Source organism: Anastrepha obliqua, chromosome 3 (assembly GCF_027943255.1).
Source record: "Anastrepha obliqua isolate idAnaObli1 chromosome 3, idAnaObli1_1.0, whole genome shotgun sequence".
In the NCBI taxonomy this organism is placed as follows: Eukaryota; Metazoa; Arthropoda; class Insecta; order Diptera; family Tephritidae; genus Anastrepha; species Anastrepha obliqua.
Window position 1 is genome coordinate 130,282,172 of NC_072894.1, and position 72,089 is coordinate 130,354,260.

The 72,089-nt window shown below is 37.2% G+C and overlaps 2 protein-coding genes across 9 annotated transcripts; both read left to right on the plus strand.

Annotated features, from left to right (window-relative positions):
- Positions 1–17,393: 17,393 nt before the first annotated feature.
- Positions 17,394–46,906, plus strand: LOC129242403 (ecdysone 20-monooxygenase). Its single transcript, XM_054879026.1, has 8 exons — positions 17,394–17,922; positions 41,290–41,614; positions 44,379–44,577; positions 44,947–45,342; positions 45,411–45,585; positions 45,652–45,891; positions 45,959–46,171; positions 46,377–46,906. Exons 2-8 carry the CDS (start codon positions 41,299–41,301, stop codon positions 46,485–46,487), a joined length of 1,650 nt encoding a protein of 549 aa, XP_054735001.1. The 5' UTR covers positions 17,394–17,922; positions 41,290–41,298; the 3' UTR covers positions 46,488–46,906.
- A 2,885-nt stretch (positions 46,907–49,791) lies between these two features.
- On the plus strand, positions 49,792–67,324 carry LOC129240967 (uncharacterized). Of its 8 annotated transcripts, none has more exons than XM_054877050.1 (5): positions 49,792–50,194; positions 65,849–66,032; positions 66,184–66,290; positions 66,441–66,601; positions 66,691–67,324. In XM_054877050.1, the coding sequence occupies exons 2-5, from the start codon at positions 66,011–66,013 to the stop codon at positions 66,926–66,928; spliced, it is 528 nt and encodes a 175-aa protein (XP_054733025.1). In that variant the 5' UTR covers positions 49,792–50,194; positions 65,849–66,010; the 3' UTR covers positions 66,929–67,324. The 8 variants fall into 8 exon arrangements, with proteins under 8 accessions (XP_054733025.1, XP_054733027.1, XP_054733026.1 ...); XM_054877052.1 differs by having other exon boundaries at positions 49,798–50,194; positions 65,945–66,032; XM_054877051.1 differs by having other exon boundaries at positions 49,798–50,109.
- The last annotated feature ends 4,765 nt before the right edge of the window (positions 67,325–72,089 follow it).

Below are 72,089 nucleotides of genomic sequence, written 5' to 3' on the forward strand. Positions count from 1 at the left end.
TCGATACCCTGAGAGATCAGGTTCATGTCTTTTCCGCATACCCTGCATACTGGTTTTAAGAGCAAAAAAGGCTGCTTTTTTCTTTACCTACTTATTTATTCTTCATATCATGCAATTTGTCATAGTCTTTTTCAGCGATGAATTCTTGAAGTGTATCGCCCTATCTTTGCATTGCCAGCAACCGTTACTTTGCTCGCCAAGCGACGCCACATTGCCACACCACCACTTCCACCTTTATTGCTACCACTTTTGTGCTTTCTGTTTCTGTGCTGCAAGTAGAGTTTTTTGTCAGCGTTCATTTGGCAGCAGCATCGACCTGTGTCCTTTTGTTGTTGGCAATTTTTATGCTCAATTAAAATGTTTTAATGGAAATAAATGCGCTTAATTAATAAACACACATTTTGTGGTAAATGTGAATTTGCATGAAGCGGGACCGAAATGCAATACAACTACACAAGTGTATGTATGTATGAGGTGGCAGCCATTTAACGGAAGCTGACTCTCTGTGTGAATTTGTTTTCGCTCATAGCGCCGAAGTTGTGTGTTGTTAATGATAAGTCTTGTTATTGTTACTTTTATTGTAGTTGTTTGTGTCATTATTGTCATGCTGCCAGTTATTACCGATTTAAGTGAATGTCATTTTGGTGCGTTCATATGACGCTGGCGGCGGCGGTGGCGGTGGCGGCAGCTGTTTATGTTGTGGTTTACATTGATTATACAAATGAATTTCGCTACCAAAATTTGTTGTTGTTTGGTATTTCGTTATTATTTGGTATAATTAGCAATATGTAATTTTTCGTTTTTTTATTCAGTTATTATTTGTATGTGTGTGTGTGTGTATTTCGATCTGCCCTGCATTTCCTGTGGCATTAAGCCTTTAATTTCCATGAATCACCTTGTGTATGTGTTTTATTGCCTACTTTTAGGCCTTTATGAGAAATTCTAAACTACTAAACGGGTAGCTGCGCAGTCAAGAGATAAGAGTACAGTGGCACCACTTCGAATGAATGCATGCTTACTTATGTATTTAGCAGGGCTTTATAAAAACTAGATTTTGATTGAAAAAAAAAAAATTAATCTGAAGCCGATATGAGAAATAAATAATTCAGGAAAAATACATTGTTTTGCTTAAACAAGAACTGAGGCATTAGAATCCATATCCAGTTGGTCTTATAGCGAAAAATATGATACCATTAAACGGTTAAAATTCTCTATTCTGCTCAAGCGCCTCGAAAACATTTCCATCAAAATGGCTGTTTCTGTAGCAGTTCAGTAGGCCCTGCTAGTGCGGTATAGTCACCGATCATCATCGTTTAATACACCCAACAGTAGGCCCAGGAAAGTGCTGTTTCGACAGGTTGGGTGAGGGAGAGGGGTATTAGTTAAGTGGGCTTAAGAGGTCTTGTGAATAGGGATTAGCAACGTGCGGTGTACCCTCAGAATTTTGAGAATGCCTTTAATTTCAATCGTCGATAGATTGGAGTTTAACCTGCTACAATATCCAGACCGGAATTGACCGAAAGTGACGCGGGTCTCACGAGGCAGCTGGCGGATGGTGGTTGAACTCCGATAACGGCATTCGGGGATCGGGAGTTTAAGAAGCGGGTGAATGTCTCCCGATGGATGTTGTTTAATGCCTGTCTATATATAGGGTTGTTCAATAGGTGCGCTTCAACTTTTTTCCGATAGGGAGGGCGAACGACGCAATATTTTTTATTTTTCGCTTGTCATTTGTAAACTTCATTAGTATACATTTCATCATGGAACGCTACACACTTGAGCAACGATTGCAAATCGTGCAAATTTTTTATGAAAATAATCGTTCTGTTGCTGCTACTTTAAGAGCATTACGGCCATTTTACGGTCCATTTAACAAGCCGTCCCGTTTTGGGGTTATGTGAAGTCATTGGTCTACAGTAACAAGCCGGCGACGATTTGTGAGCTCAGAGCCAATATTGAACGCGAAATTGCTGGAATTTCGGCCGATTTATGCAAAAGAGTGGTCGAAAATTGGGTTCAACGATTGGACTTCGTAAAACGTGCACGCGGTGGTCATGCAAAAGAAATCGAATTTCATACTTAACTGTACATGTTCAAACTCGATAATAAAACAAAAATTAGTTAAAAAAGTCAAACCGTTTGTGTTTTATTCAAAAAAGTTCAAAAGTTGAAGCGCTCTTACTGAAAAACCCTATACTATCCGGAGGCATTGCTACCCAAGCAGGAATTGCTTGCTGAACATTTGACTACGCTCATTGACCGGGAGTATGGAAGCGTCGAGTGAAGGTGTTGCTTAAAATACCTCAGGAGGCATCCCGTGGTAGCAGTATTTAGGACTTTATCCACTGCGAGTCACTAGTGCCAGGCGACCAGATGGGGGCAGCGTAATTAGTACCGACCACCCAATCGCTTGAAAAGTCGGTAGCAATATTTCTTTGTCTTTGCCGCGAGTGCTGCCAGATCGAGATTTGAGGCCCTTGTTGCGGTTTTGGACCTTAGTGGCAATTGCGGTTGTATGTGCAGAGAAGGAGAACAAAGGTGAAACTCAAAATTGTAGGATTGTTAACGGCTGGTTGGAGCTTATCATCGACTTTCATCTTTAGCTGCAGTTTGACCTCCTTTGGCCCTTTGGTTCAGGTGGTAAAGAGAGGGCGTTGTATATTTAGTGGCGGAAAGCTGGAGACTCCACGCAGTAAAAAACGAGAAAATTTGGCAAGATAAACTTTCACTTTGACACAAAAGTCAGCGATGTCATTGCCGAACGCCATTATCGAGCCCTGTTGAGTGGGTTGAACCTAACACCTCAAATTGGTCTTGGATGCGGAAAGCTTTCTTAGGTACTGTTGTGTGGACTGATTGGAATTTGTGCAGGTATCTTCAATACTCTACCTTCAAACAAAGGTCAAAATCTATCGCTATCCAAAATAGTCTAACTTCAAAGAAAGCTCAAAAATTGCTCCGCTAAAGGACTGCTTATTCTACTGGATTACACTGAAACACTCAAATACTGCTTATTAAATCTTATTTATTGTTACGAAAATTTCGCGCCATAAAAATTTCGATACCTAGGAGAAAATATCTGTACATACTTGGCACTTATATTATACATTTACATTCTAATGTATGCCGTGCAGTTATTTTTTCCTTAACACAACTAGGCCTCAATCAAAATATCCATGTCAACAGCAGACTCCTTTATGAAAACAACAATACTGTGACTAATAAAAAACATTCATGCACTTGCCCACATACACATGCACACACAAGATACACACTTTTATCTGAGTCAGTGAAGAATTGTCTGGAAAATCGTGACCCAAGCAAAATCAAAAATGCAAATTCCGGCCAGCGAGCAGCCGAGCGCCAATTGGCGTCATCTCCAGAAGTACTTCCTGGTTCGAATGGGCGCGGAGGCATTAGAAAAATTTAGATACACTTGTTTGGCTGAGTGTCCGCTTGCAGCAGGCACAGACTACAATTGAGTAAAACAACAACAAGCTTGCAATTGAATTTGTATGCACAGCAGACAAGGGAAGTAAGCGGAGGTGAACTAGGCAACAACTATTTATTGCAGTCAATTGAATTTGCGGTCAAGCAGTTTGCAAATAGAACAACGCAATGTGTGCGTTTCGGGAGGACTGTGGCGGGTGTTGAAAGCAAAGAAATCGACCAGTAGGCCTAGGTTCTGACTTTGGCTTTGAGCGCATTCGAGTGCAGTGGGAAATGAGTAAGCGCACAAGCAGGCACTTGATTCAAATTTTGTGTGGCTAGTGAGTGCAGCTACGCAGTGCATTCCCAGCAGGGATATTCTGAACAAAAAAATTAAATATGTGAACAGAAGTAGTAGGACTTGAGCTGCTTCGTAGTGCCTATGTTTCTAAAAGGCATCAAGTGACTAAAGTGATGTAAAGTAACCAAAATCGGGTTAGGTTTTCAGCAGTAATGGAGGGGACAAATCAAATGAAAACGAATGCATTTTATAAGGCGCAGTTATCAGAAAATGTATACACGGGAAGCCAGCTCTAATTTGTCGAATCAAATACTCGTTCAGACTACCAAAGAAGCGTAAAACCACAGTCAAAGATATTTTTTAGTCAATTGCGATATTAAATGCATTTTTACTACATGCAAAAACAAAGGAACCTCAACTAGCCACCGCTTAGAATCTATTGGAAGGATACCAAGTTCGAGCCAATGGATATTCCTATAGGGTAGCAATATATTGTGCGGCATAACTATGCACTTTAAAAGCTGACAATGTAACCGATACACACGATTCGAAAAACTTTTACTCGGCAAATAGCGAAATTTTGCAATTTCCTTAAGGTGGCTTTCGATGGCGTTATTGAACTTAGCACTGCTCGAATTACTTGGTTTCAATAAACGGCAAATGAACTAATTGAAATGACGCCAAAAAAAGAAAAGAAAAAGAAGACAATAACAATGAATCGCAGGGGTTAAAATAAACTAAACATGCATGTATGTGTGTGTGTGTGTGGGTGTGAAGGGGAAGGAATTTAATGTTGGTGGTTCGTGAAAGTATTCGAAACTATTTTTGCTATTTTCGTCAGTGTGACACATAAATGTTGCGCTCAAATTTCACTGCCCATTGCACTTGCAAAAGAGCAATCGCACTTTCCACTCTACCCAAAAGGCTTCTCTATAGTCTACAAACTTACGAGTACACTTGCATTCATATACTCACGCGAAAGCCGCGACAGTTTTATGTATGACCCAGCAATAGTTTGGGCAAGGAACGCGAGAACTCGCACAATTTTTATTGCGAAAAGTGCACTGCAATCCTGTGCAGAATTCAATATCACTCAAAATTATCTGGAAGGGCAGTAAAAATGCAATGCTTTTGAAAAAGAGAAAGCCTAGCGTATAGTAAAGTAATTCTGAATTGAAATTTAACAAATAGTAGTACTTAAGGCTTTTTTTCAAATTCCTGTACGAAACAGCAGATCAAAAACCTATTTTTTTAATACCTATTTAGATTTAAACTTTCCAATAAACTGTTTCGTACTTACAAACAAAATATAACACATGGGCTAAAAAGTTCCGGGCCTAACAAAGGAAAGAAGTTTTTTTTTGTTCAAAATTAGATTTATTCATCAATGTAATTTCCATCAAGAACAATCCATTAATCATTCCAGCGCCGCATTAATATTTTAATACCACTTTTGCAGAACGATTTATCTTTTGCTTCAAAATTGACCTCAGCTTCAGCGATATCTTTTTCATTCGAGCGAAATTTCTTGCCGGCGAAAATTTTTTTAGGGTCTACGAACAGCCAGTAGTTGCTGGGAGCCAAATCTGGCGATTACTGTGGTTCTGGGAGCAATTCAAAGTTCAAATCATGTAGTTTCACCATTGATTGATTTGTGACACGTTGCGTTGTTTTTGCAATTTCGGCCTTCAAACGATCCAATAACGCTACCAAGATAGTCGGCGAATATTACATCACGCACATCCCAAATTCCGAGGCCACAACCTTTCTAGCCGATTTTTGTGCTTTTAGGCGCTTTCGGGTTCAAAAATTCCGGTTTTTTACATTTAAACATGGCTCTACACTGCTCAGAATCATCAGCACGTTCGTATTTGTGATCAACAGTGAGAAAACGCGGCACCCACTATACAAAACGATTTTATGGATTGGTTTATGTTATCTGGTGTTACCGCCTCTTTTGAACGTCCGCTACATCCGTGCATCCTCGGTGTCTCTACGACCGTGTTTGAAGCCAACAAACTATCGTTTTGCTGTTGTTTCTGAGGGAGCGCAGTTCCCATAGCACCTTTTAATATGTTCCGCAAGATTTTGTTTTGCAGACATTGTATGAAAGTGGTGTTCTTTTGGCTAGCGCATCTCCAAAATTGTATTCGATTCTTGTTTTTACCCGTAAAAATACAAATGAAATTTTAATTTTCAGTTTTGATAAAAAATAAAGGTGAAATGGCTTTTATTTCGCAAAAATACTAGTCAGATTTCCACTTTTCCATTAAGAAAAAAAAAATAAAAGTCACATTTTCTCTTTTTATTTTGACCGCAAAACTAAAAGACCAAATTTAAATTTTGTCTTACTTCTTTGACCAAAAAAAAAATTAAAGTCAAATTTGAACTTGTTTTTTTTTTTTAATTAAAATCAAATTTAAATTTTTTTTACTGAAAATTTATCTGTGAAAAATATCAGTTATTAAGTGACTCCTTAAAAAAACCGTTATAATTACGGCCCATTAATTTTTCTTATGGAAACTCTTAGTCAATTCGAGGGCTTTTTCCGCCGAAAGCTTTCGCTTCCCGTTCGGTGACTTTATCGCAAGGAAGTGCACCCTGCGTGCTCAGAACTTTTTTCTATGTAAATTTTTCCAACCCGATCACCGCTTTTAAGATAATCATTTCTTATTGTCATCTCTACTGAGCAGCGAAAGAGGGAGAGTTCAGATCTGATAACTAAATCTTCACTAAAACGATGGTAGGAAAGAAGTGGAGCTTTCTTGCTGTAAACGACCACTGGGACGGCAAGCTCGTTTGCACAGATAATTTTGAAATTTATTTAACTTGAATATTGTGTAGTTGTATTTGTTATTATTTCTTTTACTCTTGTCATTTGACGCGCAACAATAATCGTTTTTAAAAATTTGTTTATTTACTTTTTTCATATATTATTAATAAATCAAAGTTTATTGAGCTTTTGCTGCACTCTAAATTTTTTTTTTACATTTGTTCTTTATACAACACATGCAAACATACAATACGTAGGTTTGCAAAAATACTTGTCGATGTATCGAATTAAATTCAAGTGATCGTCAATCGCTGGCGTCGATCGTCAAATGCAATACAAAGCGGCAGCGTCTCATCCTGTCTTGGCTGGGCGATCGCCGCCTAGTTGAGTTTGTTTTTTGTTGTACTTTTTTCTATGTACATTTTCGCATTTAACTGATTGTGTGGCAAAATACAAATCTAACCCTGCTCTGCTTATTTTTTACAGCATAATCAGGTCATCCAAGCTGTATTACTGCGTCTGCTACATCACTCATTGTTGCATTAAGTGTATACTTTTTTTTTGCCATGCATTATATGTAAAGTACATATTTTTACTTTGTCTATTGAAGAATTCAATTTCTTATCAATTTATATGATTTATAAATTCTCATATATTTGCAAGTATGCATGAAAATGCCAATGCCAGAGTGCTAAATATGTATCGTTGCGTGCATGTAGTGGTACATGCAAGTGAACAATTTTTTTTTATTTACATATTTTGTGTGTACTTTGTATTTAAAGTTTTTGTGCAAATATTTATTTAATATTCTATTTACATTCCAACCGAGTTGCTGTTTCAAGATTAGCTGCATTGAGGAAGAATTACCTTGTAAGAATGCTGGGCTTGCCTTTGCACTCTCTTTAGCCTCTGTGGCCTCGATAGTAGTCATTTGTCAGATAATTTTCATCTAACTGCTTCCTTATGCACCTCTGCACTTGAGATAGTGCCCAGACTCTAGTTCTAAGTTCGCGTTTCACGTGAAATGACTGCCTCCATTCTCAAAAAATATCTGCCGATCGGAGTCGGAACATTTGTGGAACAGCATCAAGACGCACACCATAAATAGGAGGAGCTCGTCCAAACACCTAAGAAGTGTACACGCCAATAATTTATTTATTTTTATTTATTTTATGTAAGCCTTAAGAAAATCATAAGTAAATAAAAAATAAAAAAAAACCGTCGCAGTAGCAACTACATACTATCACTGAAAAGAATTCGGGGAAGGTATTAGTCGTGGTGTCAAAACGTAGAATTTCATTTAAATTTTCTTAAAAAAATTTACTACTATGGCGTAAATATTTATTTTCCTTTATTTTAATTTTTGGTCTGCCCAAGAATGCAGTTCAGTTAAATAAAGCCCCATTTTAAAAAGTATTTTTCTAATAAAAACAATTTTATATGGAAATATTATTATAAATTCAAACTGTTTTTCATTTCAATTCCAATATAATATTTTATTGAAGATTTGTAATCTCTTTCCATTAAAATAAAACAATCTCGCTTGCTTATAAATTGCCGATAATTTAATTGCCTGTTCGTTCATTTCACACCTCGACGCTGCACTTTCGGTTCCGGTTCGCATCTCACATTTCAAACAGGCTGTCACAGCAAGCAAATTACGCCGTAGCTACTGCTGATAATAAATACATTTTAAACATTTCGAGCCCAAATTCTCGCATCGAAACGCAAGTTTGCTTAATGTTTCCTTTAAACTATAAAGTTCTGAATTTTTAAATGAATGCGCGCGGGGTTAGTCATATTCCCAATTTCAAGAACTTGCGTTACAAAAAAATTGTAAATAAACAAAATTAATGCTATATTTTACGATTGTCATAAAATTAGCACTGATAAGCGCAAACAAGTTTGTAATTACATATAAGTATAATTTTTTTTTCGAATACGAATATTTTTGTACTGAATAAATGCCAGCCCACACACGCTTGCACGCTGTTCGCTGATCTTCCACACCTACATGTGCGCATATGTTTGTATGTATGGGAGTGTGCAAGCACAGCCAATGGGCTTTAATTGTGTGTCGACTTGGCCATATCAGTTGTCGTTGTGCCAACAGTGGAAACATTTTGGAGGTGAAGTTCAAGCTCATCCGTGATTTCAATGTCACTATCATTTGTTTTGACTTTTTTTCAACAGATTTCCTAAAATAAGAAGCTAATCGTTCGTAAGTCTTTCTCACTACCAGAATATTTAATTCTCACGCATTTCTTGCTGAAAATGTTACAAATTTGCGTTTGTATGACTATTTCAAAGATCCAAATTCTGAAATGCTCAAAAATGTGTTTATATATTGTACATACAAATATACTTATACAGTGTGTTTCGATGGCGTAACTTAAATGAAATTCATTTCATTACCTTAGTAAAAAGGTATTTCAAGGATTCCAAAATCAAGTTAGTTGAATTAAAATAGCTGACTTGAAATATTACTTAGCTATGCATTAGAGGTCATAGCGGAATGGGTTAAATCTCCGGGCATGAAACATCAAATGATAGAAAAATACTTTTTATATTATCGCCTCTATGGCAGGCAATGACAAACCTCCGGGTGTATTTCTGCCATGAAAAGCTGCTCAAAAAAAACTTCTGCCATTTGGATGCGGCAGTGTCATTCAAAAAGTCCGTGCAAGGCAGAGAGTTTGCACTATTGGATGCACACAGACGAGGTTTCAGCCAGATCGGTTAATTTTTTTGTTTGACTTTGGTTTGAATCGAGGAAGTCGAGTGATTTTCCATCACGACAAAGCACCAGCTCACGCCTTAGCAGCCTGTTATTCTCCAGACTTTTGCTTACTCGATACCCTCGGACTTTGCTCCCAATTTGTCGTTCCCCATCGTTGGACGAAGTGTAAAAACAAAAAAGGAGACTACGTCGAAAAATAAAAAAGGTTTACCCCAAACAATTTTGTTAGTGGTTTGTTTTGTTTTGCATGGACTTTGCAAACGACCCAATCGCACATTCAAAGGGTGGCAATAAAAATGTATGTGAACTAAGTGGCAGGAAAAAAATTTTACTCCGTCAAAATTCGACTGTAACTGACCACTACACAAGTATTCGGATATTGGTGTCCGCTACTGTATAACAGTAAATATATATAGGTTACTAGATGAAAATTTGCAGCTTTCAGAGTCGCTCTTATTTCCCCGAAACGAAAAAAGTCGTTCTTATTAGTCCGCTACCCTTTTATTTCTGTGGGCTTTTGACATAACAACTTAAGTGACTTTAATAGATTTCGCTTGAAAGCTTGAAATTCTCATTTATCATAGAAAGCTAAGGCTCTAAATGATTAATTGTTTAAATCTCAATTTCAAATTTTGAAGTTAAAAATGGATTTATTATGGTAATAATAATTTTGGGAATGGTTGCACCACTGAGTGCTTTCCATGCATGCCTAAGAAAATGTTTTAGTTTTTTGAGTACAAATATTGCTGAATGTTAGAAAACAGATTTCAATAAATAAATGGATTAAAAAATATAAAACTTTGATTTCGAGAACAGCAAAAAATTTTGTACCTGACAAAAAAAAAGAAGGTCGATCTAGGTTTTTTCTATCGAAAGTGCAATGACATTTAAAAATATACAAATATTTATTTCATTACTTCGCTTACAAAAATCTATGCACGAACATCATTCGCTAACGTGTTGATATTTCCATCCACTTGCAGCCAATTCATTCATCACTTAAATAAAGAGTTAATTAAATTATTAAATCAAACAAATCCTTTGTAAATGTGGCGCACACACCCACGCTCTCTTGCACGCACACACTCAAGCATTTGCATAATTCACTTTTGTTTGTGTGAATGTGACTTTGTTGTGTTGTATGTTTATATGTATGCATGTATGCATGTATGGATGTGTGTATGTCCATGTTGCAGTTCCAAAGTCGCTTTTCAGATGCGTACCACTTTTCGCACTCTCTCACTGTGCCCAACAACACTCCACTCCACGCCATCAATGTGTTGCTCGAGTGGCCGAGTTAATCGGCGACACATTTCCACCACTCCGCCACTGCGTTGCGTCACACCCCCTCGATCACACGAGCACTCCTGCAATTGTGTAATTGAAAATGTGGCCATTCGCTGCTCTTTTTATACCCCATTTTTTGTTTCATCTACTAATATGGGACTTATCCACTAGTTACTATGTACTGATATCCGCTCTTCCCTACTGCATTCATCCACCAATCGATTTTCGTCCTCCACGACAAGTTCTTGTTCGCGTTTTCAAATGTTGCTGATCGCATCGGAGATCCCTTACAAGCAAGAAGTAGTGGATTCGAAATACTGCTCCACTTGTTTACAAATAACAAGTAAATCAACAACGTACAGCAACAACAACAACCTCAATTTCAGTAATAGTGACAGAAGCAGCAGCTGCTGCTAACACAGGTCCAACAGCATCATTTCAACAACATTTTGCGCATCCAGGCTAACCAAGGAGTTTGCATCTTTAGAGAGGCGAGTCATTTAAGAATTGCAAATTATTTTTACGAGTATAATCTGTGGCAGGCACATAGATACGTAAATAAAAAGATGTTTGCATTATGTATGTACGTATGTAAGTACAGGGTGGCTGATGAAAGCCGCTACCAAAAAAAAATTGAATAACTTTTTTTCTTTTTATGTTATCTGTTCCATTTTTGTTTTAATTTGCAGATTGATCTTTAAAATTTATTAAAATGGATAACTGGGACACGCAAACAAGAATTTGGATAGTCCGCCGCTATCACGCACTGGAGTCCGTAGTTTTGGTACAGAGAGAGTACAGGCGGATGTTTGGCGGCGATCCCCCGAGCAGATGGACCATAATGAGACTGGTGAATAATTTTGCTGAGCAAGGAACAGTCGCAAGAAGGCCTTATCATCGAAACCCACCAGTTCGGATGGAGGAAACGATCGCTGGTGTAGCTGCAGCTATACAAAGCAATCCAAGAGTTTCAACAAGAAGCTTATCTGCTCAACTTGGTGTCAGCCGACAGTCTTTGCAAACAATAATGCACAAAGATTTAGACGTATTTCCCTACAAAATTCAAATGGTTAACAAACTGAATGCAGCAGACTTGCCGATTCGCTTGGAATTTTGCCAGAAGATCCTGCAAATGGTGGAAGAAGACCAAAACATGTTAAACTGCCTTTTCATGTCTGATGAGGCCCATTTCGATTTAAACGTCAATGTGAACAAACAAAATTGTCGAATATGGAGTACTTCTAACCCACAGATACTCCACGAGACGGAATTGCATCCTCTTCGCGTAACAGTGTGGTGTGCGGTTTCTTCACGCTGTATTGTCGGGCCTTATTTTTTTGAAGAAAATGGTCACACCGTTAGAATTTTTCTATCCAGAACTACGCCGAAAGAGAATTCCTTTCAACTCTGTGTGGTTTCAACAAGATGGGGCAACGTCTCACATAGCCCAGACTGTTATGACAGAGTTGCGACGAAAATTTCCCAATAAACTGATTTCAAGAAACTCCGGATTTCGTTGGCCCCCCAGGTCGCCTGACCTTACTGCACCTGACTTTTTCTTGTGGGGTTTATGTAAACAAGAAGTTTATAAAACAAAGCCAACAAATTTGGATGAACTAAAACAATCCATTCGGGCAACAATTGCGGCTATTCCTGTCGCAACTCTCAAAGCAGCAATGAACAACTTTTTACTAAGATGCCGCACTTGTGTCAACGAGCATGGGGGGCATTTAAATTCAATTATTTTTAAAACTAGTTAAGCTACATTTAATAAAATTTAATGACCTTCAACTTGAAAAAAAAATTAATGAATTCCATACACTAAAAAAAAAGTTATTAGAGTTTCTTAATGTAGCAAAATTCATCAGCCACCCTGTATTTATACCCAATGCGCAGATTCGTAGTGATATGCAGCATTTTGTGGGTAGCTTTGTGCTCGAGACTTTTAGTTATTGCCTCACCATGGCCATACTATGAAAGCATTGGCCGGATGTAAACCTGAAGCGCTTCGGTAAAGTGACCCCACTAATTTCCCCTGCAAAACAAAATCCGTCGTCCGAATAATATATAACCTGGAAGACAACGTTTTTAAAGTTTACGTTTATGTTGGAATGAGAGGGCGTACGAAATCGCAGGATGCTTACACTTAAAGGATAGTACTAAGTTCTCGCTTCACGTAATATGGCTGCCAAAATCCATATAAATTTCATTGACGTGAAATATGAGTGAAATTTCATATATATCTCATGACCAAGTTGTACTCAGTTCATGCCGTGAAAAGAACGCACAACATTTCAGCAACATGATGCCAGCAACACGTTTTAACACATGGGCTGAAAAGTCCCGGGTCTAACACATAGATGGCCCTAGTCTTATTGCATTCACCTTTTTTCAGTTAGTGCTAATCTTAAAAAGACATCTGTTAAAATTTCATGGTATTCTATTCATTAGTTCATGAGTTATTGTGCTAAGAGTGACGCTGCCTTTGTTATTTTCAAATCGAATTTGGTGTTTTAATTTTGCATTGCTTTTTGATGAGAAAAAGTTGCCTTCAAGAGAAACAATGGCTTGAAAAGTGTTATGAGGACTTCGCTCCTCGAGACACTACAATAAAACTATGGTTTGCTGACTTCAAACGTGGTCGTAGAGACATCGATGATGCACAACGCAGTTGAAGTCCAAATGCGGCATGAGCATTTGACTATGAGAAAGATCTGTTCAAAGTGGGTGCCGCGTTTGCTCATTGTTTTGTTTCATAAAGACAACGCAGCGTGTCACAAGTCAATCAAATCATTGGCAAAGCTACATGAAGTTAAATTAAACTGGTTGTATCTAGATACAAATTTTCTCTGCTCAATGACATCTTACCCACTTTCCAAAGTAACCCACACTTTTTGAATGGATAGAACGTGTGCTCGTACGCTAGAAACGGCCACGTTCAGGGTAGTTGAAATCCTGAAAACTTTCAAGTTATTCTCGTGCATTGGGTGTAACAAATCCGATCCCACCCGAACTTACAAAGACTTCCTCTCTGGCTCCTCTTTTTGTTTTATGGCTATTTTTCCACTTTTTATTGCATTACTTTGTTATGCTCGTAATCTTTCAACGTGTGCTAAACGCGCTCAACGCACAATTGCGCCATTGCGTTGAGTTGTAAGTGACGCTAATAAAATAAACGCGCGCTAGTAAAGGGTGTGTAATAAAATTATTGAATATGTGCATACGTGCATATGTATGTATGTTAGTAAAATAAAACAGAAACGTGTAAAGGAAAAAAAACGAAGCAATAATAAAATTTATACAAAGTTAACCAAGTATGTGATTCTGACCCAATGAACTAATATGAGGCGCCGAAATAAATTTGTAAAAGGGATATTCCAAAGACGAAAGCTTTGTGTTAAACTCGCCAAATTTTCCAGCCAACCCTCAAGGTAGTTGCCTCGAAGTTGGAGGCATAGTAAATTCACAGAGGTAGTATTTGAAAGAAAAGTTTGCTCACCCGAACTTTTTACTAAAATTTAACACCTCTGAACAGAAATTCGAGCATTCTGAAAATGATTGTGTCTTGTGATCTAAAAGAAGTTGCCAGTTACATGAAGTCGAGGGCGAGTCGTTGATCTTTTCGATGTAAACTCGATGCTGATATAAAGTATCTGATAGCGAGAGTATCCTTCCATATAAGATTGGAAGCTTCGCGATATAAAAGTTGGTATAAAAGTTAATGTGCCACTGGTGCTTACGGTTTACTTCGCGGGAAACTCACTGTCATTCTGGCTTGAAGAGTATAATGTAGACTTCGAGAAATCTTTTAGAAGGCTTTGCAAAAATTAATTTACCGACTATTCCTGTGTATCGAGCGGATTCGCGTAAATGCGTAGTGCCAATTCCAGAATTTCAAGGTCAACTTAATACGCAATTTGCTTGTATTTACATGCCACGGCTTCCAGTATAACAAACCGTAACACATACGCATATTGAACTTGAAATTGAACTTGAAACAATTACATACATGACAATTACCAGCGCGACCTTGAGAAAATGGGAGACGCACGAACCTACATACACACACACACATTTTCATACCGTACTGGATTGCGTTGTGTTGAAAACAAAAAAACACGCAGCCCTCTGCTTCCACCAACACCGCGGTGGTGACTGTCAAGTCTGCCAGCGGAAACCAGTTCACCAGTTCAATTGCTGATCAGCGCACAAAATATGTTTCGTTAATTCCTGCTGCCGCTGTTGTTGCCGCCGCTACCTACTGCTCTAATTGATTTTTATTTCTTCTGTCTCACACGAGGCGCAATCCCCAAAGAGGCGCGTTGCAACGCAACAATAAGAACAACATAATAACAACAGCCTCCGCCAGAACGCCAACAAGAATCAATGCAGCGCGTCAACGGTGGTGGTGTTGGCGGCGGCCGTGTTGTCGAGTTAATTGTGGGATCCGTAGAAATTTAATTATTAATTCAATGTGCCGAACGCGCATAATAATCACTTATTAAGGCGCAAAGGATAAACAGTGACGCGGCAACTGACATGGAATTGCCGATGGATTGCGCCTGAGAAAATCGGTGCGTGTTGTGCGTTGCGCGATCACTTAGGGCGGCAGTGTTTGTGCACTTGTATGCGTTGCGAATGTTGATGTTGTTGTGGATAGCATTACGCGTGAGCAGCAAGCGTGATCGTTGCGGCGCGGCAAAAACAAACCAAAACAAAGCAGTTTAAACCAAAAGAAACTACGAATCGTGCACACACACAAGTCGCCATTTTATGCATGTGTCTGTAGGCAGGCGCCTGGTGTGTAAGAGGAAAAGGAAATAACGACAACAACAATACCCCCACCACCACCACCATTACCGACAACATCGGCTGCGATATCAAATGATTGCGCACTGACAAGTCCAATGAGTAGCAATTACACCAACACTGAATGGATGTATGCACGTACGTATATTTTTATAGATAAGCAGTGAGCGACGCTAAAGTGACAGTAAACATTCAGAGAACAAAAGTAGAGTAGAGCAGCTGAGGAAGCCGCAGCAGAGATCTGCATTAAACGCACATGACGCCTTGAGCGAGCGCGCGCGTTAGAGCAGTGAGAAGGAAGATTGCAGTAGCAAGAGCATCTGATACACGAGATGTTGACAGCAGAATCACAACAACAAGCAATAACAACAATTATCAACAAAAACTGGTATTCAATGATTATGACCAGCTGATTGAGAATGTTGCACGCGATCAATGAAAGGGAACGAAGGATGGGCGAGAAGGTAGAACAGTTGGCTATGGAGATAATACAGCGGGAAATTTAAAGAGAATTTAGAAATAAAAAAAATAGAAAAGCATTAAGAAAACTTCTGCTTAGAAGACTTGTCGGGTAGGTACATAGGCGTTGGTAGAATAACCAGTTATGTGAGTAGAGATTAGAGAAATATTCATTCATCTTCGAGGAGACTAGTTTTAGGTATAAACTCGTCCTTACGGGCAAAAAAGTGTTAATCGATCAGAGGGATTACATGTTTTAGAATTAATTCAAGGATTACAATTCGAACGGCATAGTTTTATAGAAGTTTTAAGAAAACAATTTTCATTACATTAATTTCTTGGAAAGCTGGCAGCGCCGTAATAAAAGCTTGAAAAGCATTTTGTCGGTGTATTTACATTATTTTTAAATGAAATTCGCAAAAACTTGAATTGAGTTATTTTAGGGTAAGAAAAACTTTTTTATTTTTTTTAATATTATATATACATACATATGTATAATTGGCACTTACATCTTTTATTGGGTATCTTGTTGGAGTTCCTCCTCCTATTTGTGGTGTGTGTCTTTGTGTTTTTCACAAATGGATAGACCTACAGCTTCAACCCGAACGACAGATTATTTTTTATGGGGAGCTTTTTCAGAGCAGAACTGCACTTGGAGATTTGCCATTACCTGCCGAGAGGCGATTAGTATTAGAAAAAACAGTTTCTATCAAATTTCTATCAATTTTATATGCTTTTCCAACCACCTGGTTACGGCCGCTGATCACTAATAAGTGGCAGCAAAGGCTCACCACCTTTCGTCAAAATATAAAATTTTTAAAAATTCAATACAAAAATCAAAAATTCTCCAAGCATGTATATGTATGTGCAATAAACTTTCGCACTTTCATTCAAATTCTCACAGTTGTGTTTACCTTTTCGCATACGCATTCTTCTTATCACTTGCCCGGCTTCAAAGGTAAACAAGCAGCAACATAATCATCATACAACAACAAGCACATTCGCTAGTGACTTTGCACTCCACGCGCTCCAGCTTGAATTCACGCAGCAGATTTTAGCGATAACAATTTGCTTTCAATGAGCTTCCTGAACAGTGTCTCGCTCAGGCGTTGTGTATTACCTCATTTTCTTGCGCTCTCGCGATCATCTCAATTCTGCTCCATTGTTTGTAAAAGCCGGCAAATGCAGCAACACGCAAATAACAAAAAAGTGCGTTATTACGATTTAAACAGATTATGAAGTTCGCGCGCCGCCATAACACCACTACACACACACACACGCACGCTTAAACTTCATCAGTTGCCCTGCTGGCCGCCAACGTCTTTGCAAGCAACTTACTTTCTTGTTTGTTTATATGTTTTTTGGGGAGCTCTACTGCTCCACTGAGCAAACGGATTCAAACAGCTGTGCGCACGAATGAGCATTCGTCGTTTTTTATTTGCTGCTTCTTTTTGAGGATTGGTGACGAGCATGCACCGCGCCAACGATCGGATCTGATCGGCACAGATCGGTACAGATCGCAGGTTTCGTCGTCGGCGCCGCCACAAAAGTAGGCAGCAATACACCGGCGAGCTGCAGTCTTTGGGAAACGCGCGCATTTAAAGGTTTGCAGGCGGCAAGCAAGCGAACCAGTGTCGATGCTATAAGAACGGCCGGGCGGACGGAAGCAAAAAATATTGTATTCAGTAATAAATAAATAAAGCAATGAAAACAGCTGATACGGATATCAGTGATGAAAAATAGAAGTTGCAAGTGCATAAAACATGAGCTGAGAGAAAACCAAATCAACAATAACTCCAACGAAAGTCGTGGGCGTTTGAGGAAGAAAGTGATAAAAACTAAATTTGAAACAGTCGGGTTTAAATCAACCAAAGGAAGTGTGCAATAGAAAATGCTTACAATCATGTTTTAAAAAAATTATTATTATATAATGGATTAAAAATGTGTTAATGCCTGTTAGAAGCAAAAGTGATAAGGGTCCAAGATCCATTGAGAAGAATTAAAAATTCAACTTGTTTTTTGTTGACATTGGTGGAGCTGCACAAATTTGTATTTGGCACGAATTTTAATGGTGTTACAAAAATAATTATAAAAGAATTATCTTACTGTCAAATAGGAAACAAGGTAAATGAAAATGTGCATGTGTATGTGCCAAATATAAATGGTAAATAAATTTTATTCTAAAATATAGTGAAAGTATTCTTCACCGGCAAGGAAAATTCCAAGTTCTCCTTGCACAGCATCTCTGCCCACAAAAAAGTGAATCACTTGAACCACTTTTGTATCTCAACAAAAGCGAAGATTAACTACCGACTTTCGACATTCAACATTTAGCGTTTGTGTTTATAAAATAAATAAAACAACAAAACGTGTAATCAATACATTTTTAAGAGTTTACGCAAACACCACAGTAAACTCAAAATTTTAAATAATAAATTTCTCTCCTTGGCTCTCCCGCTTCTATTTTTTAAACATCAAAGGGAGCTTTTAAGAAGACTTCTCAGGTGGACACAGGAGGGGTTGAAGTATTAATATTTAGAGACGTTTTTTTCGTTTAGAAAGAGCGATAAATTGTGTAGTGATAAATGAGAAAAGAAAATACAGCATACTTTCTTAAGCGGACACCGCCCATAGGCGGACACTTTTTTCGGTACATACCACAAATGCTAACAAAAATTTTAATTTTTTCTCTTGAGCGGACAACACTTCCATAATATATGATTCACTTTTTTACACTGTTCTCATAAGCAGACACCTCCTATAAGCCGACAAATTGTTCATCCCTTTGGCCTCCGCTTAAGAAAGAGTGCACTGTATAAATTAGAACGTTCGGTACCTAAGTCCGGTGTGAAACCTTTTATCGATAGAACACATCTTCGAATCTCAACAGACTACTTCAAGTCCCAGATAGGTAAATTTTCCAATTATGAAATAACAGACTGATTAGTTGACGAGTCGAATGTTTAACACTTTAATTAGTACTAAAAGCGAGAGCCATCCACACACCCTAACAACACATAAAACATCCACGATGCTCTTTTATTTAGCTGTAAAGTACTGAAAACCAGAGCGCCTAGAACGCGGGACATGGAGTTCTAGCTCAAGATCACATCTCGCAATTGAACCTGAAAATAAAAAAGAGAGAGAAGATTAATGGAAGTGGGGCGAGTTGAAATTTCTCTATTTCCTTTAAGCTTAGCCAAGAAAATTCAGCAAAATTACATTGCTCTGTTAGACATTTACAGCTCTGTTAGACTATCCAAGTGATGTTTTCGCTCAAAAACTTTATTCCACACAATGCGGAGCAAATAAATACATTTGCTTTATCGTTTTGCTCGCCCTTGGTGAGTACAGGTACGAAAGGAGATCATAGTCTGCTTGAGTCAGAGCCCAGTACCCGTTGCCTTAAGTTAACTATTGTTAGTCTGCATACCATATAATCATGATATATAATCCTTCATGCACATGACATATGTATATGTATATATTTTTTCCCGTAGTTCCTTCATCCGCAGATTCTCAAACTTCAGCAGATTGTGAAGGATTTTACGTGCTTACTCCAGTAATTGGGCAAACCCACCCGACTTAAGAGAAATCCGGGCGTGTATGATGCTCAGGCTCACAAGAACCCCATCTGTCTCTCATATATTTAGTGCAGCGCCAACTCACCGCTCATTTCATTACCAGGAATGTCACGGTGTTCCGGAATCTAGTGAAATCTACTAAATAACTCTTCGTAGTAAAACTCAAAACTCTCCAAATCGTATGAAGAGTCTGCCAGGGCTATACACGACATGTTAATTGTCTTTTATCAAGACAGTTGTGAACTGAATGCAATCCTACATCGAACAAAAACTCATAAATTGGCAGTGAGGTTTGGCAAAGCGCGTTGGCGTGAAAGGAAAAATTATGCTAATGATTTTGTGCGGTGTATTTTAATGACGCCAAACGCCCTTAAGTATTCAGCTTCTGTCGTAGATCCCTAGCAGGGAAGTGTAATAGTTTTATGCTATCAAGATTGACTTTCCATTTCATTCGAAAAAATTATATTAAATTGAGTATTATAAAAAAAAAATAAATTATTTGTTTGGTTTTTACTCATTTACAGTATTTTTATGCAATGAATAGCAAAAGTTATATCTTGCATTAGCACTTTACGGAACATATTTGAATATTTTACACAAAAACGTCTGCTTATGTCCTATTGTGTGCTTTGTTGTCTCGTCGAGGGTGATGGAAACTCTCGGATGCCTGCGATGACAGCAGCGTCATTCACAGCTGAACTTACGAGGCCGGCTTCTTGCGATGCCCTAGGCTCGAATAGGAGTTAAAGGCAAAAAATAATAAATAATAATCTGGCGATATTTGCAATATACTCAGTTTATAAGAGACGCTCAGCCAAACGCACATGCCCAGATATTGGCTAAGTTAATGCAAACTAATTCTTGTCTGCCTGCAGCATAAAAATTCAAAAGTATGCCATTATTTCCACCACGCGTATTCAAGTGACCCACAACGGATGAAAACTTCTCCCCTGAAACGCAAAATGAAATGCGTGCCCATTAAGCCAATTCTGAAATACATTTTTGGAATAAGTTTTGGATCATCAATTTTTTTTTTGCTAGTTTTGAAAGCACAACTTTCACTGTAGTTTTATGTTCTAGTCTGATAAGCAAACGGTACCATTTGCATCTCCTATTAGGTAAAAGGTGCGCAAGATTAAGCTTTATTTGGACCAAGCTTGAGTTGAAATTATCCCTAAGCAAATGCTTTGAAACAGTCATCTGACTAACCCACCTGATTTCTGATAACCAGCAATTTTTTGTGATTTCATCAACATTTTCGACATTTGTTCGATCAGTCGTTGGAACTTCCGTTTTCCACTTGCATTCGGTACTGTGTTGGGTCCATAAACAACAAACAATTTTTCGGCCGTAGTACCGCTGTACCTTCCGAAAAATCTTTACCAACTTTGTTTAACTATTAGGCGATGTTTTTCACATAACAAATCATAGGCAGGTATGCATGTAATACATAGTGATGAGACATTCAACGAAGCAGAAGTGAACCAAGTTAGTTATCTCATTCTAATAAAATGTTTAAAAAATCATTTCTAACTTCCAGTCTTGTTTTTAAGCGCCTAAACGGATGCGCTCAGTGCGCAAATTATGTAAACAAATCTCATAAAAAATTAATATTTATTAGCGAAATTGCCTATGCCACGCAATTGTTACGCCGATCGAGCGCAATCTCAGTAAGCGGCGCATGAGACCAGCGACTTAACTTTAACAAACATATGAATATCTACAAATGTATGTGGGTATCTGCATCTACATACATACATACATACACATGCACAAATAAATATATACAAACTTACACCTGACGTGAAAAACTAAAAAAAAATGAGAGAAAAAGCAAATGAAAACCACGTGTAGTATGGATTACATAAATACGTATGTGTGTGTGCTTGACTGTGCATATGTTTGTATGTCTGTAAGTACGTGGAAAACTGCGATTATGGAAAAATATTATAGAAAACCACAAGTTTATTGCACCACACAATAATTGAATGAATGAATGACTTGCACACACACACATATACATATACATATTTACATACTCAGGCATTTCTGTTGTGGAATTCGCAAAACGAAAAAGCAAAATATTTAGAATAGTATTGTATAAATAAGTATTTATGTAATTCGAAAAATGATTTCAGCACTTCTAATTTTGACTAAGTTTTGCAAGACGTTAATATCAGATTTCCAGGTTTTTAAAGACAAAACCATTAAATGCGCTTATTTGCGCCTCTCTTCCAAATATGAATCGACAAGAGTTGATCGCTCAATGCGCAATATTTATTTGGCAAACGTCAGAATTCCTGTTCTTTTGTCTAGAAATATGCGTCGGTGCAGTTAACAGCCAATCAAGCTGAATTTACATTGTTAGACAACCTATGGCACAGTGGAGCAAATCACAAAAATTATTGCCTTTCATTGTTGATAATGGCAAGCAAAAAATCTTAATTGCAACTTTTCAGCAAACTCATGTTTTTGTAAGATTATTTTTTAATATTTAGATTACTTCTGCGATAAGATTAGTTCTATCTGCGAGTTCTATCACCTTCAAAGGACAATAAATACCGTCTACGATAAGACACAACACACTGAACGTGTGGTAAATCAATTTTGTATTTATGTAAACATGCATATAATAAAAGAAAGGGATTTGGGTAACAAGAATACATATTTTCAAGGTTATGCGTTTTATTTTTTTTTTTTTTTGCTTATTTATTCGACTTCTCAATTGAAGATAAGTTAAGGATTTTCCAATTCATCTAATTTTCTATAAAGGTTAGTCACTCAGTGATACAGTATTGGCCAACAACAATAAAAAGAGAGTGGTTTGTAATTTTTTTTTTAATTTTATTTGTTTACCAAACAAACTACCACAAACTATTTTAATCCCTGAAAAAAAAACAATTTGCTTACAAAAATATTTCGACATGATTCGGGCCGTTCTGCCACTTGTTTCAATATAAGCGGGAATCAAAAATGTAATTAAATTTTACATAGAGCAATACATTAACGTATATATATACATATTAGGGTGCCTCACGAAGACAAATTTGCTGTTTTTCCATCAGAATTATAAAATTTATTGTATGCATTTAATGCGCAAGAAATACCAGCGCGATGACCTTATGTAGAGTGATGCCCTCAAAGTTACAGACGCAGAGGATGACCCAAAGGCTTCTACCGAGGCAGCCTTAACGGGGAATTTTCCAGCAACAATCGATAGAAGAAAGTAGCTTGTGGCTTTGGCACAATTCGCTTTATATATATATATATAATCGGTGCTTAAGCAAATAATAATCTTCTGAAACTTCGCCGAAATATATTATTTCGGCAGAATATGAAGATTTGGGTGTGCCGTGTGTTTACCGTTTTTAAAATACCTCCAAAAGGCGAGATTTTATAAATAAAACTAGTTTTTACAAACATCCTCGAAATAAGCTCAGGTAATAAAAAAGTTTATTTTTAAGAGATCTGCAAGCAAATGTTTAACAATTTTATCAGCAGAATCGATATAATAAGATTTTTGTTAGATTCTATTTCTGCTTTTTGTGGAAGATAGAAAATCTTGAAAAACTCAGCCAAATCTTGACCGATTTAGACATCTGAGGTATCATTCCAAATTTATTTTTGCAACCTTCACTTTTCTAAAAAAAATCGATATTCTGATTTTGTTGATAAAATTCTTAAGCAACTTTAAGCCTTCTATTATCTGAGATATGAAAAACTCGATTTTGGAAGGTACTTTCAAAGCTATTCCAGCTTACGTAAATCTTAATATTTTCTCGAAATATCTTGACGGAAGTCTTTAAAATTTTATAGTTGCGATGGAAAAAGTACCACTTTTTTTATATGCAGAGTTGTGCACCCTAATGAACATATGTATATGCCAAAAATCTATCACAATCTAAGACTTTGAGATCCAACGTAGAATCTCTCTTGCCAACAAGTGCTACTGAGCAGTCATTGTGTAGTAAAGTCTTATCTCTACAAGGCTCTCATCATACTCGTCCTAACGTATGGCGAAGCATGGACGATGATAACCTCCGATGATTCTGCGAAAGGTTTTTGGATCTACGCGCGTTAGCGGCGGCGAATATCGTAGGCTATAGTACAATGAGCTGTATGACCTTTACCATGACATATATATAGTGCGGCGAATATAGAAACAGCGGCTCCGTTGACTGGGTCATGTCGTCCGAATGGATACAAACGCTCCGGCTCTAAAATTAATCGATGCGGTACCAGCTGGTGGTAGCAGAGGCAGAGGAAGACCTTATCTGCGTTGGAAAGATCAGGCGGAGAAGGGCTGTGTTTCACTTGGTTTGTCCAACTGGCATCGGTTAGCACGAAAAAGAAATGACTAAGGCGCTTTGTTAGACTCGACCAAAATCGCGTAAGCTGTTATCGCGACAATCAAGAAGAAGAAATCTAACACTTAAAATTTTGGTAAGAAATGGAAAGGGGTTAAGCGAAGTCCCACGAATAATTCTTTAAGCCACCGCTAAAATTGCTAAAATTGAAATATATTTCTCTGAAATCTTACAAGCCAGTAAGCAAAAAACTAAAATATATTAAGAAACTTTATAGTTCACTTATGCATAGATAGTGCAAGTAATGGCTACACAGACCCCAACCATCTCCTTCCAATGACTGTCTGATCTACGCTAACGAAAAGATTCAGATTAAGGTCCAGTTCAGTCACTCGAGCAGCCTGCCTAAATAACTAAGAGAGTTGTTTCAAGCCCCTCTGAGATTATTTACAATTCAATGCATTCACAAATGTTTAAAAAGAGAATAATGCCGATAGTGAAACTCCAACAGCAGCAATCCTGCCGCAACTGAGTGCTTTCAACACTTATTTTAGTTATGTTTATTTATTTTTTATTTTCTGCCTCTCCGAAAAAATTGTCCATACCCCACGCCAAATATGCAAATGTAGCTTATTGGGTAAAATACACGCGTGAAGTCCTGAAGCAAAAATCCTTATTCCGCGAAAAGTCCACGCCTACTCTTATTTTAAATTTTTTATGCAATTAATTGTTTCATTCTTACCCAGTAAACAGTTTTTTTATCATAATTCTAGCCATAAATGCTTCCGTATTTTTTCTTAAGCCTTGGTATCTTCTTCACATTCAAATGCAAATAAAAATCGCACTTCACTTTTTTACATGCTTATGCTAAGTTTATTTATTACATAACTTCGCATATATTTCGTGCCTTTAGTTCTCATTACCCTTTGTTCACCAGCAAAATTGCGATATCATGACACAAAATTTAATTTTTTGCTCAATCCAAGACAGCAGTCTTGTGTTATTATATTACATTAATTTCGAAAGTCGACACCAGCATTATAAGCATTTTTCGAAAACATAAATACGCGGTTGGTATTCTCCAAGTTAAGTCCTCAATAATGAAACGATCACGTGTAGTCATTTTTGATACCCAAAACAAGCCATTATTATTGCCGGCACTTGATGATAACGAAGTAATTTGATCCAAATGGGCTACAAAGAAATCACCTAAAACAAAAACGAAAATCACGGATATAGGCCTAAATATCACTCAGCCTACTTGTTTTAATTATTTATATGCATACATACGTATATGTATGTATGTAAATATGTATAGATATATGCGAGCATGCAGAACCTTTAATACCCATTAAGCGCCCCATGAGCAATTTATGATTATAATTGTCGACGTTTTTTTAACAATGACTTTGCAAAAGACTAAACCAAAAAATAATAAAAACAACGCAGACTAAACATAATATTTTTCCAGCCTACATAAAATGCTAATTTACATTTCTGTTATGTCACCTGTAAATCAGACTTCACTGTAGCGTACAGTGAAAGCAGAAACATTAACTACGTATTTTGCCAACTGTGCGACCGCTTGGCCGCCAATATTAAACCAATCCCATTTTTAACCTTCACCTGAGGGTTCGCGTTCTTTATGCTCATAGGATTAATCATTCATGATTTGCTAATCATTAAGCTGACAGATTGGATATCGTGTTTTTTTTTAATATTCGTGCGAATTTTTACTTTTCGTACCGAATAATTATCAACTATTGTAATTATCTTGGAACTGTTGCTGTACAATAACAACCGGCACTCTTCGATGGAAGTCCAGCTATCATCACACTCGAAATAATTTCGTGCCCTTAGTCAGTAGCTGCATGGAGGATGATAAGGTGGAATTATTTCAGCATCCACTGCTAAACTGTGCGGCTTTAACGAGGCTAATAATCAAACATTTGGGTGCCACTTTTTAAGGGGACAGATACCTGTAAACGGCCATATTTTCCCTGATTTTCATTAAAATTATTTAAAATGAAGAAGTCAATATATTTTTTTTCAAAATTGGCATACAATTTATTTCTACATTACAATAATATAATTTGTTTTTTTTCCTCATTTAAAATGGCGGATGTACACTCAATTCTTTCAGGAAGGTAGCAGCGAGGCTTCTCAATCGGCGGGCATTGTAGCATCGGCGTCAGTGACCTGAATACAAAAAACCAAAATTTTTTTTGTTTATTAATGTCATAATATCTATATGAATTTAAAAAAAAATCGGGGAATAAAATACTTCCAAAAAAATGAGTTTTGGGGCGAATTTTCCTACTACTTTTGCTTCGAAAAAATTATTTTTTCGAAAAATTTTCGAAAACTTGTAAATTAACATAGAAAGTAATATCATCGAAAAGATGTATGCAAAATTTCAGGGAGATCGGTCAATAACTTTTCGAGTTATCGTGTACGTCAATTCGAAAAATATAGTTTTGAGAAAAACGCGTCTAAAGTCGGCAACTTAACTAAACCTCACCCAGCGCTCGAACACAAGGAATAGAGTCGTCACGGTTGACGATCTGTAATATAAGAAATACTTAAATTTACGTTCTACAAATTTTTTGACATATTCATAAAGGATTATATTAACTTTTTATGAAAAAAAAAATTTCTAAACAAAACGTCAGCATGCAAGGCTTTCCCTTCCGCAAGGCAGTCTTCTTGCTTTCCTATCTTGAGTGATTTAATGATAGTTAATGATATTATCGAATATTTCCATACACAACTCTCTAAGTATACCCCTTTCTTTCCTTTCGGGGTACCGGTATAACCTGACATAAACAGGAATAAACATTATGACAAGTCTTGGTACCATTTGGTACCAAACGAGGTTGCAGACAGGGTTACTCTCTGTCGTGTGACTTCTTTAACCTTATGCTGGAAGGGATCGTGCGAACCGCAGAACTTAATCGCTCAGGCAGAATTTTTTATAAGAGCACACAATTGCAGGCGTATGACGATGTGAGTTCTGCCTTCCCCAAACTGGATAAAGAAGCAAAGCGAATGGGTCTGGTGGTGAGCGAGTGCGAAACGAAGAACCTGTCATCAAACAAACAGTCGGCGCACTTGCGTATTGGCACCCACGTCCCTATTGACGGTTAAAATTCTGAGGTTGTACGAGAATTCATTTACCAGCATTAACACCGATAACAATGTCAGCCTTAAAATTCAACGGAGAATTTCTCTTGCTAACAAGTGCTACTTTGGACTTAGTAGGCTGATGAGTAGTAAAGACCCCTCTCGACGAACGAAACTAACACTCTACAAGGCTCTCATCATGCCTGTCTTGTTGTATGGCGCAGATGCTTGAGGCATCCCTTGGTGTGTTTGAGAGAAAGATTCTGCGGAAGATTTTTGGACCTTTGCACGCAGGCGACTACACACGTCGTAAGTGATGGAACAATGAGCGACTTCATTGGCTGAGTCATGTCGTCCGAATGGATACAAACACTCCTGCTGTGAGAGTGTTCGATGCGGTATCAGCTGGTGGTAGTAGAGGAAGAGGAAGGTTCCCTCTGCGCTGGAACGATCAGTTGGAGAAGATGCGTTCAACTGGCGCCGATTAGCATAAGAAAGAAACGACTGGCGAGCTTTGTTAAACTCGGCAAAAATCGTTTAAGCAGTTATCGCCCCAACGAAAAAGAAGAAGAAGAAGAAATTTTAATTTTTACGGATAAAAAATGTGTTGGGACTTAAAGTCGTCGCTATACTCACTGCTCTCCTAAGTACCTATACAAAATACAGTTTCTCCTTCGGCCTCTGCTCATGCGGTATTATACTCAAGTCAAGCGAAAAATAAATAAAATTAAAAAAACACTTTTTAACGAGATACCAGGGCTTAAAAAAATGTTTGTGTAGCAGTGTTGACGATCAAAGAACCAGAATTTAACCATTTCGGGTAATTATATAACTTCCATTGCCACCAGGGTGAAAATTTTTTTTAAATTATATAATTTTATAATAAAGTGAAATCAAAAGAAGGTGTATTGTCTGTAACACATACATTTATTACAGACGCCAAGCGAGAGCGAAATGAAAGGAACACCACTTCGCCACATGGCTTCACTTAACTCTTACCCACTTTTCGATTTTTCATTGGCAATGAAGTTGAAAAATAATACAATAACCCAAAACCCAAAACCAAATATATTTACAAAAAAAAAAAAAAAAAAAAAATATTAACAAAACAAAAAAAAAAAAAAATTCAAAGAATACCAAAACATGTCCAAAAATGCTATTAATAAAACCGAAAATTCTCGTTTAATATTCTTGACCGCCACGAAAGCTTGCTTCATTATTTATGTAAATGACTTTCTTGCTTCATTCCTCCTTTGCACTGCACCGCCCTCGCACTGTAACGATTAATCGTTGTCTCGCTGCGCCGTTGGCTCGGAGGTTCTTTGGTTCAATATCATTTCGTTTTTTATTAATCTAACTTTTTCTTTTCGTTACCCATTGGAGAGTTGTTAAAAAAATCAGTTGTTGCTGTTGTTTTTGCCATTCTTTTTACCAAATTCTTTCTCAGCGTTGTTTGCTTTCAATCGAAAAATGCGCTGGCACACAAGCTGCTTGAAGCAATTTTTTTTTGTTGTTTCCTAAGCCAACAAGTTTGCGCGCAGCACAAAGATTATGTCACAGCGCAGAGCTAACGCGCAGCCGGTAGCGACGTCGTCGAAGCGATTTGGCCATAACAACGCCAACTTCTTTCACACGCCTTGACTACGCCTTACTTCTCGTCCGCCCTAGCCACCAACTCAGCACTTTTGCAACAACTCATCCATCCCAGAAGAGCTGCTCGTGTCTTTTACGCTGCTATTTCTAACAGCGAAAACAACTTTTCTAACGCCTGGCGAGTGGCCAGTCTGTGGGAATCGTCGCTATTTACTAGCTGCTTGCCTGCCACTCCACCACTGTCGCTGTCATTGCCATGGCTAAAGCTGGCGTGCGCCGATTATGACGCTGCAACCACAACGGCGCAGCAAAGCGTCGCTATTGCCGCCACTCTTGACCGCCCGTCACACCTTTTGGGCCCATGGCGGTTCATTGTCCGTGAGCCGCACACAGTCGAAGCGACAACAGCAGCACAAACTACAAACAATACGGCAATGGCAGTAATAGCAGTAGCGATAGAGCCATAGATCTATAGAGGCGTAGAGCCATGGAGGTAGCAGCGAGCGTGCCCGCAGCTGGCGCAATAGCAATACCAACAAAAACTACCACGAGCTGTGCAGCGTCATTGGTGTGCGTGAAGGGGAAGAGGCGAAGTTGGTGTTTCTAACGATTCTTCTATTTGTTGTTGTTGTCTGCTTGCTTAATTCCTGTTCCACTTCCATGAACAATCTAAGAAAAATACAAGTAAAAATGCAGCAGTGAAAAAGAAGAAGAGGCAGCAGTGGAGCATTAGAAATGGTGCTTCAAAGCGCAACAGCAGCAGCAACAACAATAGCAACACATCAGGTTCAACCGCTAGTGAATAACAGGAAGACGCGACTGCTGACCAACAACCACTTTCAAAAGTCCAAATAACACCAAGCAAATAGCCAACAATAGCAACAACGACAACAACAATAAATTGCCTACCAACAACTAGCAACCAAGCAGCAACAATTCTAACGTCGCAATAAAAAGTGTCTGTCCAGCACAAACAACAAGCAACAACAGCAAAATCAACAACATTGATAATTATCGCTTTGGCCTTTATACATACACATGTAGTTGTTGTTGCTGGTGCTGCTTTTTGCCCGCATGAACATTGAAAGTTGCCCATGTTGTCGTCGGCGTGGCCCAGTGGCAAGCAGCGAGGGACGCTGGCAGTCTTAGAATAATTCTCGATTTTAGTAGCTCTTCGCTTAGATGCTTTGGCTTTTACTTCTAACGCGTTTCTAAGTCTCTGCAGGCGCTGCCAATGGAAGCGCAGAAAAGTGAAAGACGTGACCGCCAATTGAAAATCAAGTGCGGAGTGGGGTGTTGCGGCGCAGTAATTCGCTGCTGCGCAAATGGTCATTGGAAGTAAAGAATTTTGATGTGTTGTCTGTGAGCAAGAAAGAACGCTTGTTCGCCTGGAAGTCGAGTGGAATATTTGTAAAAGGAATACAAAAACAAATTGGCCAGTTATAGGCCGCAGCAGGCAAAAGTTGTTTGGGTAGTCAAAACAAAAATTATAAGTTAAGAAGATCACATAAATAATCTGTAAAGCCTCGATTTTACTCTCAAAACTTAACAAAGAAGAATATAAAGTTTTTAGATAAATATTTGTGCAAAGAGGTTGCCAGAATTACCAGCCCTTCGTTGGTTATATGTAGATACAAATCCGATATTCCGAAATCTATCTATGTATATCCGCCGTTGAGGCAAACAAGAACGCGATAGCAAAAAAAATTATTGAAAAATTATTTATTTGTTGCATCTACCTATAAATAACGGCTAACAATACGTTTTGGACTTTAAGTCTAAAGTATTCTCAAACTCTGGGATTGCACCATCTAAGGGAAATTACGCTATTTAAACGGCTGATAGATCTCTTCTTCGCAAGCGTGTTTGTGTTGCATAAAGTTTTAAGCATTAAACTGCCAACGAATTTGGACTATTTCGCAATTTTGTTATGTATTTTTCTCTGCTGCTCTCCACTTCCGGTTTGACCATAGATATTTGCAAATCCCCATGAATATTTTCATTTCGGATGTATCATAGATCTTCTGTCAATGCTTCTGTTAGGAGCCAATTTAAGTTGCTTACCTTAGGTTAGGTTAGGCTAACCTGGTTGACTTGCAGTCACGGCTAGCGATACTAGATGGAGTTCATTAGTTAAGCGTTTTGAAATAATCCTCCCGCGGGGTGCCTGTTTCTATTCCGAATTTAAAGAGACACTTCCAACTCACGGCTGAGACATCTTTCAACTTCTTGTCTTAGCTTAATTTGCAATATTTTGGCAGTCGTTGTTCAGACGACAACTAAGCAACATTACGAAGATTGATTTTTGATTTTTTTCTGAATTCTTTTCACCATAATGTCTGTCAGCACGATGGAAAGAATGCAGAGGTGCCGTCGCCCGCGAGCCGGCATCCTGCTCTCAGTAAATTTGTCAAAATCAGAAAAATGATTTGCTGGCATGATAATATAATATTTGTATTAATTTTATTGTTGTATTATTTTTAATTTTATTCACGAATTCAGCCGACTTTCTTCTTTATTTAACCAAATAGGCTACGGAATTTTGTTTCAGATTGAAAGGGGCGACAGCATATGTCTTCTGTTTACCGTTCAGACTACTTTAATAGAAATAACAATGAACAATTGCGTAGCTACCTAAGCTGGAATTGTCTTTCAATTTGTTAATGATGTCCGACAGAGCAACACAAGGGCGCTCAATCTTTTAGACCGGCTTTATTATGAAAAAATTGTTTTCAATATTTCTCAATTTTTCTTCTTTTGTCTAGCCTTAGTCTATTTAGGGTCGGCTTTGCTCGTACGGTGTCTCCAGGTCACACGTTCTTGAGTCGTCTCTTCACTCAGGCTTCTGCATCGCATGCCGTGTTTTATAGTAGTTTTATATGAGTAGTTCTTTTATAGTTTTTTCGACGGTAATTTCAGCACCTAATTCCTCCGTTGTTTTTGTAGAATGCGATTATGTAAAATTAAAAAAAAAATTTTATCAATTTCCAGATTTTCTTGAATTTTTTTTTTCTAAAAAAAATTTTTTTCTAAATTTTCGGCATAACTTGAAGGGACTCCAAATTTTTAAACAACTTATTAACCTTTAATTTATTGTTTCATACAACACACTCTGTGCCGTTTGTGTGTTTGTTACAATTCCGGAAGTTCCGATAATCTGACAGTTGCGCTACTAGGAGACGTATACTTTGACAATTGTTTTAAGTTCTGTTACGCGAAAACGTCTTTCTGTATATTTCATCTTAGGAAAAATGCAGTGCCCGACTCGAAATAACTTTTGTTACGTTTGTGGCTTATTCGCACCAAGTAAAAATTTTCAAAATATTACGAAAACAGAGGTTAATTCGGTTCAGAAAATATTCAAGACTGCTTATGTTCCTTACTTGTGGTATACTCCGGAAGTCGTGTGCGACTATTGCTATAGAAATTTATGGAAGTTTACTGATGGAAGGTCAACAATAAAGTACTCTGTACCAACAATTTGGCTACCACGTACGGAGCACTGCAGTGAACTGTGCTACTTTTGCGTAACTTTTACTCAAACTAAAGGGTACCAATACTTTCGCCGCAACAAAATTCGCTACGCTAATGTAGAATCGGTTATTCCAGCGGTTCTGTACTCACCAGAAGAACGTATAGCGGCTTCAATGGAGATTTTTGATGATGTTCCCGAATTAAGGGATGGAGAACCAACAGTAGCACCAACAATGCTATCAACATTTCTTGCATCGAATGCGAGATGCGGGGAACCAGTAGTATCGGAATTTGTACCAACACCCAGTGAACTTGGGACTGCAGTGCCGCATTTAGTAACGCAAGCCGACTTCAATGACCTTGTACGAGAAGGAAATTTGTCAAGGAGAACAGCCGAACTCTTTGCATCACGCTTTAAGCAGTGGAATATAATGGCGGCTGATTTTAAAATAACAGCCGCTCGTGATCGACGTGCTTACAAACGCAAAAATAAAAGGCATAAGTTTCTTTAAAAGCATTAAAATTTTTAATGTAACAATTTTTAATTTAATATAATAAAATTAATAAAAAAAATTCGGGGTTTTATATCTTACCTTTCTTTTGATACCCACATCGGCATATCTCATGCAATTTTTTTTTTTTAATTTCAAACAGGTGGCAACCCTGTGAAACATTGTCAGTGGCAACACCTAAGTGAAAAGTCTAGAAATGTGATACACTATCTGTGTACCCAATTTCATTCAAATCCGTTAAGCTAATCCTGAGATCGTGTGGCTATACAGATATGCATACAAGAATTTCTCGTTTAAAGTTATAAAATACAAAAAAAAAAAATTGTGACGTGTAAATGAAAATCGCCGATACACGTGTAATTTTATTTTGTATCCCCTTTCCGAAAAAGTATATTTGGTTCATAGGACATAATGTGTGTAACGCGGTGTTATATATAGCCCGAAGACCGATTATTTTTAATTTTTGCAAGCGCAACACTCACTTTGTCGGTGGTTATTTCATTGAAGCGTCCGCCGACTGAGTTACAGGACCTAATTTCACGGCGTGGACATAAAACCTTCCAGATCTGTAGAGAGCTTCAATACTTCCCAATGTGGCTCAAAAAAGTGTTGATTTAAATTTCTGAGCTACTGATAATGTAAACCTTTTTAACTCCAGCAAAGAGCAGTCAGTATCAAATTAACATACTAAAATTGTCTGTATTTATCCGACCCCCTATTAGAATTAAAAAAAAATTGCCCATAAGTAGGTACCTGTGCGGCCTCAGCAAGCGGTCGTAATAATATTTGCGTATTTTAGAAAAAAATTCCCTATCAGTTTATTTGCATGCGGCGAATATTTCTTCATACCATCCATCATTAGTTGTGTTGTTGACATTTTAAGCGCAGGACCCATGTGAACTTGAACTACTTGACGAGGCGATAATCAGCTGTGTCCACTACAACTTTGTACCTATTACTAAGCAATTTTGGTTTTCAATGCCAAGTTTATTTGCAACAACAGTAGATAATAAAAATTTGCGGACTTCAAAACGTTGTTAGTAGATGGCTGTTAACAATTTAATTACACACGAGCGATAAGGCGCTCAAGCGCTCGAATCGTGCAAGATAAGGTTGTGTCTGCTAGCAGCTGATCGTTGGTGAATAAAGTGGTAACGCACACAGATTTACGGTCACACACACACACACACACACTAGTAATTGCATGCGTAGCAAATATTTGCTTGAACGGCAGCCTAACAACTGTTCGTCAAGCAAGAAGCTTTTTAATGAAGCGCAAACTAATTTGCCTGTTATAAAATTAGCTTGGCTGCCTTATCAGCCTTCAAAAACTGCTAACCTTGAAAAAAAGAATTTTCGTGTATGGCTTTGGGCCCTTCGAATGCATGTGTATATGTATGTATGTGTGTGTATGTGTATATAAGATAATATAGCACTTTTCAGCTGAACTTTCACTATTGCTTGGCCCCCACTGTCACTGCCTCCAACTTCTAATAATATTTAAGTGCGTTTTATGTTTGGTATGCCAAAAGTTTATTTTATAGTGCTTGTTGTTATTATTGTATAGCTTGAATTTGTGAAAATATTGTATTAGCATAAATTAAGCATAAGCGAAAAAATTTGCCAAACAAAGTTCGTTGAGCTGCGCTTCGCACGCTTCGCTTTTTGCCAAGCATATTTTATAAAAATTTATTATACGAAAAAAATTTGGTATGCTACTTTTGTTAACTACATTGTTGTTGTTTTTCCGTCATGAACATTTATCTAATACGAAAAAGCCGGTTTAGCAAATTATTTTCAGTCAGTCAGTCGGTGAGTCGTACGCGTGGCAGCTTTGGCGTTAATGATTCCTCCCAGCAAACAAACAACAAATAAGCAACAAACATTGATACATACATACATACACAAATGGATTGAAGAACGCTAGGCGAGGTTTTCGAGCACGAGCAGCAACAACTAACAGCAATCAACACAGTAACAACAATTAGAACAGGCAAAAGCAGAAATTGCTGAATTGAGACGCTGCCAACTCGCCAATACCGGCTTCACTTCGCCCGGAATCAAGTCAGATAGCACAGGCAGCGCAGACTCGCTGGCTTGATGGCCTGCTTGTGTGAAGGCTTCTTGCCTGCTTGCCTGTTGACTACTCGGCTTCTAATGCGCATGCGCGCAACGCTTAGCTGCTTCTAATGGGCGCTACGCTGGTGGCTCATTTCTGTCATTCTTATTGTTGCTGTTGTTCTTGTGCTTCACCGACGCTTTGCTTGTGTGTTGGGTTGCTTGCTGCATATTAATACGGCAATGATGAAGTGGCTTTATTTAATACGCGCTGCGCATGTGCGACTTCACACACACATATATACATACATATGCATATTTAAGTGTATCTAATGGATTTCGGCTTGACGGGATGTCGCTTCCGAAACTAATTAAAATAAAATCATCGCCGCATGAATGTGGTATGTGCGCACAAGATGGATGTGCATGTGTATGTGGGAGCGTGTGAGTCTGGCAAAGAAAGTGAATTTTGCGCTTTCCTGTTGGTGGTGTGGGCAAAGGGATGTCGAAGGTTTGGATTGGGCTAAACGATTTGCAGAAAACCTTCAAACGCCTTTTAGCGCGCTGATATGCATTTATTTATGTATGTGTATCGAATTTGTGTCTTGCGACAACAACTTCTATTGCTTGCCTGTTTTGGGCGGAAGTTTGCGCATTAAGCCGAAGAGGAAGTGTTCGTGTTTATTGAAGTTAAAGTAAAATATTTGATGAAGTTAAATTATTTGAGGGCAGGTAAAACGAGTTTCGCATGAATGCGCATTAAGATTAAGTAGATTTGCAAATTTATTTTTAGGCTTTTTTAATTCATACATGCGCAAGTGTTTGGCGAATTCGCGGGTGCAAAATTTAGAACGAATTAATATTTATTTGAAAACAAGGTTAACAAGAAATCGTCTTGGTTTCGATTAAGTCACATTCTGAATTCGCAAATTCGTGTATGCTAAAAAAAGCGCTGTTAAAAGTAGATACGGTAGGCCGGGTCGACCCAAATTGGGGGACATCAGAATTCATTTTAAAGGTATGGTTCCTTCGGCAAAGTTTCTTATTTTCATCCTTAGAATACGATTTTCACAGAGCAATGAGCGATTTTTAAATCGGCGGGTCGTATATTATACGGGGTTAATGGGAAAGTGAAAGGGATTAATAGAAAGGTTAGGTTAGGTTAGGTTATGGTGGTAGTCGGTCTGTACGACCAACTCCGTTGTGATATCACCACACGGGAACCTCATTTATTTTTCTTCGTGAAACAATTTTGTTACTCTTATAAAGCGCAGGATTGGTCCAATCTCCCCACCGGACAGATTCGTAAGATAATTGAAAAAGTATTTGCCTAGAAAAACTTGTTCTGATTTTAGCTAAGGCTGGACAATTTCAAAGGAAGTGTTAAACTGTTTCTTCCTCTTCCTCAGCTCTGCAACTTCTACAATATTCATGGGAGAAAACTTCTAGTTTGAAGGAATGGTTGCCAAATGGCCTTCGAGATTTACTCTCTTGAAAGTCTAAGCAGTTCGCTTCTAGTTTTCTTATTTATTTGCGGCCATAGTAATCTAGCCTTTACGCATGTGTCTTCATCTAATGGCTAATGGGAAAGCGATGCGACAAATGACAATCTCCGCCCACTGTTCTAGACCTCGTGACCTGTTTTTGTTAACGATTCAAGTCGACCAAATTCAGGCAGTATGAAGAAATTCCTATGCTCTGTCAGCCTGTTGCCAAAGCCGGCTGCCCCGGACCCAGGTTTGGATGCAGAAGATTAATCACCTGCTCATCGTAAATTTACAGATTACTGAAACCGAGGCCGTATGTTGCAGCTAGGAACGACGAGAAAATATATATATGTACATACATACACATAAAAGTTTTTGAAAAAAATATTGGTTTTCTATTGGGAATTCCTCAAACTTTGTTTACAATTTTACGGCTTTAAAGAATCACACAGGATCTCGTTCAATTTCGACCATTGCGTAGATAATTTTTGGTATTCCTAAATTTGGAACTACTCACAAATATTAAATTCAAAATGTCCTAACTTTATGTATGCATGAAGCAATAATTAAAGTTGATGTAAGAAGTCTAATTTTCATCCTGTGTCAGCCACCTTGAGCAACGTAACAAATTCGTGATGTCCTCTACTTTTTATTTCACATCAAACTCTTAGGCATCTGCCACCATTGTACAGATCCATAAGTAAAAAAAACTTTTAGCTGGTCGTCACAAAATGCACAGAGCTGATATCACCTGATTCCAAGACGCTCTTTTATGTAACTTAGTTGCATACAAAATGAATGAATTTCATAGAAAATCGTACCAAAAAGTCTAAAAATGTTGTGCAAATTTAGATATTTTTCAATAAAAAAGCATTATTATAGCTAAGAAATATATTAAGAGTATTGTTATGTTATTATTATTATATATATATATTATATTATTGTAAATTTTCCAAGTCAAAGTTATTATTTTGTATTTATGTTTTTTTTTTTTTTTGTTTGTCGATATTCTATTGTCAAAAAATAGAAAAAAGATTTTAGACAATGACTGCCACGCCACTGGGTGCTCGGCAGTCGAATTCTGTCTGCTCATTTCACACATATTCATACACTCGCCCAATTGGTCGTTCTTCAGACGACAACGAAGCATCATGAGCGGAGACTGTGTTGATTTTTTTCATATTTCACCAACACAATCTCAGTTTTGTCGTCAACAAACCGCTGCCTTGACCCCTGTGACATCAGCCTATAAGCTGGTTCTTTCGAATTCGCTGAAACGGCTTTCAGCGTACCGTCCAATCTTGGCAACACCTTCTGAATTATTTTCCCTATTGCTCCAACGACACCGTTCTTGTAGGCCGATAATATCATAGAAAATGTAGATAAAACCTTGAAACTCGTCGAGTTCGTCCTCTCATGCCGGTCACTTATTGCATTAACTAAGACTTGAAGATTGGCTAAAATAATAAAGACAATTGGCTAAAGGCTACTTGCCTCTCAGAAGCGACATAACACAAGAATGATATTCATTTGCGAAACTACATCCAGACTCATAACAAATTGGAGTTCAACCTAAACAACACGCACTCTACTAATAACTTCCACAGCACAAAAACAAAAAAAAAACTCCCAATACAAAACCACCTAAAATTTCCTATAACTTTGCGGAATTTCCAATACTTCGTCAAGAGCTTTACTACTTAGCCATACATTTCATTCATTAATATCATTTAAGCATTGAAACGCACTTCGCCTATTCTACTATACTCTCGCACTAATCTGTGTGAGTGTGAGTATGCGCATGTAAACACAAAATCCACGAGATCACTTTCTTCCCACACTGAGCTACAAAGTTGCAGATAAGAAACTGGCGATTGCCGTCATTAGCAGCAGCTTCCACAATGAGAGCGACCCACTGACATTGAAATTGTTGTTTACAAGTGTGTGTGAGTTGCATACGTCCGCATACGTACACGCATATGCGAATAATTACAGAAATAGACTTGAATGAAAAAAGAAGTGCTGATAAGGGCATAAATATATAAAAATAAATAGTGAGGGATAATTTTACGTAAAACGTTAAATTAGCTGATGGTGATAAACAAAATGAAATATTAAATATTGTAATTTTATGCGTACATTTGTTTATAAATTCTATTAATATTTGTATTATAATTTTTTTGTTTTTACGCTGCGCCTCACTTCCTCCTTCCTCTCTTTTATCTCACCCCCTCTTCCGATAAATTACTATCTTGTGTTCATTTACATCTTCGTGTAAGTGTCTAAAAATTCGCGCTTAATTTCGGATGGATCATTCAGAATCACAAGAAAAAAAATGTTTTCAAAGTCATTAATAAAGGTTAACAACAACAAATGCGGTAATTTGACTCACTTACGTGCTGCCAATAAAAATGAGCATCAATTATTTGCACTAACAAAGATATAAAGCAATAATTTTCATACCCACACCTACGCAGTTGCGTCCATAAACACAAACTGCATCATCGGATGGGCTTAATTCGGCTGAAATTAGCAGACTCGCGCTTTTGCCGATCGCACGCCGTATATTGTGTATATGTGCCTGTGGAAGTGTGTATCAGCTGTTGATCACGTACAAATTTCAATCGGTCGTGTGTAGCTCGTATGTACATACATATGTGGGCATAATGTCTTTTTCGGCGCCTAATCGGTCTGCTGCAGGTGATGCACGAGTTCCATATAATATACGCACATACATACATCCACACATACATACAAATATACATGCGTACATAAATATTAATTCTTCTTTGTTTTTAATTACTTTTCGCTCTGTTGTCACTGTTATTGCTGTCAATATGTCATTAATTTATGTATGTATTTTCGCATTCACTCCTATAGCTCATGGAACGTTGCTCGCAAATATCGCATTTTTTCCTTCCATCTGTTCTGCAGAAACATTTTTTCTTCATTTTGGAATTTGGCTACTTTAGCTTGTTTTTATTTACGTTTCTCTTTTTCGCTACATTCTCATTTAGGGTCTTTGAACCCGAAATTAGTTGCCTTTCCAATTGTGCGAAAGCTCGAGACCTTGAAATTGAAAATTTAATCATATTTCCAAGAAAATAAATTTTACGTGAAAGTTTTTAAACTTCCTAAAAATGGCATTTCATATTTTTAATAAATTTACCATCATCATTTTTTTTTTTTTTTTTTTTTTTTTAATATTTCTACTACTACACATACATGTGAATATTTTCCAGAATCTGAATCAGAGTAGTTGATATTTTTTTCCACGAGTTGTGACATCATCATGATACCTAGAAAATAATTGCCATTCACCAGTTATGAGGGGCAGTAAATTTCATCCGGCTAATACCCTTTAGCGCAGCATCCATTCTATTCTTTCAATTTTTTTTTTAATTTTGTAGCTTGAAAAGTGAAAATGAATATTTCTTCCTTTTCGCTTTGGATTTTATTACTATTCACAAATACAGATAATTCAAAGATAATTCAAAAGAGATTCGGAATACAAATAATTCATAACGCAGAACGCAACAATTAAGAAGAGGGTTTTAATAGTAAAGAGGTGATCCGAGGTGATCATACTAATCAATTCATAATGAAAATGTAAGACTGTTGGCCTCCCTCAGCGGCTGGTATACCCCACGTAATCGCCTCCTACCTCATATAATTTTTCGCAAAGCCATTTGAGGTTCAGCAGCTGATTTGCGCTTGTTTAGGCTGGTAATTGCACGTTTACATCAACTACTTGAATATGTAGAAGTATCATATTATTAGGGCGATACACTAGTCGTTCGGTCGGTACATTTGTGAATACTGAAAATTATAACAATAAGCTGCTGCATACATCCATGGAAGGTTTTTGAGCTAAACGAGAGAAGAAAAACACTTTTTTGCGTTTTCCGGCTTAATGTTGTGCCATACGTGCAGAGTCGGTCTACAGCTTTGTGTCGTTTTTAAAAAGTGCTCTGCAGTGGTCAGTCACGTATGAATGATAACCCTAAAAAAGTTTCAAAACGCATAGTCCTCCCCAAGGAACTGAGAGTACTCACGGACCTTCTCACAGGCCAGTGCAGACTGCGTAGACATCTGCACATGATCGGGATATGGTCCACTGACTCTTGTCATTTCTGTAACCAATCCTCGGGGACTCCAAGCACCTTGTATCTGAATGCATCGAAAAAAGGCTGAAACATCTCCTGAGTTTAATAAGGGTAGGGGGTCTGGATGTGGTACTGTGATAAGTAGAAGCCACACCAGACCATAAGGTCGAGGTGCAAGCCTCGAAGTAATCCAATCTACCCCTAAAGCGCGAAGGGGTGTATCTAATAAGTGAATACCTTCGGTGCAGAAAGTGAGGCTATTTTAATGAGCCACCCTGATGCATTTAAATGGGCTGATATATTTGTATGTAATATTTGGCGCTGGTAAATATTTAGTCACAGTTAACAGCGACAATTGACTACATGCATTACAACAAAAACAACAAAAATTTAAATAAACATTTACAGTAAATACCGGTTAGACGCGAAGGTAGTTAACAAAAAATCTGACAGACTTAGATAGTTGTTAAAAGGCAAACATACAGCACATACAGTACATACAAACAAACATGCCCACACACATACATACATGCCCAGAGCGTCTACAAAGGAAGGCATTAATTAAGTAGCTGTAACGCCAGTCAATTGAGGCAGGGCGTGAGTTGGGCGCGTGGATGCGCATAGCTGATAATTTGATTAGATTTACCTCATTGATTAAACGCACACAAAAGCACACGTGCACATACATGCAAATAAGCTTTTCGCCTGAAAAAAATTTGCACATGCGCAAATAACAAAAAGTGAGTTAACTCATTTCATGAACGGCTCTGCGTTTTGCATAACTTGGGGTCTCGTGACTTGTCGACGGCAATAAAATCAACAGAAGCAACAACAATGCCAATCTTTGGCACTAAGAAAAAATGAGAACTTGAAATTGTTTGAGTTTAAAATCATAAAAAAACAAGTAAGCCTACGGCAAGCAGCCAATAATTGAGCACAAACTGGAATGCATAACTACAAGAACATTCACATACACAATCATATATATGTAGGTATGTACACACACACACATATGTTGCATGTGCAGATAATATACGAATTGAATGTCGGCCACAATTTTAAGTAGATCAGTTGCACAACCACTTACCTACTTACCTACTACGCCTAATTCTCACTCACACACACATAAACAGAAACGCATACATATGCAAATTATTATGTTATTTACACACTTGCAGTCACACACACTTGCAGTCACACACACTTTCTTATCAAATATTTCTGTTTTTGTTGTTGTATTTTTATAGCGTGCTCCCATGGTTATGGCCGTGATTTTATTGATCGCAATCGCAATACTTTTGGCTTTCTATTGCAACTTTGATTTGGGCAAAGTAGCCACCGCCTATTTGAAGCCGCTGCTTACACGCTGCCGCGAGCGAAATGGGAAGTTAGACGCCGCCACCAGTTCGGCAAGTACATCGGACGATTATTATCATGCGAAGGAAATTCCTCGTCCACGCGGTGTCTGGGACATTCCAGGACCGTTGGCGATACCCTTTCTCGGCACCAAATGGGTATTCTTCGTCTTCTTTAGCAAATACAAAATGTCGCTGATGCACGAGATGTACGCAGGTGAGTAGCACCAAAACGAAAAAAATTGAAATTAGTTCACAAGCGGTGATGTAAATAATAAAAAAAATAACAAAATATAAAAAAATGTGAAAAATGAATCATAAGTATGCAAAAATAATAAAAACGAGATTGCAGGAAAACTACTGCAAGTCTGTCCAAGTGAAGAATTTCCAAAAGTAATTGAAAAGGCAGTTTGTGCATGTTGTTGTTGTTTTATCAGCGTTTTATTAGCCATATACATATGTGCGGGGAATGCCGCTGGATTGACAGTCCCTTACCAGATATAAATCCTGGTCGTTCTGGTAAAGTAGAACCTATTGTCGTGGAAACGAATATGTGCATCGTAAGTGCCGAAAGCAATCGAAAGGCAATTTTCCCTTCTTTTATATTTTGGCCGTTCACACTCTGATAGCACAACAGGCTGAAAACAGCTTCTAACAATTTCCCTGCAAGTTCCTATAAAAATTCCTTCTTCTTCTTCTACTTTATTTAAGATTCTTCTTCTTCTTAATTGGCGCGATAACCGCTTACGCGATTTTGGCCGAGTTTAACAAAGCGCGCCAGTCGTTTCTTTCTCGTGCTAACCGGCGCCAATTGGACACACCAAGTGAAGCCAAGTACTTCTCCACCTGATCTTTCCATCGCAGAGGAGGCCTTCCTCTTCCTCTGCTACCACCAGCTGGTACCGCATCGAATACTTTCAGAGCCAGAGCGTTTGTATCCATTCGAACGACATGACCCAGCCAACGTAGCCGCTGGATCTTTATTCGCTGCGCTATGTCTATGTCGTCGTAAAGCTCATACAGCTCATCGTTCCATCGCAAAATTGCGCAGAATCTTTCTCTCAAACACTCCAAGCGTCGCTTCATCGTATGTTGTCATCGTCCAAGCTTCTGCGCCATACGTTAGGACGGGCATGATGAGAGTCTTGTAGAGTGTTAGTTTTGTTCGTCGAGAGAGGACTTTACTGCTCAGTTGCCTACTTAGTCCAAAGTAGCACTTGTTGGCAAGAGAGATTCTACGTTGGATTTCAAAGCTTATATTGTTATCGGTGTTAATGCTGGTTCCTAAATAAAGTCTTTTACAACCTCGAAATTATAACTGTCAACAGTGACGTGGGTGCCGATACGCGAGTGCGCCGACTGTTTGTTTGAAGACAGGAGGTACTTCGTTTTGCCCTCGTTCAGCACCAGACCCATTCGCTTTGCCTCTTTATCCAGTTTGGAGAAGGCAGAACTAACAGCGCGGTTGCATACGCCAACAATTGTACGCTCTTATAAAATATTGTGCCTGAACGATTAAGTTCTGCGGCTCGTACAATGCTCTCCAACATCAGGTTAAAGAAGTCACACGACAGCGAGTCACCCTGTCTGAAACCTCGTTTGGTATCAAACGGCTCGGAGAGGTTCTTCCTAATTCTGACGGCGCTGCTGGTGTTGAGCAACGTCATCTTGCATAGCCGTATTAGTTTTGTGGGGATATCAAATTTTAATTATTATTTATTTAAGATTAGATGTTGTTCTTTACAACGAAATTTCTCTTAAAACTAAAAATTCATATAAAAGATGCTATTGTTACAATTCTACAACAAATTTAACGATAAATAATTCGATGCGTATACAATTCAGTCATTTTGCGACACAGACGTCCAACACTCACGTCATCGCTTCGGTGGTTTTCCAGGTGGGCTTTTGGCGATTGGTTAACTCTCTATAGCCAGTCTTGCTATTCTCTTCCCATGCTTGTGCCACTCATTCCGTCGTCTTCGGCCATTCCCAGCTGTCTTGAGTTTTTCACTTTTCTAAATTAATTGGCAAACTATTATACTTTTCGATTGTTTGCGTGGAAAAGTCAAATTGAATTATAAATATACATACTCTCTCTGGATGTATCTTATTAGTGTCAAGTCAGAGTTAACAAATATTCTTCTTCTTTCTAATTTTGGCCGAGTTTAACAAAGCGCGCCAGTCGTTTTTTTCTCATACCAATCGGCGCCAGTTGGACACACCTTCTCCAACTGATTTTTCCAACGCAGAGGGGGCCTTCCTCTTCCTCTACTACCACCAGCTGGTACCGCATCGAACACTTTCAGAGCCGGGACGTTTGTATCCATTCAGACGACATGACCCAGCCAACGTAGCCGTTGGATCTTTATTCGCTGTGGTGTGTTTATGTTGTCGTAAAGCTCATACAGCTCATCGTTCCATCGCCTACGATATTCGCCGTCGCCAAAGTGCATTTCTTGTTTGTAAGGCGTGGCCAAACCGCTGGTCTTTCCATAGCGACATACTTTTAAGACTAAGCGCCGAGGCGGCGGCCATGTTTTTCCCTACAAAATGTAGTGCAGGCAAGTTTATTAGCACATCCCGCACTTTGTTTGGAGTAGTCCTTAAAGCACCAGATATTCATAAAAAAGCTGTTCTTTGAACCTTACTTATGATTTTAACGTAACCCGTATTTTAAGCTGTAGAAGGATAGAGCCAATGTGTAGCACGAGCCAGGGTTAACACCATTTCATACCGACTGCTTTGTTGCTAGTTAATAATGCATCACACCAGCAATTGCCCACAGTTGTAGCGAAGGGTCCATCTTAATAAACGTTGAATTAAATTATGGAATTTTCTTATAAAACAAACAAAACATAGTTCAAATGATTGAACTCAGTCAAGGAAACCTCCAATTTTGTGCTGCGAATTGTTTATTTTCAAATACTCGTATGTAGGCAATTACGAAAAAGTGACACATCTATCTTCTCTACCCACAGACTGGCATCGCAAGTACGGCCAAATCGTTTTGGAAGTGCTGACTTCAGGCTTACCGATTGTGCATTTATTCGAACGCAACGACTTGGAAAAGGTGTTGAAATACCCAAGCCGTTATCCCTTTCGGCCGCCCACTGAAATTGTCGTCATGTATCGGCTATCGCGACCCGATCGATATTCTAGTTTGGGCATCGTGAATGAGTAAGTATTTTAGGTATGTATTGTATGTTTGTATGTAAGTACGCAAGTGAATATAATGAATTGGGAATAACTTGCGCGAAGATTTACCTGACAATTTGACAATTCACATTAACTATATTGGGAAAAGATGTTCAGTTTTTCAAATATCTGCGCATAGAATTTATAAATTTTGCAATTGCAAATATCCAAATAATTGATGTGGTTTCCAAAAATAATTCCTTTAATTAATTTTTATTGCTGTAATTTCCAACTTTTTGCAAAACAGAAAACACTTAAGCTTCCCTCTCCCTCTCTCTGGGACTCCATCAACTTTTTACTGATTCCACATTCAAATTATCTGCTGCGCAATCACTAAAACTCTTCTTTCAGACAAGGTCCCACCTGGCAAAAGCTACGCTCTTCGCTCACTTCCTACATAACATCGCCGCGCATTCTCTATAATTTCCTGCCCGCTCTCAATGTCGTTTGCGATGACTTTATCGAGCTGTTACGTCATCAACGCAATCCCCAAACATTTGAAGTGTACAATTTTGAGGATATCGCCAATCTAATGGGTCTGGAAGCGGTTTGCACGCTCATGCTCGGCCGGCGCATGGGTTTTCTGGACAAAAGTGGCCAACAGCCGGAGAGAATCCGACAACTGGCGAGTGCGGTGAAGCAGCTTTTCATATCACAGCGCGACTCCTACTATGGCATAGGACTGTGGAAGTACTTGCCAACGAAGACATATCGAGAGTTTGTACATGCCGAGGAGATTATCTATGAGTAAGTCTTGAGGATGTGCGACAGATCAGTGGCGGAAGCGACATGTAAAGATTTGAAACTGATTACAGCGTTATTTCCGAGATGGTTGAAATGGCGCTGCAAGAGGACTACCTCACGTCGGCGAGCGATGAAAGTGAGGCGGCTTTGCGCAGTATATTCTTGAATATACTCGAGCTAAAGGATCTGGACATACGTGATAAGAAATCGGCCATTGTCGACTTTATAGCGGCAGGCATTGAAACGGTGGGTCGGCGGCGCATTAATTGTGAGGAAACAATTTTAATATTAGGTTTTTTTGCGATTTTTCAGCTTGCCAATACGGTGCTCTTTGTGCTCAGTTCAGTGACCAATGATGAGCAGGTTATTTCGGGCATCCTAGACGACTTTCGTGAATATCGTAAAACGACCATAACAAAAGAGGCCATTGCCAAGGCAAATTACACCAAAGCTTGCATACAAGAATCCTACCGCATTAGGCCAACAGCCTTCTGTTTGGCGCGCATACTTGAGGAGAACATGGAGTTGTCGGGCTATCATCTCAAAGCGGGCGTAAGTTAAACTGACTTTTCATTGTGAGAAAATACTTGAAAATGTTTGAATTTTTACTACCCACCAGACGGTTGTGCTGTGTCAGAATATGATTGCCTGCAACAACGATGCCAATTTTCCAAGTGCAACTGAATATCGGCCTCAGCGCTGGCTCGACGAGGAGGGTCAATTCACTGTGAATGTGCCCAATGCGTGTATTGTGGTGCCGTTTGGAATTGGGAAACGCACCTGTCCGGGCAAACGATTTGTCGAAATGGAGGTGATGCTCTTGTTGGCTAAGGTAATCTGGAATTCAATAAAAAATATTAATATTTTTAATGTATTTTTAATACAAAATTTAAATAGCTTTGAAAATAAAAAACAAATTATATATTTTAAAATTTTCAAAATTTTGATAATAGTTAGTATTTTTTTTATATTGATTTTTAATTATTGCATTATTTATGTAAGTTTTCTATAACCAACATTTTGCTAATAATTTACAGCTGTTACTCGCTTTCGAGATCAAATTCAAAGAGCCGCTGCAAACGGAATTTGAATTTTTACTTGCGCCTAAAACTCCACTAACCTTAATCATGCACGATCGCATCTACTGAGCGGCGAACGCACTGACGCAAACTCTGCAGCACTGGTGCGCAGTTACAGTGAGTCATAGGCGCAGCATTGTGAATTATTTGTAAATTATTTAACACAAAAATAATGAAGGAAAATCATCTTAAGTAATTTAACAATACCCGTTAGTGAAGGTTGTAAATATTTGAAAATTTTTATATACAAACACACACATACACATATCTACATGCATAGTTACAATTGTGAGCATTTTTGCGTAACGAAAGACTGTTTTAATTTTAAAATGTATTTATTAATTTAATAAGGAAATGTTGCAATATTTATCCCAAAAATTGAAGAAATTGTAAATGTGTACACTATACATACAAACAAAAATATGTAGTTTGTAAATGTAAAAAAATATAAAATTTAAATATCAAAGCCAGATGAACTTTAAACGTTTAAAAATATACATAAAAAGAATTTGCAAAGAAAATATATTTAAAACTTGTTAATATTAGCAACTAAAAAGTGCAATTAAACCCTTATACATACATATATAAAAATTAAATTGATATTTTGACTTTTCTAAAAAGGGACCACGCGCGTTTTCAGCATTACTCTGCATTTAACAGATAATTTACGAATATGAAAAAAGTTGCTTCACTGAATCCATTTCAGTTCGAAAATATCACAATTTCGATTATTCGAAATCAGCTGTCACAACGTAAAGAATCACTTTGTAAGTGAACAATGGGATATAATTTGCATAATTCAAATTAAATTCTTTCAAAAAATGGATTGTTTAGCTTTTTCTATGGCATTTAAGGATACAAATATTTCGACAAACACCTGCGAAATGAGCAAACATCATGGACATAGTATATAGGGCAGATTCACGGAAGAATTTAATTAGATTCATAATCGTAAAAACTGTGAGCTTGGAAAGGGATGTATGTTCTTGACGACCTGAAAGAAGGAAGCCAGAACTTTTCGAAATCATTGTAGCCGAAATCAATTTACTGATTGGCTTTAGTGTTAAAATTTCTTGCTTAACTGACAACTGAAGCATTCAAATCTTCGGTAAATCTCTTGCCATGCATATTTGGGAAGGAATGAGGTAACGGGAGAGCAGACCAAACAAATCCTTACTTGCAATTAATTGCGGGCAATCAACGAATATATTCCGCATTATCATCGCATCCAGCGTAGTAAGATTTTCTTAGATTCTACGAAAAAGACATATAGAAATTTATGAGTGACAGCACTGAGTTCATTCGTAACGCAACTTCGTGTATTTTTCAAAGAATTTGTTACGACGGTTTGCCTTTGGCGAATAAAAATTTCAAAATAAAATTCTGAAGGAGTGGCCGCTTTTAGTTATAAAAATATATACATAAATAAGCAAAATCCGATATTATTAATTTTGAATGCATTCGTATTCCTCTAATATAAATAAAATCATTTGCTAGAAAAGCAAAAAAAATTGCAATTTTGCAAGTTAAAAATTGTTTGTTTCCTTTATTCCAAGAGTTGGTGGTGGTTGATTTTGGCAGCATTTTTTTCGAGTTTATATGAATTTTTCGTAGTCGTAGCGGATTTTTCTTATACGGACTCAGTGATAAGGCTGATTATCGCTGTAGCCAATAGCTCATAGAGAAATCAAAATATCTAGAAGTTTTCAAACATGTTAAGGCTACAGTTAAGTAGAGGAGGCCAAAGGTATTTCTAAAAGGCTACAAAATGAAGCACAGCTTGGTGTCGTTCATATAAAATCATCTAACAGAACAAGCGAAATGTCCCCAACATCGAATTAAAAAATTAATTAATTACTTAATAAATAATAACAACAATAAAGATTGAATAATCTCATTAAAAAATCACATATTTATTTGTTTAGTTTTAATTTTCTCGCGAAGAAAACGGGCCCAACGAATGCTGCAAACAGTCACCGACGTATCGTAGTCCCTTACCGCAACCCCTAGAGAGCACAGAATGGAGCAAAACTCATCCCGTAGAGAACAAATGCTTTCTTTTAGTTACATACATATTTATACAATACATCGGTTTGTGTGTCTATGTGTTTGGTTGTATCGACACAATGTTGCCATTTTTGCCAATTTTTGCTTACACACTTCTTCGCACATCCGCGTTATCAGTTACAATTTTTCATTGTTTAATAACCCAAAGCCAAAAACCAAAAAATGCAAATAGTTCATTTATCTATAATTAACATTATTCAACATTGTTTTGAAGTTATTTTAAAAAAAATTAAAATTTTTCCTAGTTCATTTTGTAAATGATTTCGAAATGTACTGTTTGTCAACATTGTATGGTGGGAGAGCAATCGTCTGGCACGATTCTAAGGGAATTTTCAAAAACCCTGCGATAAAATCTACGATACTACGATACGGCAGTGAAGTAATTCTCATTTACATTGGGCTCTCATTAGTTTGATCGTAACAGCTGGCAGGGGACTACGTTTACGTCGGTGACTGTTTGCAGCATAAGAGTTTACAAAGGCTTCAATGCATACATATCTGCTTAATTGGGTATAATGGCAAGGGAAAGGGTAATGGTAACTCCAAATGAAAGTACAAGTGTAATACTGGCTCGAAATCGAATTCGAAATTATAGCATATCGATAGCAGTAACTGTACCAGAGAATGTTAATGAAATTGATTAACATATTCTGCTAAAACCAGAGAATGTTAATAAAATGAAAAGGCGCAAATGTTACTGTTAAGAATTTGTAGTACAATTGAGATTTGAAAGGTTTGCTGCGGGATTTTAGAACATCGATGATATCGACAAAACACTGAGTTTTGCACCACACAAATTTAAAACACCACAAATCTCTTAGTAAACTTTACTCTAATAATAATAAATTATTTCCAAGATGTCATAAAAGTAAACTTTTTTTGATTGGGTCAACGTTTACAATTGCGAAAATGGAAATGCGCCAAAGTAAAAGAAATGAAGAGCAAGAGTTGGCGTGAGGCAGAATGAAAATTTTTCGAAGCGGCTCAGTGGTTTTCCCTTTTCGTGCAAAGTTTTAATTACAAATCATTCTTTGACTGTCAAGTCTGACAGTAACAACTATATTTCTCTGACTGTATCACTGACTGTTAATAAATTTCATTAACATTCTCTAGCTAAACTACCCAAAGATTTACGAATTCGAACTTGTACTGAGTTCGAAAAGGGCGTACGTATTTACATGCTTGCTCTCTGGCTGGTTACTTTTCGAAATTCGAACATTTTTCGAATTCGACCAACTAGCTGTTTACTAGGCGCTCACTAGCCGCTTGAGGGCTGCTAACTAGCTTGAGCGTTGGTTGTTTGGACGCCAAAAGTTGTTAACCATTGGCATTCGGTGTTCGCAATTCGAATTGAACGGTACAGTGGGCGCACAAGCGAAGCCATAAAGGGTGTTGAGAGTAAAGAGTAAAGCGGTTTCGGTGTTGAATTTGATTGGGGAAAATTTGTAAATAAATATAAAACGTGTTAAGGTGTTTGTTTGGAAAGCATTGAATGAGTGGCGGGGAAGGCGTGAGAAAAACAGAGAAAAAACGTTCACTTCGTCAATAATACTGCGCGCGCAAAGAAAGCTACGATATTTTATCGAGTTTTTATAAAAGCAAAAAACAAAAAGTTTTGACAAAAGTGATTCTTCAAATAATAAATAGTGCAATTTTTAAAATCAACACAAAAATCTCTGTTCAGATAAAAAAATCCTACTTACTAACGAGTACAGCAACTTAAAGCGCAAAACGAAGTCACGCTAATTATAGCGCACTTGTACAACAATAACAACACTCACACACATCCATTGTGTCTAAGCTGGTCTCGCACCGAAAATAAAAAAAAATGTGTGTAACTAATATTATTAAAATCAAACACAAATATTCATTATTTAGTTGAAAGTTTACTAATAATTTGCATAAACGTAACAAGATGCTAATGCATTAAATATATTATATAACCGTTGCCTTAGTCGCCAGTCAGAAAAACCTGTTTTGCACTGAATTTTCATGAAGGGAATGTGAAAAATTCCACAATTACGAGTAAATTATTTATTAATGCCTTACAAAGCAGGCTGATCATTTGATAGGGAATACATGAAGAGGAATGCGCATAAAATTAGAATAAAAATAAATTAAAATAAGTTGAAAGCAAAAACAATGTTAAACATTATTTTAATTGAAAAAAAGGCCATAAAATAGTTGATAGTAGAAGAAGTTTGTTATTTTAAATTTGCAGTTATTTAGGAGTAGGTATTGCTCTTTTTTTTGCCAAAAATTTTTTATTTATTTTTGAATAAAATTTTTTTTTTTTTTTTTGAATTTATAATATTTCAATTCTTTTATTTTTCAATTTCTCAATAATATTTCAGGTTAAAAATAATTTTCGCTTAATGTTTTTTCTTTTAATAGTTTTAATAACTTTAAAATTTCTGTTGCATTGAAATTATATGCAACATTAAATTTTTTTTTTTTTTTCATTTTTCTATTGAAAGTCTTTTTTTACAAATTTTTTGTAAATACGAAGTATTTAAATTCCTGTTGAAATATTAAATATAAATTACTTTTGAAGGCCCCGCATAAAAAAACCAATAATTCTCCGGATGTTCTTGTCAATTGAGCATTTAAGGTAGGCACTCATCTCTTCACTCATCTAACATCTCACCGCTAAAACTACCAACAACAACAGCCCCACCCCAATATTCGATATGTATTTGTATGTCACTAGTGTTTGCATAAGACACAGCTGAAAAGTGTACAAAAGAAATGAAGCAAGCTGCGTTAAATTCATTATGTAAATAATCGAACAAATAAATTTTATAGCTGTTACTCACATATAAATATGTTATAGTGCCTCTACTAACTCTCCACGAAATTTAGTGCCTATCGCAAGCAGTCTCTACTTACGCCCAGTCACAGCGCCAACTCATCACATCTCAGCACAACTCAGCTTCGGAATATGCTTCTCTGTTTGCCTTATTTGCGTATTTTTGTTGTATCGCAACTCTTTAGCAATAACATATGCATGTATACGTATGTATGTGCGTACGCTTGTAAAGCTGTCACAATTTCTGTTGCTTCTAAAGTTGTTGTTTCTCCACTCAAATTACTACTTAGCATATCTCGATTCAATTTCATTCGTTTCTTTGCTGCTTTGTTATGATTTTGTGTTCGTATTGCAGCGCTGAGTTAATTGGGGTTGATGATTCATAACTGCTGCCGCATTTAATAACTGAACGAAGATTTCCTCAAACAAAAAATTCCACACCTTAGCAATAAAACAAAAGTGTGAAAAATAATTAGTAGCTAGCCACCTGCCATGCCTCTCACCACCAGGCGTCTTTCAACCCTACAAGTTAACTGATACAAATTGTGCTTGTATTTTATTATACCGTTATCCTTTGTTGTTGTTCGTATTTTGTAATGGCGATTCACGTGCTTTGTTATGTGTTTGTTGTTATTGCGTGTCCTTGTTGGGTTGTTCTCGTTCACGTTTCCTGCCACTCTGACACAATTAGGTTAACAGTAAAATAATGGCTTTGACATTGAAGTCCAGCCTTTTCTGTTTTATTTGTTTTCATGTTTTCCTTGTCCTGTCTGTCGCTTTTCGCGATTTATTTTACTTTTTCTGCTGAGGGCTGGGTGACTCAAACCTCCTTTTTGCTTTACTACACAGCCCAAGAAGTGAGCCTGTTTCGTTGAAAACTACCATGAAAATTTTATATGAAATGCCTGTTGTTTAAATAACACTGAAAGACTTAATATCGGGGCAGATGCTTTTTAAAGTTTATATTTTTATTTATGTAAATAAAAAACGTTTCTAGTTGCCATAGTGAAAAGATTGTAAATCTGTCATCCTTGTCTAGTTGAAATATTTTCTCCTTATGTGGCTTTACAATCTTCGCGCCATCTTCCTCTTATATCAAGAACTCAAAAGTTGTGAGTGGGGGATAAAGTATAGATTCCTCACTCTTGGGTGCCAAATACAGGGGTATTTCCCCTAGAACGCTGCCTGAATTAGCAACGCCAAACCGGTTTTTGTATTTTTTATATGTCATTTAAATGATATACAGTTCAGCGTTTCCGACAGAGTCTTGCGTATCTCTCTCGGATGCCGTATTAAATCACAAAATAACGGCAGAGTGTGGTTTTCGTTCTCTTAGCTTAATACCTGGCAGGAGTTGTTAGGAGGAATTATTCTTATCACTCACCGCTAGATCTGTAATTCCGAACACGATAAATCGAACAAGATTTTAGATGCAATTTTGTTAATCCTCCACCATGTTATCCACATAGGCATAGATTTCTCACCAAGTACCAAACAAAAAATACTAAAATTTTATCAACCTTGCAAAAGCGACTTGCCGCTTTGTTGCTGTTGCCATTGTAATTGTGAAAGTGGGTGGGAAATCGCAATGTGTTTCCACATTTTCCACATTCATGCTCGCTGGGAACTAGGTCTATTCATAGCAAACCACACCCTTCGTAGAGTAATTGGTTTGATAATAGAAGTTGCTCGATTTATTGGCATAGCTGAAAGCGCTAATATGATATTATTACGTTATGTACATATGTACAGCTGTTGTCAGCTAATTAGAAACGCTTGATGAGCATAATATTAAACTGTTTAAATTTACCGTTATTTTTTCTCTTAAAATCATTTGCATTGCTTTTGTTACTCTATTTACTACCCAATGCGCCTAGTTTTGTAGTTGTGAAATTGAAGTACCGTTAATATTATCCAACGCAGTGCATGGGTTACTTAGTTCAAGGTAAATAACCTGAGACAAGTAATTGGAAACAGTTGTTCAATGGAAGTATATTCGGCAAGTTGCGTTATTTTAATAGTAATATAATCGACTTTTTGGTGTGTATATATTTTAAATTAGTTGTTTAAAAGCAACTAAAATATTCGCCTTCAAGATGTGTAATGGGAAAAAGCAGCAGCTGTACACCTGCCCTGCGCAGCTCCATTTTTGACCTTCGTAAAGCTGGAAAGTCGTACAGTGAAATTTCTAAGCAAGTCAAATGCTAAAAAAATGGTTTTTAACGCCTTAAAACATATCCAACTTTTTAAGACTGTTGACAATGCTCCACGTAAGAAAAGGCCCCGGAAAACTTCAGCAGAAATTGACCGTAAGATAGCAATCATCTCCAAAAGAGACCCAAAAAAGACTTTCACTGACATCCAACGGGAAATTCAGGATCAATATAATTTCGAAATATCCAAGAGGACAATTGCTCGGCGTCTGGTCGAATCTGGACTGCATGGCAGAGCAGCACGCAAGAAGCCCCTGCTAACCAAGATACAAAGGAGACGGCGAGTAGTCTTTGCGAGATCCCATTGGGTATGGACTCCAAATCAATGGAAATATATAGTTTGGAGCGATGAAACCAAGATAAATCGCATAGGCCCAGATGTTAGAAGGTATGTTCGACGGCCAATCAACCAAGAATTCAATCCTCGCTACGTTTCACGGGTAGTGAAGCATTGTGGAGGATCAATCATGGTGTGGGGATGTTTCTGGTGGAATGGTGTTGGCCCAATCCATAGGATTGATGGAATTTTAAATAAGGAGAAATACGTCGATATACTAAAAAATGTAATGTTACCGTGGGCTCAGGAGAATTTGCCTGTTATATGGAAGTTTCAACAGGATAATGATCCAAAGCACACGGCAAAGTTGACGAAACAGTTTTTCGACGAAAACTCCATCAATGTTTTGGAATGTCCATCATCCAGTCCGGACTTAAACCCAATAGAACAGCTCTGGGGTGACGTTAAAAAAGCCGTGAGTGCCAAAAATATCCCAAATATGGATGTCCTTTTTGCCGAAGTAAAAACGGCATGGCAAGCAATACCTGTGGCGCGCTGTCAGAATCTCATTACATCAATGCGCAATCGATGTGAGGCAGTGTTGAAGCTCAAGGGTTATGGAACCAAATACTAACATAATCTTTATGTAGATCTGATAATACATTACTGTTTCTTATTAGTAGCCCTATCCAAATCGTGCATTTCACATGCTTTAAAAAAATATATATATATTTAATAAAGAATTGCGATTAAATTGTTTTCCACTAGTTTTTAAGTTTATCATATGTTTAAATAAAATTGGCAAAAAGTTATGAAAATACGTGTTTAAAAGGAAAATGGAAAATTTATTTTGAAATGAGTGTCGTTTCTAATTAGCTGTCAACAGCTGTATATGTATATGTATATGCATACTAAAACAACAAATGTGCATAAATGGAGTGCCCAATTAACTACCGTCAATTGGGGAATTGCGTAAAGTAATGGGAATTTTGTTAAATTAGAAGATATCATCAAACGCAAGCAATACAAAATGGTATTTAATTAAAAAGCAGGAGGGTATAAATTCCTAGGTTAATTAAAGGTAATAATCCGTCTAAAAGTAATACCCCACTTAATTGAATTTGGTGGTTCTTAGAGGCTGGTTTTGAAAATACTCGAAGTATCTAATTGCGATGCCTGGTAAAGATTTCCGCAGTTTCATGTTTATATGTATGTCTTTAAATCATTCGATTATTTCCTTTCCTTCCAGCTAGACGGACTTAAACCGTCTGGGTTCTCGAATAAATGGTATCCAGGAATCAAAAGCTCATACTTTAAAACGTGACTCCTCCCTATCCTATTCATTTCACAGCCATAGGCTCCTCTAAAGAATAACAGCCATATGTCCAATTCTCCAGTGCCTCGTTAGAACTCCCATAAAAAGCGTTGATGTTCATTTTGACAACTGCCGTGAGTTGTGGGTTCTTCGTTCATCGAGCGTTGGCCAAAGTGAACACAATACTCTACGGGTTTAACCTCAATATCTGATATAGAATCCGAGACCATCAACTTTTTTTATGAAGTACGCTTTCTATTACTTTCTATATGCATAAATTGGCACTGTTATTCCCTTGTAATTCAATTATCGCGTGCCACAAAGTGCATACCTACATACATACACATATCTACCTATAAATAAATAATCGCATGCAAACACATCTACAGTATTGTGCACGACTTAAACAACGTTTTTTGCTGAGTCATAAATGTCAAACTTTTTTCTGAACATTTAAATCTATACCTTAATGTATTCAGAGTCATTTCTGCCCTAAGTAGGCTCTGAAAACATATGCATGCATCAAATGAAATGCAGTACCTCGCTCAGAAATAACTAAAATGTCTGTTAATAATAATTTTGTATCTGTAGTGAACCCAATAGCCGACCTTTTGTGTATGTTACTCTGATGCGCAAAAGGTTGTCCACATTTTATTGATAGAATGCGTGATGTTGCCAGTGTGGGCCGAACTTTTACCTTGCCATTTCACAAAAAGTAACGCTGCCGCAATTATTGAAGGTCTATTGAAAAATGGCTGCCTAGATTATGCACGTTACTGTACTATGTGTGGGTATGAAGGTGTGTATTTTTGTAGATATCCTCTGTGTCTCATATTCGTGCATATATACGAATTATAACACAACCATAAACAAATATTAAATAGAGTAAATTCACGAGCATTGCAATGACCTGCTTGCCAACCCAGCAACCCAACGGACAGCCAACTACTTCTGTTGCTGTTAGCGTCTATTGACCTGCTTCAGCTGCTTGTGGCCTTTTGCATGCTTTTTTACTACTTTGTATATTTTTAACTTGTTTGCTGTTTTGCTCACATTTTTCTAATTGTTGGCCCCTCTTGCTTTGAATCTCTAAATGCTTGTTGTTATTCGCGCACTACCTTTACCTTTTCCATTTTTTATTGTGGTTCTGCTTATCGCTGCAGCACGTGAATTCGTGGCGTTCACCTAAATGTGGTGTGGCAAGTTTTTGCACTTATTATAAGTGACTTTTGTGATTTTTATTATAGCCTGCATGCATGTGTGTGTGTATGCATAACAGACTTTGTTACCATCAGCTTTGCTGTTCGTGCATTAGACTTGCGAAAACTGGTTTGTCGCAATTGCAAGTGTGGCTATGCTCTTTTCACCGCTCTTAGTTCAGTTCTCAGTAGCTACAATCTTGGGATGTATTGCAATGTTGCAACAAATTTTTGCTGACATGCCTTTCTAGCAATGCGATTTTTTAATTGTCTGCTCATTCGTCGTGTGCGCATATATACATGCATGCATACATATACAGGCGCATAACAGCATACATAGAGACAGGAAATTGAAGCAATTATTCACACGCATTCAGGTTACATAAAATGTGTTGTAGTGAAGCTTTTCAGAAAAATAGCAATAAAAAGCAGTACAAATAGTAGAGGTGCCATTTCTGAGATTTGTGGGAGAATTTGAAGCATTAATTTGCTTTTAGTTAGAATTTCGTTGGAGTTTTTCTTAGAGCTAAATATTTCTACATGGTGATTTCTCCTTTACCACCCATATTTATATTTCCTTGTATTTTTTATTTATATATTTACTCTCCTGTAAAGCAGAAAGGCCGCCATTTACTTAAAAGTTGGCTTCTGAAAATTGTCGTTAACTGTATACGCAAGCTGCACAAGATTTTTCATCGGCAATGTTTCTTAAAAAATGTCTCAGCATTTTTATTCCCCAGCGTTTTTGGCGATGATAGGAAACTGGTAACTATTATCCTGATTTTCGAAAGCGGTAAAAAGTGTCGCATATTTTCTGATGCCCTTTACCATCTCGCAAGCGTAACCAAAGGTAAAACTAAACCTTTTACATTCCTACGGCAGTCGGTTCTACGTTGCCGGAACGACCCGGATTTATATCCGGTAAAGTACTGTCACTCCAGCAGCATTTCTGGTACAAACATGGGGAATGTTGATGTTGCTACAACAATAACTATCAACATAAAACGTATTTTACAACTCAGACTTTACTTTCAGCAAAGTCACTTGTAGGCCCACAGATTCCAACTTAGCAATTTTTAGTGCAAATCTTTGATGAAATTTGTTTCTGATCTGAAAGTTGACTACATTTACAAGGATCCAGAAAGTGTGATCTAAAATTTTATACAGCTAAGAGCTTAAGTAAGTTGCCTAAATAAAAAATTACTGTAATTTTTTGGATAAATAACAATAACAACAATAATAAAATCATCATCGGCAGTTTATTTCTTGCATACTGCGATGGCCAATAACCGAGACTAATCAGTCTATGGAGAGCTGGTTTCATGTGCTATTGAACATATTTCTGCTTTACTTAATCAGTCACGATTTTTTTATGGAAGTCACCAGAGCCAAAAAACAATTTGATTTTATGCAAAAACTCGAAAAACTCATCTTGAAGCAATAGCAAACATTTCTGCTCGAAAACTCGCCTCAAAATCAGGCAGATGGAAGAATAATGCCCGTTTACCCAAACTCAGAAAGGATCTGCGAATTTATATTTCAGGCCGTATATAATCAGTACCCTGTCCGATAGTAGCGACTAAAAGAGAGTGAGAGTTTTATCATGCATGCCCAAGCACTATTTTCTTTCACAAACTCAGTTATCGCAGTCTATAAGCGGACACTGACCCTACCTGTATTTCATTAAAATGGCGCAAAAATGGTCAAAGTTTAAATGACTTTCTCAAGCTGTACCCACACCTCTGCTACGCACAGCTTCAAATTTTGGAAACAAAAGACTTAGGCAACAAACTCGCACTTCTACTCTCATTAAATTTGAGTTCCCCAAATATCTCTAGCCAAATAAGGCTACTCACGTGCGATGTAGCGCACAGTTTAACCATAAAAGATTTTTACCAAAATGGCTCCAATAACAAACACTTTTGACGCCCGCTTATTATGTTAGTCTCGTCGATTTGTATGCAGCTATTGATAGACAGCAAGAAGCGCATAGGCTCGGCAGTGTCTAAATTTACTGTAAAAAAATGAAAATTGTCTTTGATACAAAAACTCAATAGTTTGTGAGCGCTCTGCCTACACGTATGCAAGATTTGACTAAATTCTCGAATATTTTCATGTTTGTAAGCACGTTTGTACGACTCTACGTAAGCTCGCCTAAGTGTTACAAGTCATTGGCCTGGTTATATGGCTTCACAGCGCACTTTGTTGGGCAATTGAATGGCAATTGAGGCCTAAATGGTGGATATCTTGGCACTGAAATGCTTGTGGAATGAATATTACATCTTTAAATGATTGAAAAGAAATTATTGTATTATTATTTAAAGAGAAATTTTAAACTAAACCCCTATCAAATGCATTTGTCTTTAACTTCGAAATAAAATTTATGCGCATTTACTGCGTATTTTCTAAAAAATCTCAAGCTTCGCTTCTGTAGGGCGGCAAAAACAGGTGTGGCATGCGGTAAAGATTTTTCTGTTTGCTTCGCATAAATACATACACACATCTACACATATAGAATGTATGTACATGCTCACATTTCTCCAGTATTTCGAATGATAAACCTCATTTTCGAATGCGAAGGTGCATAACTTCGAAATCTCAGCAACTGAAAAATACGCACCTACGTCACTCTCTGTTGTATTGGGCCGTCTGCATTTTATTCTCCCTGCAGACTCTGCATTTTTTCTCACATTCCTGCGCTCTCTGCGACTTTTCTTCGCGTTCATTCGTATGCCTGTGGTTTGTTTACATTTTTTATTTACCAACAAATTCGAAATGGGCAAGAAACTCGTTTGGCGCCTTTGACCATACCAAAACAAACAATTCCATGGTTTGCTTTCTATTTTGGACACTTTTTTCGTGAGTTTTATGACCCGTTTTGCGCGGCACGCCAAGTTTTGTCGTCATCGTTAATTTCGTTCAATCAACTGCAAATGCAATAAGCAAAAGAGGAAAAGTTAAATATTTTTGTAATCATATACTTTTAAAGTATTTTTGGGAAAACTCGGCCTAGAAAGTTTATTAAATTTTTGTACGGCTCGACACAGAAGCGCGCGAGCGTTGCGGGGAGTAGGCGTAGCCCGTAATGAATGGCATTTTTATGAGCTTGTCGCTGACGTGAATTCTAATTTAATAATTTTTGGTCCATAGTTTTTTCTCTTTTTATTTTCCATTAAAATTAATTTATGTAATGTCCGCAAGCATGGAAATGGCCCTAAAATGTTGAACTTGGCTATGGGCCTACATTTAATAGCTAGCAAAATCACGGCCAGAAATAGTAGAAGTTTTTTTTTATTACAATCGTTCATTGTTTTTTATTGTGTTATTGTTACAACAAGCAGTTGCGCGAATGGGTCGAGCGTGAAGCGATTGCTATCACGCATAATAAAATGACCCAAATCGAGTGAGTGTGCAGTCCGAGTGTTACCCTTTTAACCAAATATTTACATAGAGACTTATCATGCAATTTACCGAAGCTGGCTTAGGTGATATAACTTAAAGCAATACTTGTGTTTGTAATAGTGAGAATATTCTAAGGGGTGTCCCAAACTTCAAGCGAGATTTGTTTTAAATAGAAAACAAGGATTTTTTGAGATTATATTTTCTTTATTTACGCATAAAGTAGAAAGGACAGTAATATTTTTGGAATAGGGGCCGTTCATAAACCTCGTGCCCCGAATTTCAAAAAAAATTGGCCCCCTCCCCCCTTGTGACTCTCTGTGACAAATCTTTCCACAACTCCTGAAAGACGCGTGATAATTCGTGATATAACCGAGACGAACTTCTGAAAATCTTAGAAATTTATGGCAAAAGTACTTGGAAAGTATTAGATGCAACACTCGAAACATTTCTGGTACTCTGCTTTCGGTATAGCCACCAAATCGTCTTAGATTTTTCCAAACTTTCCTTTCACCGATTAGAACGCGTTCCCCGTTGTAGTTTTTTGACTCTATCAAACAGAAAAAACTCGCAGGAAGCCAAACCAGATGAATTCGATGGCTGTTGGATGTTATTCGTTTCGTTCTTGGTCAAAAATTCACGGATACTGATGGCACTGTGCGACGATGTGTTCTCATGGTGCCAAATCCACGAGTTGTTTTGCCACAAATATTTTCTCTTTTGCTGAACCACTTCACGTAAACGTCTCATAGCGCCCAAAAAAATAGTCTATTTCAACTATCTGACCTTCTGGGAAAAATTCGTGTAACCCATAAAAACTGTGAATATCCCTTTTTTTGACAAAAAACGACGTGGTTGTTTTCTGGCGCCGCTGCGGTTGACAATGCTGCGAAGTCAATGTAAGCCAAGTCATTGCTCAAATTTAACCGAATAGCAAAGTAAGTAGACCCCCCAGATCAATAGAGGTTTATATAAAGTCCAATGCTGTACATAATGGCATACATAAAAAACATATCAATAAAAAAAACAATAAATGAAAATAATTTCAATTTTCATAATTGGAGAACCCTATCTATACACTTTTAATTCTAGCTGAGTGGACGTCGATTTTAGAAAATGAAACAATGTAAACCAGTTAGAAAAATATAAACAAATAAAAATAGCAGCGAAAGTACTACCAATTTAATTTTTCCCACCCTCTCACGAGAGTTAAACAATTGCCTAAGGTCTAGCCCCTGTTTCCTATGGGAGATTGCCAGACACTGACTGATGTGGCATAGGCAATGTCGCGTGCAAACATGCTGGCATACTTTCTCGTGTTTGTATGGGCGAATATTTTTACTTGATCAGAAGAAGCGGTGGCTGCACACACACACACAATAAACTTTTCCCAAATGCGTGTGAAGAAACACGCATATATGGGCGTATGCCACATTTGTATAAAAAAGAGGTTGTCTGTAAAGTCGGTTTACTGACGATAGTTTAACGTGACAACGTCATAAGAAAATATTGATGGAATGGTTGCAATTTTCAAAACAAAATTTTAATTTTATTTGTTTGATAGATATTTTGTATGGATATAGAGGAGGAGGTAAATGGAATTGCAATGGAATAGGTCAAGTTACATTTACACAAACGTGAAAAATGACGAAACATTTATCAAATTCATGAAAGATATGCTCAATTTCGATTGTGCATCAGACGTTAATAAGTCAACAACACTAAGAGGCACCATCATCGATTTGCCTTTTTCAAGACACTTTACGCTCGAAACACTCCCTTTCATTTCCTACTTTTTCTATTATCGTCCTATTCTCAACAGAGAAATGGTTCATTACCATGCACACAGCAAGAAGGCATATGCAAATACAAGTATGTGAATTTATATACAAATGCGCATATACATACATATACATACATATATATGCTCACTCAAGTAGGACAGAGCCAGATGTCGAACGTTGCCGAACGCGGGGGCCGATTGTGCTCTTTGTCGTTCGTTCCGCGCTCTCGCTTGCAGTTCAAGCACATTAGCTTACATTTGCTTGCGTACGGAATAGATTCGTATATTTGATATGTCCATATGACTTGTATGCATCTTTACATATAGATTTGTTCTTTTTGAAAATTGCGCGAAATTGTATATGTATATGCATGTTTATACATATATTAGTATACAACATATCTTATAAGGTATATGGTAAATATTACCATACATTTTTTCCTTCATATATAATAAAAAAATTAATAATAATAACATTAAAACAACAGGTATTATTAACAAACTTGGTTTTATTTTAAATTCTTCAAGTAAATCAAATTAATAATAATCAATAAGAAGGCATATGCAAATACAAATACGTGAATTTATATATGTACATATGCGCATATACATACATATATATGCTCACTTAAGTAGGAGAGAGCAAGATGTTGAACGTTGCCGTTCGTTTGCTTTGTTTGCTTTGTCGTTCGTTCCGCGCTTTCGCTTGCAGTTTATTCAAGGTAACGACAAATGAGCAGGGTAACGACAAAAGAGCAACGTAACGACAAATGAGCAAGGTAACGACAAATGAGCAAGGTAACACTAATGAGCAAGGTAACGACACATTTTTTCGTGCGTGCAGCCGGCTAAATCGAATTATAAGACGTTATCACGTCAAAAGCAAAAACAAAAACGTTACTGTTTTTTCCATCGAAATAATAACATTCATAATATTTTAAGACTTCTGCCAAAATATTGTTGAAAAATACTAAAATTTACGTTAGCTGGACCAGTTTTGCTGAATTTGCTTTTTATATAATTATGCGTGACCTTGACAATTTGCTGTTGTTGTTTTTATAGCAACCAGTGTTGTGTAGTCCCCGATCGTAATCGTCTAATTTATCTAACGATAGGCCCAGGAAGCAGGCTGTTTCGATGGGTTGGGTTCAGAAGAAGAGGGCTGTTATGGGAGTGTGTTTAAAAGGTCATGTAAATAGGTGGATGTTGTTTTTGTAGCAGCATAAACATTCCCCATTCTTACATACGGGGAATGCAGCTGGAGTGGCAATTATTGGCCGGATATAAATCCGGGTCGTTTCGGTAACGTAGAACCGACTTCCGTGGAAACGTAAATAGGTGGATAGTATCGTGCGGTGTATCCTCACTTGCCGGACAATTATTGAGAATGTCGGGGTAAATTCTGGATAGGTTGGAGTTTAACCTGCAACAATATCCAGGCCGTAATCGAGCTTTGAGTTACCAGACCAAAGTTAGATGAGTCTTACGAAGCAACTGAAGCTCTTCGTATGCAACAGGTGGGGGTTGGAGTTTAGCAAGGTGGTGATAGTATCTTTACGAATGCCAATTAATATCTGTCTATATGCTGTTCAGTCCAGTAGTTGCAGTTGTGTTTGGTCCTGGATCTCGTCGGTGTGGCTCAGGTCAAATATCTGTAACTACTTGCTGAGCATTCAACTGTGCTCCATGCTGTTATTAGGTGGTAAAGAAATGCAGGAATTCATTAACTGCCATTAGTCAGCATTTTTTTCAGAAATCCATAATTGCTAATTATTGTCGCACAGGCAGGGCCCAAGAATAGAATAGAATAGAACAATGATGGCGCCTTCCGAATTCGCCGTGTCTTATTTGGCCCACCCTGTATTTCCCGACTTAGTAACTTCCCAAGTTTTTCAGACTTGACAAGCTTTATCGGCCAAAGCTAAACGACATTTATGCGCACATTTTAAAAACCTCGATTCTATATACAAGTTCACTATGTTGCATCATGAATCAGTATAAACTATTTGACCTTCGCTGGATGTTTTGCACAAACACTTAATGCCTTAATAAGCGAAATATGTGTGAATGCATGTAAATATGTTTTATGTGTACTTTTGGGAAAATGCCATCATTAAATGCTTGAGCGCATTTTCAAAACGATATGTGTCTATTCGTTGATCAAACGGCAGCTGACATGCGAGCATTTGGTATGGCGTCATAGCAAAGACATAAATTTAGCAGCCAGAAAAATTCAAACAATCAGTTCATCTGTTCTACTAATCTATTATAAATGTATAACTAAATAACTGAATTATTACACTGTGCGACAGTAAAATTATACTTTTATGGAGACCTAGCACAACTTGTGGCTATAGAAAAACTAAAAAAAATGGTATAGGAGAAATTTCCAATACACCCCCAAAATCTCATTTTATGGCCATAAAACCGTTTTTCAGTAGGTTGATGTGAAGAATAACTCCTAACTTCGCCAATTTCCATCCGATTTCGAATTTGCTTTTTTAGTTCGAAAGAACAAAAACAAGCCCTTTTGACAGTGTGTTGGCAATTTTTCTGAAATGACAACTGACGAGACTGTAGACGGAAGTATTTGGAATTTTTTTATTTTTTCTCTATTTTTTCGACTTTGACATAATTTTTACGATATTATCCGATATTGAGGATTTATTTTAGTACACTACTGTTATAGTAAATTTAATTTTGCGTCGAATGAGCTATGTTTGACTGTCTTTGAGTTGTGTGAGTTTTAAGATTTTTTTTTCTGATTTGGTATGTAGATATAGCTTACGCTAAATGGGAATAAGGACGTGTTTTGATGCGTTATTATAGATACGTAATATTTACTGGAGTATATATGTATACATAAGAGTACACTGACATATTATAGCACATTTTTTTTCAATGGATATATGGAAAAGCTCCCAAGTGTACCAAAGTTCACACTGTACATTGATTAACAAAAGAAGTTTGTTATTATAATTTAACTTTATTAAAACGTCAAAGCTTTATTTTTTGTTTCATTGAAATTCAAGAGATATGAATCAAAACGTTGCCAGAAAAGTCGAATTTCTCAATATTCTCCGATGATGTGGCATCATCAGCCTTATCATAAATCAGATGATTGTTATTTTTGTAAAACGGACGTAAACGGTCATCATTATAAAACTCGAAAGCACATAAAGTATGCTGATGTTGCAACTGTTAAGAATCCCGTAGTCTTGGACGATATGATTGACTCAACTGCAGGTCATGAACTGAAGGATGTTCAACTCATTGCTGATGATGATCAAACTGATAACAATAAACCTGATGATGAAGAGTACTTTCCGTCTGGTTCTAAGTCTTCAGAACGACACATTGTATCAAATTCAGATTTTCAGGATTTTTCTCGTGATTTACTTCTATCGGGAAGAAAATCTGAAACGCTCGCTTCTCGATTCAAACAATTGAATTTAGTTGATGACGACTTAAGATGAATGATGATGATCGAATTTCTTACAGAGAAGTACTCAGAACTGATGAAGAGAATGACAAATGTACCGTACCATACTAAACTCCAAAGGGCCGTTTCCAATGCATTTTTAAGTTTGGAACCAGTTCCGTTGTGTACTGCACCGTACCGCACCGTACCATACCGTACAGTGCTGCACTGTACAATACTCCAATAAATATTATGTGTTTATAATGACACTTGTTATCATTTTCATGCTTCGAAACGCATACCAAATCTCGTAGTAAAAAAAAGAAAAAATCTTAAAACCCACACAACTCTATTAATTTTAATTCAATTACAGTCAAATATAGCTCATTCGACGCAAAATTAAATTTACTATAACAGTAGTGTACTAAAATAAATCCTCAATATCGGATAATATCGTAAAAATTATGTCAAAGTCGAAAAAATAGAGAAAAAATAAAAAAAATCCAAATACTTCCGTCTACAGTCTCGTCAGTTGTCATTTCAGAAAAAATGTCAACACACTGTCAAAAAGGCTTGTTTTTGTTCTTTCGAACTAAAAAAGCAAATTCGAAATCGGATGGAAATTGGCGAAGTTAGGAGTTATTCTTCACATCAAACTACTGAAAAACGGTTTTATGGCCATAAAATGAGATTTTGGGGGTGTATTGGAAATTTCTCCTATACCATTTTTTTTAGTTTTTCTATAGCCACAAGTTGTGCTAGGTCTCCATAAAAGTATATTTAATTTTTTTTGTCACACAGTGTTATTACTTATCTTTTTGTTTTATGTCTTTTTTTTTTTTTTTTTTTTGATGTGCTAATGTTTAATAAATGCGCTGCTAATCTCATTAATTACTAACTTTGTGGCTATGAAATTTCATTTGTTCGCATACAACTCTTTCATCCAGAATATTTCCATACCGATCGATGAGCAATCGTTTTGCGCAAAAATAGACGATTGCTTTGTGTTGCTGCATTTTGAGTTCAAGGTATTTTATTTAAAGTGCCCGCCTACTTGCGCCACAGAAAGGCATTCAATTGTAACGAAAAAACTTAAAACATCTGTCAGAATGAGCTATCTTCGTTCCGTAGGTAAAATGAAATGTACATAAAAAAGAGCTTTCGATTATTGTATGACCCCATTATTTTCTATTGCCTCACCATAATAGTATATTTTCCAAAACCATTTAATAACATTGCGAACTCAATTAATTGTTACTTTTTTTATGTTATTCTTTGACAGAAATCTCACGCGTAGAGATGACGCCAGCGGAGGACTCCACCTACACAACCAGTACTGGGTCGAAGCGTGCCAGCTATTCTTTGATAGGCATTAAAGTTCTTGAATTGGTAAGTTACAATTGCAAATACTCGTACATATACGCATGTGCCTGTGTGCGCTGGCAAGCAATTAAGTCTTATGTCTACACATTAACTTAATCCAATTAAACTTAAAACAACTCCTAAAGTAACACGCAATCAACCGTTTTGTCGTTGTAGGCACTTGTTATCGTCTGTATCGGCCTCATCGATGAGCCATCCACTCACTCACATCTGCGCGTCTTCATAACGCCGCGCGTTGTCGCGCTGTGCTATGTAACCTTTGGCAGTCTCCTCATTTATTCGTCAATTTATTTAATTATGGCATTGTTCGGCGATATGTGCGTATGCCCGTAAAGATGCTTCCCCTTTTTGTACAAATTAATCTATTTTTTTCTTTTTATTCCCTTTTTTTCACTTTCGTTCACAGCACTCCCTGGCGCACTGCGACTTTGTGGTCTTTCGTGGGCTTCATACTCCTCATTGTCACGACGGCGCTACTCTTCCGCGATTGGTCGACTACAAAAGAACGCAATTATTGGCACCCGAATATGCAACGTCTTGACCTCGTGCTTGGCGCTGCTTCGGTGGCGTTGGTAAGCACACTTATCTATTTGGTCGATTTGTTGGCCACAATACGTTTTGGCATTAGTGGTGAGTTGGAATAATCGAGCGAATATGATCGATTGCATGGAATTTCGATTGGATGGAAGATTTATCGACTTCTGGCAGAAGATCACCTTGATGCTGTAATATTTACAGAAAAACGAGTATAATTTGTTTATAATATGTTTTATTAATAATTTCTACGGCAATAACTGCAATAATTTTATATTCAATATTAGTGTTAAGTTCAATGTAATTTTTTACTTACACATATTCATTTGCATACAGACATAATTGTAATGTTAAGAGCAATCGAATATTTAATATGCCATGGTGAAGTTTTTTTCTTTGAAATGTACAAAAAATGCAATTATTAATACCGAATAAGAGTGACATACGAGTATACTTACAAATTAAGTGCAAAATTGAAATAAATAACTTTTTCAATACTACGATAACCAATAAGCGTTTTTATGTTGTAGCAAACTATTAAGGGGGAAGTCTACTGTGACAAGGGAAAAAACAGGCTTATTTTCCGGATTTTAATTATTCCTAACAAAATATTGCTCGTATATAAAATCTATTTAAACTCTTATCTTTATTATATATTTAAGTTTTTGAAAAAAAAATTTTAAGTCAAAATATTCAAAATGGCCGCTGTGGCACTTCTGCAAGCGCAGGTCCGCTTTTCTTAGGTGCCTAAACGGTGTACATGAAATCTTACGTTTCGGTGATCTAAAACAAAAAAACAAAATATTGTTATCATATACATAGTATTGACTCTCGTCTGACGTAGGATTATGTCGATAAAAAATTGTGGCGTTGAAAAAAAAATTCTTGAATTTTTTTTCTTTTTTTTTGCCTAAAATTGATGTTACTATTGTTTATAACAATTTAACAAATAACGATATCAAAAAAATCCTATGTCAGACGAGAGACACTATTACAGAGAATATATAATTAAATTTTTAAGCTGATTCATTTATCAGAACTCGAGATATCGTGTACACCGTATACAAAAACTTAGTTTCGAGAAAAATGCGTTTAAAGTTTCATGTGCCGCAGGTACGCGCTTTGGAGCGCTTCGGGAAAAGGTCGAAATTTCAACGAAGAAAAATTTAGCCAGCTGTAACACATATTGTACCTTATTTAAGAGGGTTCAAAGTATTTTTTAAGCTAATAAAAAAAAATCGATTTTTTGAAAAATTCACAGTAGACTTCCCCCTTAAACTACTACCCTGTGATCGGGTGGCCTGGTGATCACGTCGACAAATCTTTGAAATATTAGCCAACATCTTAACTAGGCCGAAAAAATGGACCCTTTCATTACGGTCGGACTACCAAGAAATAAATACATATTTACGCGGTTCAAATTTAGCTGCACATCATCGACCTTAACACCTTCCTTCGACCATCCCGTTTGATCCACTACATCCATATCGTAAAGCAAGTCACCGAGGATTTAATATGGAAGTCGCAGGTATGTTGCAAACTACGTATAAATACAAGAATTTACACTAGGCAGGGCTAGTTTACTGGGGCCGCAGCCCTTGGTCGAGAAAAACCCGAGTCATTCCGGTAACGTAGAACCGGCAGCCATGGGAATGTATTACTACACTACGCCGACGAGATCCAGGACAAAACAAACAAGACACCTACTGGACCAGACGGTGTTCAGAAAGACATTAAACGACATTCACCGGGAGACCGTTACCACCTTCATAAGCTCCCGTCCAGTGAATGCCGTAATCGGAGTCCAACCACCACCCATTGCCGATGAAGACCTCCAGCTTCCCCGTGAGACCCGCGTAACACTGGTATTGTAGCAGGTTAAACTCATACTTATCCACAATTGACCCCGTCATACCAAACATACGTCCGGCATGTGAAGGCGCCCCGCAAGACACTAACCATCTTTTCACATGTCCTTTAAAACCCACTCATTTAACACCACTCTCCCTCTGGGCCCAATCTGTCGAAACAGCATGTTTCCTGGGCCTACCTTTAGATGATCCTGACGAAGACGACCGGTGATATACTCCACACTGACGGGGCTTTTCTTACTGCTACAACAACAAGAACGAGAATTTGCAGCTCCGCAAGCCACACTTATATATACATAATTTTTCAACAAGCGAGAATAGGTGCCGACTTTATTACTATTTCAATTGGTTTTTTGTAGGGTGCCGTTCAAGACTTTTAATGCCAGATTTTTAAGACAAATTGAACTCTGCTTTCCAGATAAACTAAGTTTATACGCCCAAGCTTTGCAGGCGTAAACTAAATTTAAACATTCATCACTATTAAACTGACAATGAGAAACTGGCCCGTAGTATACAGCGGCGCAAAATTAATCGGAATATATCGTCCCCTTAGTATTAAAATAGCCTATAAATTTTTTGATGTTTTGAGAAAATGAATTTCAAACTTTTTGTCGAAAGTAGCTCTCACTCAAATCTCGTTATGTCTGTAAATATTTATTATTTTCGACGTTTTTTTAAGACTGTATAAAAATGAGTCTATTTTGTTAACTGACCAATTTTTATTATTATAATCATCCTTTTAGTGAACAAAAAAGAGGTGTAAACTACAAATATATCAGATAGGCTATTTTATTTTTTAATGTTTTCTATTAAGTTTCTGATACGTTATTTTATTTTGTATGGTATACACTATTTTATTCAAGAAATACACCAGAATAATAAGTAAATTTAATATGAATTTTTATTACTATAAAATTATGTTTTAATTACAGTAAGATCGTAAATTATTAGCATGGTCTTTATTTATTGTCGACTTCGTCCTCTTCTTCGAATCTGTCTGGTTCATCTAAACAATCGCGATTATTCCCTCCTTGTAAATTCAAAAAAAATGTCTGTGAGCCGGGAGGAATTACATTTTTTTTGCATAAATCTTTGAGATCCTTCAATTTTGTGTCAGAAATTGGTAGTTCTTTTTTATATTTGTGAGTTAATGTAAAATTTGTGAAACTTTTTCAATTTTCCCCTCGAGATTATCCTCCTCTTCATCCGTTTCTGGAATATAATAATCTGACGATTTTGCTGAAAACTCTTCTCCATCCTCTTCGTCATTTTCCGATATATTTGAATTCACTGGTTCCACAGATAGTCCAACAGAGTTTGGAGCAAGTTTCACATATAGGGCTCCGGTTGATTTCGCGCAAATTCTGTTGACAATTAATATACCTAAATATTCTTTCCTGCAATTTCAGATAGCAGATATTCACCAGAGCTTGACAAATCCATGATTAAATGAATGATTGGGAACGAATGAAAGGCTAAATGATTATGAACGAGCGAATTTCAACAACGAACTGAAATCCTAAATTGCACAAATTATTTCTATTGCATTTACATATGTACATGATAAAACAACGTAAGCATTGCATAGGCTACTTTTGTTTTTTGTAATTTTGAAACATATATTAATTGTTCTGAGAATATAACGGCCTATAAGATTCATACAAATGAACAAATTGAAAATATTTGTTGAACAACAACGTACAGTAGGTTCTGTTTTTATGCGGTAGATACGTTCCGCAAGAAACAGCATAAAAAACAGCATAAAAAAAGCTACTAGTTCTATAGTAAAACTATAGATACGTTTCAAAAGTGCTAAAATCGCATAAATCTGAAATAATGTAATAAAATCGCATAAAAAAGGGCACTAGTCCCATATTACAACTATAGATTCGTTCCATAGAGCGCATGAATCTGAAAGATTTAAATAAAATCGCATAAACAATATATTGTATTTTTGAAAATTATATCTTTATTTAAGAAACGTCAGAATCGAAAAATAAATTTAATTCAGAATAGAATCAGACAATACCCACATGTTGCGCGTTCGTTTCGGATTTGGCGTAAAATCACTTTCGTCACTTGAGGAAATGTACACGTCTGATCTAGATAGTTATGCAGGCGGTTCCATACTTGTAGGGTTAGCATTTCTGATGTAATCTGTGATGAGTTTTTGCTTAGCTGGTTTAGAATCTTGTTTATATGTACAATTCCCGATAGGTCGACATGCATTTTGTAATTAAAAAAAAAAAACCGCACTATTTCAAAACCGCATAAAAAAAGCCGCATAAAAACAGAACCTACTGTATATCATTATACGTCATTTTAGGTGTTTGTGTCATGACAAAATTGATTTTTTTCCTGAATGTTAAAATAGAGTATGTGAGTGTACATTACTATTCTATTGAATAAACAGAAAATTTAGTTTATGTAAAAATAGCGTATATGCGTTTACATGATTTTTGAGGAAAATAATTTAATACATATTTATACTATATTTTTTTGACTGACGTTTTGACCCACTTTGTGGAACTAGAATCTGACCAAATTTTGACCACATATAAAATCGACGATGGAGAATCCAAAAATTCAATAAAAAAATAATAGCCTATGAGCACATAGGCTATTGTTATACTAAGGGGACGATATAAGCAACTATAATAATCGGAAGATTTATAATTTTTGCAAATCACGCCATGCGTCAATCACATTTGACATTTGTGAACTAGACAGCTGCAGTATACACACAGACACACCATTGAGCGCGTTAGGATTCAAATAAAGGTTTCCGTCACTCAATCATCATAATTTTTTCTTTAGTAAGAAAATCATTCAAACCCAAAAATGGATGATTAATTATATGAGTTGCAACTTCCCTGTTTAAAATATTATCTCGTCAAGTAATTTTTAGTGCCGTGATTGTCATTTGTGTTTTTCATTGGGGGAGGATCTTTACGTGGCGGGTCCCAAATCCAGCGCATAACCAGATATCCAAGGTCTTCGCCTTCTCACATTACTCGCTCTCCACCGGCTCTTCGGAAGCTACCCAAATGGTACTTGGGTGAAGTCTGGAAGTTGTGAGCTGCTTGGACCGTATGCAGAAGCATCGTCCTGGTCACTCTCAAGTGAATGACCATCAGGAACTTTCGTGGAACTATCTCCACGTAGAACTATCACCCATTCTTGAATGCCAACAAGTGCTACTTTGGACTAAGTAGGCAATTAAGCTTGCCAGCAAGGAGACTGAATTGGTTTCAGAGACCTCTTACCAGGTCATCGGCTTCCCCCTGACTGTTGTTAAAGGAGAATATCACAATTATTCCTTGGGAAAGCGCAGAAATATTGAGCTTCATGAGTTGTTTCGAAAACCCTGACCCAGACAATCAGTGACCATACTGAGTGC

Bases quoted from the DNA above. Each gene is read 5' to 3' on its own strand.
- LOC129240967 (XM_054877050.1), top strand. From the start codon at position 66,011: ATGAGCTATCTTCGTTCCGTAG. The intron at 66,033-66,183 runs GTAAAATGAAAT...ATTCTTTGACAG, and splicing joins GAGCTATCTTCGTTCCGTAG to AAATCTCACGCGTAGAGATG. The intron at 66,602-66,690 runs GTGCGTATGCCC...TTTCGTTCACAG, and splicing joins ATGGCATTGTTCGGCGATAT to CACTCCCTGGCGCACTGCGA.
- LOC129242403 (XM_054879026.1), top strand. From the start codon at position 41,299: ATGGTTATGGCCGTGATTTTATTGATCGCAATCGCAATACTTTTGGCT. The intron at 45,343-45,410 runs GTAAGTCTTGAG...AACTGATTACAG, and splicing joins GCCGAGGAGATTATCTATGA to CGTTATTTCCGAGATGGTTG. The intron at 46,172-46,376 runs GTAATCTGGAAT...AATAATTTACAG, and splicing joins TGATGCTCTTGTTGGCTAAG to CTGTTACTCGCTTTCGAGAT.